This window comes from Neolamprologus brichardi, chromosome 6 (genome assembly GCF_056152115.1).
Source record: "Neolamprologus brichardi isolate AB-2024 chromosome 6, ASM5615211v1, whole genome shotgun sequence".
Classification (NCBI taxonomy): Eukaryota; Metazoa; Chordata; class Actinopteri; order Cichliformes; family Cichlidae; genus Neolamprologus; species Neolamprologus brichardi.
The window spans coordinates 36,672,676-36,744,764 of record NC_142109.1 but is presented as its reverse complement, the minus strand read 5'-3'; the positions used below and the strand labels follow the sequence as shown (position 1 = coordinate 36,744,764).

General features: G+C 43.1%; 2 protein-coding genes across 3 annotated transcripts; both read right to left on the bottom strand.

The window, feature by feature from the left end:
• Window positions 1-10,438: 10,438 nt before the first annotated feature.
• LOC102797623 (NLR family CARD domain-containing protein 3-like) lies at window positions 10,439-22,348 on the bottom strand. Its single transcript, XM_087842316.1, has 10 exons — window positions 22,218-22,348; window positions 22,050-22,133; window positions 21,701-21,817; window positions 19,301-19,373; window positions 18,937-19,138; window positions 17,024-18,812; window positions 14,961-15,131; window positions 13,866-14,039; window positions 11,357-11,403; window positions 10,439-11,212 (listed from the first exon to the last, which is right to left on the bottom strand). Exons 1-10 carry the CDS (start codon window positions 22,304-22,306, stop codon window positions 10,671-10,673), a joined length of 3,288 nt encoding a protein of 1,095 aa, XP_087698442.1. The 5' UTR covers window positions 22,307-22,348; the 3' UTR covers window positions 10,439-10,670.
• A 27,567-nt stretch (window positions 22,349-49,915) lies between these two features.
• LOC148102652 (NLR family CARD domain-containing protein 3-like) lies at window positions 49,916-65,431 on the bottom strand. 2 transcript variants are annotated; one of them, XM_087842314.1, is made up of 11 exons: window positions 64,406-65,431; window positions 64,238-64,321; window positions 63,888-64,004; window positions 63,321-63,437; window positions 60,412-60,484; window positions 60,048-60,249; window positions 58,135-59,923; window positions 54,414-54,584; window positions 53,316-53,489; window positions 50,846-50,892; window positions 49,916-50,701 (listed from the first exon to the last, which is right to left on the bottom strand). In XM_087842314.1, exons 1-11 carry the CDS (start codon window positions 64,492-64,494, stop codon window positions 50,148-50,150), a joined length of 3,417 nt encoding a protein of 1,138 aa, XP_087698440.1. In that variant the 5' UTR covers window positions 64,495-65,431; the 3' UTR covers window positions 49,916-50,147. The 2 variants fall into 2 exon arrangements, with proteins under 2 accessions (XP_087698440.1, XP_087698441.1); XM_087842315.1 differs by lacking the exon at window positions 63,888-64,004.
• Window positions 65,432-72,089: the final 6,658 nt, after the last annotated feature.

The window sequence follows — 72,089 nt, the reverse complement described above, 5'->3', positions numbered from 1 at the left end:
GTATTTAACCCTTTAAAACCGGTTGGAGCGGGCACGCTCTGTTTTGCGTAACTATTTTTAAATCCCGGTAGCTCTGCATCCACGTGAGCTAGCGCAATAATTTTTTTTGCATATGAAACTTGAGGAGTTGTACTTGCATCTTATGCCATCAGCTTGTCCTCAGTCACAGTTTCCTTCCACATATAGCTTTGCAAAAACTGCATAAAAAGTGCTTGCAGCAACAAAAACATAATATTCCAGAAACACGCTTTGCCGATCCGATCAGCTGTTCATAACACTTCCTACATTGGATTAGACGTCAGCGCGAACTATCGCATGTCCGCCATGATCTGGCCGAAACCGGAAGTGACGTCATTTTCGCGGAAACGTAGTTTTTTACCGTCCGGGCCTCAATGAGCCTACACTGGTGTTTTTAAAAGTTATGTTTGACTTTATGACTTTCTGTGTCGTTTCTGGGATGCTTAGGACTCATATTGCACTGCTGGAAATAGTTTATTTTGATGCATATGCTGCTTTTTTCCAAATTATTTATTTTCGTTTTTCCTGCAGTGTATAAAAATTGGTGTATTTCAAAAATAAAACTATGAAGGCACTCAAAATAAATTTCCTGTGGTGGGAAACTATTTTGTGCAACTTTTTGTATTTACAGTTTTGAGGGATAAGCCTCTTAAATTTCTCTAACTAGAAATATATGTTAAAAAAACAAAAACGATTTTCAATTTTTTTGTAGTTTATTGCACTTTTTTGCAATTTATGTAATCACTATGCACTTAATTCATACATATTATTAAAATCTAGGCTGTAATGGTTGTATTGATGTTTAGCAACTTAAAATGCTCCCAAAAATGGCACTACAGCATGTAAAAATATAATATAAGCTCTGGCAGACTTGGTTCTATGGTAGGTCTTAAAGGGTTAACGGATTTCTGGAAAAACATGCACTTTTCAACTGAGAGCTTGAGTCCAAATTCCTTCAGACGGTGAAGGACTTTCAGTAGTCTCCTCTCATGCTCTTCAAGCGTTGGTGCAAAAATAATCAAGTCGTCAATGAAGACCAAGACTTCTTTCAAGTTCATTTCTCCCATGCACTTTTCCATTAGTCGTTGGAAGGTACTGGGTGCGTTTGTGACTCCCTGGCGCATTCTGTTGAACTCATAGAATCCAAGTGGACATACAAATGCTGTTTTGCTCTTGTCTTCCCCCTCCATTTCAATCTGGTAATAACCAGATTTAAGGTCAAGGACTGAAAACCATTCTGATCCAGAGAGAGCTGTAAAAGTATCCTCCAACTTCGGCAATGCATATGCATCTTTGATGGTCTGCAGATTTAGTTTCCGGTAATCAATGCAGAGCCGCACACTCCCATTCTTCTTTCGCACCACAACAATGGGTGACGCAAAGGATGAGTCTGACTCTCTGATGACCCCAGAGTCAACCAGCTCCTTCAGGTGTTGGCGCACGGCATCCAGATCTTGAGGATGGATTGGTCTTGGGCGCTGTTTGAAGGGAGTAGGGTCAGAGAGATTGATCTGATGTTTCACTTTGTCGGTTTTCCCAAAGTCAAGGTCGTGTTTGGCAAAGACATCATGGAGGGCATTTAACCTCTCAGTAATACGACTCTTCCATTCCGGTGTTAAGGGGGAGTTACCAAAGTTGAAGTTGAATCCAGAAGTTACAGGGTTAGGAGGCATACTGTCATGACTCCTTTCCTGACACTGAATGGCACTGATCTCCGCAATGATGGCTTTGGCTGGGAGGGTTACATTGTGTTCAGACTGGTTGCAGATTACCACAGGTAAGTGGTATGGCTGGTGAGAAGGGAAATCCATGACACAAGACGGGACCATTAAACCACCTGGCAGAGGCGACGAAGTTGGATGTTCTACCAACACAGCCTTCTCGGCCTGGAGGCAGCGTCCAAAAATTAACCCCTCCAAGGCAACAGTTTTTCCAGCTGGGATCGTCTGTGGTCCGTCAGTGTGCAGCTTGATGATTCCGTGATGACTACTGTTGGCCAGTCTGTATCGTTGCTCAAGAATTTTCAGCACCGTTCTGTATCCATGAGGGGCTGGAAAGGAGGGTTGTTGGTCTGAGAATGCTTTCTCATATGCCAAGTCCAGAGTGTTTGTACCAATCAGTATTGATGGCTGTTGAGCTGATTGGACATCAGGAACTACCAGAGCAAGTGTATCAACAGCTGTGGTGGAACCCAAGAAGTCGGGAGGGAAAGTGACGTTCATCTCCACATAACCAAGGTATGGAACAGCTTGGCCATTCTCTCCTATCTTCCATGAGATTTCTCAGAGGTTGTATCTCTCGGTCAGAAAGATAATCATGGTGGAAGGAGTGAGAGATGGTGGTTACCTGGGATCCAGTGTCTAACAGGCAGTTGAATACAGTTCCTCCAATTGTGACCTGTGCTGTACTTCTGGTTCCAATGAGTCCTTTAGGCAATGTGATGGAATGTCCATTCTGCTTGTAACTGGGACATGGGTCGACTGCAGCCTCCGTCTGTCCCTCCACAGAGACTGCATCTAGTTTGTTGACTTGTTATTGCTGTCCGAAGCCTGCTGTCTTTTTTCAAGTTGTTTCTTCTTTTTCGTAACCAATGTCGGGTTCAGAGGGTTGGCGCATCCTGCTGACATGTGCCCATCCTCTCCACATTTAAAGCAGAGGCCTGCTCTATGTTTGCACTGCTGCTGGGTCTTGGTTGTGCTGATCTGAGTGGAGGTGGTGCTGACTTGGAGAACTGAGATTTCTGTGAGAGAAGAGCAGCCATTTGACTCTGCAGTTTCTGCATTTGTTGCTTCAGCTCATTAATAGCCTTGGTGTTTGAATCGCTACAAGCACATGTGCTCTGGGAATGAACAGCGGCACGAGGCTTGGATGCAGTTAGGTGTTTCTTCATGAGATTCTCCTTGGCCAGCTGTCTACCCTCCTCAGTTCGAAGCAGTAGGAGGAACTCTGCAAAACATGGGGGATCGCTCCTCAAGTTCTCCAACTGTAGTTTGTTTATGATATCGCTATCCCAGCATCCTCGACAAAACTGCTTGAGTAAATGCTTGTTGAAGTCTGAAGACAAGATACCACCTCTTTTCATCACAGTGTTTAATGTGAGTTGTAAACGTTGCAAAAAAAGCAGAGGGTTTCTCACCTGGATCCTGTAACGTATTCAGGAATTGAGCGAACAACTCCTCACCATCTTGTACTAAGGCAAAAGCAGAATCCAAGACGTTTAAATAGACGGATGGAATTGTGTTTGAGCCCAGTCCTCTCACAACATCTGCTGCTGGAGGTAGCAAACTTTCAAGGATGCGACGAGTGATCTGTAGAGGTGCCAAATTACAGGACGCACTCGACGACGCAGACTGGGACATGTTCATAAACAGCTCCGACGATGATGTCAACGTGTTTACGGAAGCGGTTGTGGGATTCATCGGGAAACTAGCGGATGATACCGTGGAGACAAAGACTATTACAACGTTTCCCAACCAGAAGCCGTGGGTGGATAAAACCATCCGCGACGCTCTGAGATCCCGCACCGCTGCCTACAACACGGGATTCACGACGGGGGACATGGACCTGTACAAAGCCGCGTCATATAACGTGCGGAAGGCGGTGAAAGAGGCGAAGCAGCGCTACGGGAGGAAACTAGAGTCACAACTCCAACAGAGTGACTCTAGGAGCCTATGGTGGGGACTAAGGACAATAACGGATTATAAAGCACCAAAAACCGGTATGACGAACACGGCCGTGACTCTGGCAGATGAGCTGAACACTTTCTATGCTCGCTTCGAGGCTGCAGCTAAGGACTCCAACGACGCTAGTGCTAGCGGCGCTAACGGCGCTAACGGCTGCAGACAGGAAGATACTGCCAGCACCGGAAATGTGCTCGTCATCTCCGAGCATGAAGTAAGGAGAGCCTTCAAGAGAGTGAACACCAGGAAAGCAGCAGGACCAGACGGCATCCCAGGTCGTATCTTCAGAGACTGCGCATACCAGCTAGCTCCTGTGTTCACTGAGATATTCAACATCTCTTTATCTCAGTCGGTGATCCCCACATGCTTCAAAGAGTCCATCATTGTTCCTGTCCCAAAGAAACCCCACCCTGCTTCTCTCAATGACTATCGCCCTGTAGCCCTCACCTCAGTAGTGATGAAGTGCTTTGAATGCCTGGTCAGAGACTTCATCATTTCTTCACTACCAGACACACTGGACCCACTACAGTTCGCTTACCGTCCAAATCGTTCCACAGACGATGCCATCTCTCATCTCCTCCACACATCACTTACTCACTTGGACACTAGAAGGGGGAATTATGTTAAAATGCTCTTCATAGACTACAGCTCTGCATTTAATACCATAATTCCCTCCACACTCACCACCAAGCTGGAGCATCTGGGACTCAGCTCATCTATGTGTCAGTGGATCTCCAACTTCCTAACTGGCAGACCACAGGCAGTAAGGATGGGCGGACATGTCTCAGCCTCCACCACTCTCAGCACTGGAGCCCCCCAGGGGTGTGTTCTGAGCCCCCTGCTGTACTCCTTGTACACATATGACTGTGTGGCCACTACCAGCTCCACCCCCATCATCAAGTTTGCTGATGACACCGTCGTGGTGGGCCTGATCTCTGACAACAACGAGACGCCCTACCTGAAGGAGATTAGGAATCTGGAGAACTGGTGCCAGAGGAACAACCTCCTTCTAAACGTCAGTAAGACAAAGGAGTTGATAGTGGACTTCAGCACTAAGCAGGAGAGGAACTACCAGACCCCCGTCATCAACGAGTGCCCAGTGGAGAGAGTGGACAGCTTCAAATACCTCGGAGTTCACATCACGCAGGACCTGTCATGGTCCTGTCACATCAACACCGTGGTGAAAAAGGCCTGTCAGCGTCTCTACCACCTCAGACGCTTGAGAGACTTCCGACTGCCCCCCAAGGTGCTCAGGAACTTTTACTCCTGCACCATAGAGAGCATCCTGACGGGAAACATCTTAACCTGGTTCGGGAACAGCACCATGCAGGACAGACGAGCTCTACAGAGGGTTGTGCGTTCAGCTGAGCGCACCATCCGCTCAGAGCTCCCTGACCTGCACTCAATCTACAGCAGGCGGTGCTGGACCAAGGCCAGGAAGATCGTGAAGGACCTCAGCCATCCCAACAACGGACTGTTCTCTCTGTTGAGGTCAGGAAAGCGATTCCGCTCCCTGAAGACCAACACAGAGAGACTGAGGAGGAGCTTCTTCCCGCAGGCGATACGGTCTCTCAATCACACCACCACACAGGACTGACCCACACATATAGTTCTTACACACACTGGACACTCTGGACATTGTTTTCACTTCATCACTTAAACCACTTTAAGCATATTTGCACTGCACAAGACACTATATAATGTGGATTGCACAACACTGGACATTATATTCCTCATTTCCAGTTAATATTTGTACAGCTGCTGTTATTGTGTGTATATATATATTTATATTTCTCATACATTCTTATATATGTTTATATATGTCTATACTGTGTATTTTGTTGTACAGTTATCTTATTTTCAACTTTAATTTATATATTTTATCTTATTCTTTCCCAGTTAAATTTACCCTTCATTCTAATTTGTGTTGTACAGTTATCTCATTCTTAACTTAATTTTTTATATTTTATTTTATTCCTTCCTGGTTAAATTTACCCCTTTTTTATTTTCATATTTATTTATTTCCTATCTTATTCATAGCCTTTTCTTTTTTCTTTAGGTCATGAGCAGTTGTCCAAGCATTTCACTGCATATCGTACTGTGTATGACTGTGTATGTGACAAATAAAAATTTGATTTGATTTGAATTTGGGTCTGCTAACAGCAGTTCAATGTGAGTTTTCCAGGTCTCATAATCTGTTTCGTTGGCTGGTTTGGGAATCTTCCCAGAGAAAGGACGAAGTCTGAATGCAGGTACGGTGTCTGTTTTTACATGCTCCACCACTACTTTTTGTATTTCCGGGGGGTTCATTTCAGTCTGTGACAGTGAATATCTTTGTGGATGTGGCAGTGACCCCTGTTGGTCAGGTGAGGGATTGCTGGTAGCTGTCTCAGGGATTGCGGAGTGTCCAGACAACGACCCCTGCTGGCCAGGCAAAGATGGTGCAGGCTCCACAATTTGAACTGAGGCTCCCTCTTCTAAGTCACTGTCTTGTCCCATTCCTTCCAGATGCTCACTAATTTGTCCCATCATTTCCCTCAGAATATCTGGAAAATCCCTGCCGCTGCGGCGTGCAAGTTGCTTGAGCTCGCCGAGGTAATCTGCAGGGGTCTGGACTCCTGCTGTGGCTGTGCATTCCGCGGCAAGCGATTTTACACAAAAAGTCAAAGCAGAGTAATTCTTTGACTGATGAGTATATGGGAAAAATGTATTAAGAGCAGTTAACGCAGAACTATCAAAATATTCAACGATCAGGTTTTTGTAAAACACGCTATTTGTGTCATCCAGGAAAATAACCCTTTTTATACGACCGTATTGTTTCAAATAATCAAGAATTTCCTCATCTTTCTCAGTGTTTGTGGCACCAGAAACAATGACAGAATGTGCAATATTGACCCCACTTTCCTGAATAAACTTCATTTTTTCTTGTCGCGGACCTTATCAAAACCACAGAGAATACCAAATATCCAGTTACATCAAATAACACAAAAAACACTCATTCACACATCAGGCTCCTGGCTGGCTCGCCACATGTAACGCAAAGTTATTTAAGGACTAGTTTTATTGCAATGGATGAGTTTACTGACTGACGCGCAGAAGAAATAGTTCTTTATGGAGCCTAGAGGGTGTGAATGATGAGACCAAAAACTGCAATATCTTGTACCAAAAATATATTGAATAAATGGGGGAAAGGGGAAGTGGAACAAAATAATTAATGCAACACACAACATAAACAAATGCCCACAATTAATTAAAAAAGTAATTGCTGTGATTCTGTGCAAGAGTCCTTTTGTTAAGAGTCCTTTTTGGTCCTTTTCTTTTTAAAGTTCACTTTTAAGGTATTCCTCCTTAGGGTCCAGCTTCATACAATGGGGAAATATGTCCGTAATCCAAAGATGGCAAAGTGGGGGAAAAAAAACAAAGAATGGTCCTACCGGCTCACCACTTCAATATGAAGAAGATCAGTTCAAAGGGGGGAAAAAACCTGACCTGTAGGTCAGAAGAATGTCCATTAACACATCAAGTTCGATTCAGTTTACCGGTAATCAAATACATTTTTCTGCAGTTCTATGTAACAATGCAAATCATGAATCATCATCATCATCATCATCATCCACCAATGTACAACAGTTAAATTATTAATTATTATTAATCATCTTGGCTACGTAGCTTAATCTATACATTCCAGTAGCGTTCGCTACAACCAAATACAAAAACAACAATAAAGAAAAACAACTGTCTAACAGACAGCATAGCCGGATTCAAGGCAACACATAACAATAATCATTCAATCGCACTTTGTTCCAAAGTAAGCCCATTAAAGTGCTTAAGAAAATAAAAGTGTTCAAAAACAGCGGTTTTTGAATTGGAGTTCTGCTCGCGGTGGGAACGCCGCCGAACAAAGTCATTTTTTAATCGCGAAAACGATCGACTGCTTACTGACAACCAAAAGGTTGCTTTTGGTAGATATTAAGGACACTTACCGCTGAGGTGAAATGAGTTTATAGATGAATTGAGGGGAGAAAACGCTTTGTTTTCCAACGCCGTTCTAAACGCCATAAGCTTACAGCCACAGCAGGAGTCGAACCCGGAAGTATCCCTCCACAGCCGGTTTTCAGAGTTGCCGCGACGTGGAAGGAGCCAATCAGGAGAGGGACCTCAAATCAGCTGACGTGGGTCATGTGACAGGGAGTAGTTGATATGGGTTACACATTTGTCAACAGCTTAGACTTCGTATTCATGAATAAATGGATGGTGACACTTCTTGCTCCATGACAGCATGATGACCGGCAGACTCAAACCCAAACCTTGCTGCGAGGAAACAATGGCTACTGCTCCACCACCGAGCCACACTCGTTTGTGAGAGCAGCTTGATACTTTATGGCTGCCACAAATTTGAAACAATTACTTGCTGCTATTCAGACGTCTAAAAGGTCTAAAAGGTCTTCATTTATATATCAAATTTAGTTCAACACTCGCCTTGACAACCCTGTACTTTTTAGCTTTATTTTATATTTATGGAAATATGGAAAGTGCTCACTGATTTCTGGCTGAAACCAGGTTTTCTTAACCCTTTAAGACCTACCATAGAACCAAGTCCGCCAGAGCTTATATTATATGTTTACATGCTGTAGTGCCATTTTTGGGAGCATTTCAAGTTGATATACATCAATACAACCATTATAGCCCAAATTTTAATAATATGTCTGCATTAAGTGCATAGTAATTACATACATTGCAAAAAAGTGCAATAAACTACAAAAAAATTGAAATCGTTTTTGTTTTTTTAACATATATTTCTAGTTAGAGAAATTTAAGAGGCTTATCCCTCAAAACTGTAAATACAAAAAAGTTGCACAAAATAGTTTCCCACCACAGGAAATTTATTTTAAGTGTCTTCATAGTTTTATTTTTGAAATACACCAATTTTTATATACTGCAGGAAAAACAAAAATAAATATTATAATACAAATTTGTAAAAGAAAACAAAAAGCATCAAAATTTGAATTCTAAGCATCCCAGAAATTATACAGAAAAGCATAAACTGAAAAATTAATTTGATAAACACCAGCATATCTTTGTAAATGCCCTGTAGGAAAAAAACTACATTTTCCGCAAAAATGACATCACTTCCAGTTTTGGGGGGTAATGGTGGACAGCCGATAGTTCGTGCTGACGTCTATTCCAACATAGGAAGTGTTATGAACAGCTGATCGGATCAGGAAAGCGTGTTTCTATGGCGTTATTTTTGTGCCACTATTCGGAGCGCACGTAAAAAAAAGTTTGCAGGTGCAAGTGTTGCATTTTGAGGAGAAATTTATTTTGAGTGAAGAAAAGCTAAATTTGAGTGAACAAAATTCATTGCTGCGTGCAAAAAATGTATTTCAGTGTTTGCTATTATCCACACGCACACACACACACACACACACACACAATAGCAGCCCCTCTCGCTCAGTTTTTGCATTTGCGCTCGCTCGCAACGTGTTGCTCGTGCTCTCAACATTTCTGCCCATGCGCGCTCAACTCTTTCTCTACACCATTATATTTGTGCCACAAAACCAGCCAATCACAGACTCAGGTGCAAAAAAATCTGATTGGCTGTTTTGGTCTCCAATCAGCTCGAAATGACGAAATTACTCTGTCTGGGTCACAAAATAAACTTTTAAGATATTTTCATGCGAGAATGTTTCTGTGTAAACTTCAAATATCTTCTCGATTCATCAAGACATATTTGCATAACTGCTCTGACGTTTTCGGAGATGCCTGTTATCCACCAGCTTTTTTTTATGTGCGCTCAGAATAGTGGCACAAAAATAACGCCATATGTTTCTGGAATATTATGTTTTTGTTGCTGCAAGTGCTTTTTGTACAAGTTTTGCAAAGCCATACATGGAAGGAAACTGATGTAAGTACAACTCCTCCGATTTCATATGCAAAAAAAAATTATTGCATCAGCTTATATGGTTGTAATTCTACCAGCTTTCAAAATAGTTGTGCAAAACAGAGCGTGCCCGCTCCAACCGGCCATAAAGGGTTAATTTCATTAACATGCCTAAAAATGCTTTTTGAATATTTTTGAAGAATAATAACACAGGCAACAGGTCTTTCTACCCTGCACCCTGGTTTGTTTAAATGGCTTCTAGCACTTTGAGGGGCTGAAGCTTCAGCTTCTTTTGAGCGATTTGCATGATTGACAACTATTTTTAATCATTTGAGAATCATGGTAACGATGCTGCGTTCACGTCACTTCAACCAATCAATAGTTGCGAGGCGAGACCCCACATGGCCCCAAACTGACGACATGTTGTAGCTACAGCGGCCAACGTCTACTGGTGAAAATAGAGGAAGTCTGTCCCGTAAGGCACTTTCTGTCTTAGAGCATTTGTGCTGCTACACATTCATGTGGTCGTCTTTTGTGGCTCATTCAGTGAATTTTGGTGTTCTGGAATCTGTGAGGTCTCTGCTCGCTAACAGCCATTGTTTACCCGGGTACATGAAGTCTGGCAAATTCTGGGCTTGGCTGTTTGTGTTTTGCACACTTTAGTGGATTTTTTGTAAATGCTCTTTTAATCATCACTTGTTTTCACTGTGTTTTTCACATTTAGCTGAGATAAGCTTTCTGTGGAAACTAGACATGTTGATATTTGCATAAAAGGCTTGACGGCACAGACAGTCACATAACTCTTGAGCCCCTGTGCTGGTGGCGTTAGGGCTTTACTGGTTAAGAAAGACAAATCAAACATTTGGATTCATTTTAATGAGCTCAGACTCGTTGGAAATGCAGAGGAGCTGGATGTGAACTTTAAGGACTGAAGAGGACGAAGTTTACAATCATTTAGAAGAGTTTCAAACATCAACTGATTGAATCCATGAATCTGAAAACATGTTTGTGAGTGAAAGAGACAGACATGTACAGACTGAACTGTTCAACAGTCAGTGTTTCTCTAACAGGAGACACTCTTTACACTCCACTCAGCACAGGGACACTGAGGCACCACTTTCTAACCAAAACCCAGGATAAAGAGTATCAGTGAATGTGGTGTTGAAGGTGTGGAGGTGGATCAGAGTGTCAGAGGAGACTCTGTAGAAGGACAGAGTGCCAGCAGGACAGTCCACATACACTGCTGCTCTGTTAGAGACAGAGGAGGAGGAGGAGGAGGAGGAGGAGGAGATGGATGCTCGATTGTTATTGTGACAGACAGCATCAGGACCATCTTTAATGCAGTCCAGACTCCAGGACTGATCGTTGTATCCGAAAACACAGTTGTAAGTCTCTCCTTTCCTTCTGATTCTTCTGTAACTCACTGATATATCAACCAGTCCTCCCCACTCGACCTCCCAGTAACAGCGACCAGTCAGACCATTTGTGCACAGCAGCTGGGGACGAACATCGAATCTGTCTGGATGATCAGGATACGACTGAACCTCCTCCACATTTGTCACCTTCCTGTTGTTGTCAGACAGTTGGAGCTTTGTGTTCACTGTGTTTGTGTCGATTGTGAGCTGACAGGAATCTGATGGAGAGAACAAACACAATCCAGCTGCAGTTATTGATCCATCATCTGTTCATTGATTGACACTTTGATGATGACTCCTGACATCAGAGATGTGAATGTGTGCTGCTTTGTTTTCATGAATCCCATTAAAAACACACTTACACTTCCTCAGACCTGGTCTCAACCATCGGACTCCAGCAGGCTCCACCCTGAAAGGAGGAGGGGGGTCAGAGCAGCACAGTCAGCATGCACACATGGACATTACACGGCTCTCATACACAGACTGATAGTGTTAGGAAGGAAAATGATTAAATAAAGCTGCTTTTGCTTGATGTTTTATACACATTCCTATTGTGCTCATACAAATGTGGCACTCCATGTAATAAGGGCCAAACGCATTAATTCAGCAATATTCTTAAATTGAATTATTAAGACTGACATGTAGAGCTTGCAAACATGCTTACACATCAATTGTGGAGTTAGAGTCAGGGGGATATTTTTTCTGGGCTGACAGAGTCCGAACACAATGTCCCAGATTTAGATAATCAGTAGAAAATAAGAGGCTAAGAATTGCTGGATAACATTAGTGCAACAAGGTTAGGCTACGGAGGTGTTTTTCCTTTCTCTTTTTTCCAGGAAAGGAGCAGATGGTAGGACAAGGTCAGACATGGACGGAGAGGAGAAGACCTGCAGGGGAGACGGTAGGAGCACCACGTCGCGGTATGAAACTGTATTGCATGCTTACAGGGCCATCCTATTTGTGAAGCAGACCGCGTGTTCACATTGAGGTCCAGCACGCAATAACTTGTAACCAACTGCTGAAGCCAATAAAATCTTTCCAAAGACAGTCGTTCTCCTTCCTTAAGAAAGAAAAATGAACACAAGTGGCGACCCTGACTGGATTTTTCAACTGGTTTCGGTTCAGCTCACAGAAAGCCTTCAAAATAAAGGTAAGCAGAGCCTGTTGTTTATATCGAAATCTGGATACCAAAGTAGAGGACGTAAGCCCTGATGGGTGTAACCGCACCATGAATTTTACTTTATGGCCAAATTCTTCCAGATCTTTGATATAAAGACTGATTTGTTTTGGTATTGCCCAGTGCCTGGTCAGTGTCTTGCTCAATGGTCAGGTTGGGACTGCCAGTAAGAGTTATAAGACAAAAGGTACATCAGTCCAAAAATTGGAATAGACGGTCTATGTTAGACAATTTTGATCTTACATAAAAATTCTCAGCATATATAAATCAACAGGGATACAGAAAGGTGTTCCAGATGAGCCTTCTGTTGATCAACGCTTTAAATTTTTTTTACCTTTTTATTTACCTTTAACCTTTTGTATTGTTTATATTGTCTGCTTTGTTACTTAGTGTTCTTCTTGATGCATTTCTCAATCATCCAGGTAAGTAAATCTCCAAAAGTTGATTCTGTTCATCTGGACGTAGCGTTTTGTGGGAGAAACGTTTCGTCATCATCAGGTGACGTCTTCAGTCTCAGCTGACTGCAGGTTTCAATCTTATAAACAGGACATTTGCATAATGACTGAAACCAGCCCACTCAAGGAAAAATGGGCTGGGAGGTCAGTATCATAATTATGCAAATTCTCATCCCCATTGATCAACAACCACTGATCAATTGCCATTGATTAAATGGAACTTGTCCATGAGTACCAGTCACAGAGCGTTTGGATACTTAGCGTTCTGTTTATTTTTACCTTCATGTTCAGCTCTTTGTGACTGCCTGTCTACAAAAAACGCTTAATAAGTACACTTTACTTACTTATAAATGGGCAAACCCAACAGTTACCGGGTTTGAGTCTATAGTACTTTGCATAACACCCAATGAGAATTTTAGCTGTATTAATTATGTTCATTACAATGTGCAGAAATTGGCTAACCTGACCAGGAATGCAATAGCTGGACTGTCAGAAAAGTTGATGTCAACGTCAGTTATGACAGTCCAGAACAGGACAGCGTTAGTTATGCTTTTGGCAGAAAACGGAGGGGTGTGTCCAATGCTTGGGTTGGCTTGTTGTATGTATAGTTCAATACATTTATTTAATTAAACAGCTCTGGACGGGTCAGTTACCAGGGCACTGGAAGGGTTATGGAAACTGTCACATGACATGAAAGAATTTTCTGGGATTGATGTTGTCAGATCTCATGTTTGAGGACTCTTCACATCAGATTGATAACAACAGCAGTAAAGGACGAACATGTGCCACCAAACTATCAGATGCCATTGCTGGTTGAGGTCGGATAAGGAGGACTCAGGACTGAGTCGAGAGATAAGTTGGAGCCCCAGATGTTGACAAGTAGAAGGGCTAAATATGTATTGCTCATTTGGTGCTTAGGCTTTTATTATTAAAAGAAACACTGAATCCTTTTAGAAGATAAAATGTCTGTTTGTTTGATGCGTCTGTCTGTAAGACCTAGTAACTACGTGAAGAAGGCCGACAGCTGATTTAGCACTGACTCGACCAGAAGACTGCTCTCCAGTAAGGCTGAAAGGCTGAGTATCACTGTGGGATAGCAGGCTAAACGAAACACATGTTCCTTTGATTCACACGTAGAATATGTGTGAAAGGGAGAGAAAACATTTCAGAATCAGAAAACTCTATCATTGCCTGAGGAAATTAAAATTCATCCTCCTCTATCAGACATTCTCTCCATACCTGAGAGTGTCCAGTCTCCAGCCTGGATCCTTCAGTCCAGCCGACAAGAGCTTAATTCCTGAGGGTCCTGGATGATTGTAGCTCAGGTCCAGCTCTCTCAGATGGGAGGGGTTGGAGCTCAGAGCTAAGGCCAGAGACGTACAGCCTTCCTCTGTGATCAGACAGCCTGACAGACTGCAGACAGAATAACGTGTGAACACTTTTGTTGTAGTTGCTGTGTTGTTGTTTTTTCTTTTTTTTTGAGCTTGAATGCCACAAACCCATTCCACGTATTCAGTTAATGTTAGCTTTATTTATAGCAGCAGCAATTGAGAACACATAATGAGATATAATTAGTTGGGTTTCTTTTGCCCATTGTTAATCAGCGGTGTCAGCTTTGCCTTTCACAGTGATTAGGCCACGAGGGTTCTGCACAGTATCTTTGCTGTTCCTAGGACTGCACTCTGCTGGACGCAGATCTCAGACGTCATTCCTGGGATCTGCTGGAGCCACTCGCCCAGTTACCAAGAGAACCACTGTTTCCTTCACCCTCGACATCTTTTTGAGCTCATCTCACAGCCCGTCGTATTTTTCAGGTTTCTCATATTCCTTCTTTCTTACTATCACTCAGCTACATCTATCACTACGGCTGTCTTCATCTGCTTTTTCTATCGCCTCTTTTAGCCAACTGATGAGCTCACCAGTGGGGATGGGCATAGGTATTGATTGCCTGGATCTTGTTCTTCCCATTCGGCTGACTGCTTAGAACTTGTGGTTGCAACTTTCCTGGAAGCCACATTTGTCCTCTGGGATTCCCAGGTACTTGTAACTATTCTCAATGTCTCAAGGTCTTTTTCTGCAGTTTTTCCTTAATCTATCATTCATAGTAATGAAAGGGAATTAGTATATCACAAGCACAAAATAGCCCTAAATTCTCTAAATGGACAGTGAATGAATTCACTTTTTAAACATGCAAAAATATGAAATATGAAAAAAGTCAACAGTACCCAGAGTCTAACACTACGCAAAAAGTTAAACAAAAATAATTTGACAATTATATGATGAGTAGCTGTTTAAATGGTAATACAATTTAATGTTTTATGGCTGATTCCTGACCTGAGAGATTCCAGTTTACAATGTGGATTTTTCAGTCCTGCAGAGAAAAGCGTCACTCCTGAATCACACAGGTCATTGTTACTCAGGTCCAGCTCTCGGAGACTAGAGGACTGGAAGTTGAGAGCAGACAGAACTTCACAGCTTCTCCCTGAAAGGTTACAGCCACTCAATCTGAAAAGCAAGATTTGTGATAAGATTAAATTACTGTAAATGCTGAACCTAGACACCCAATTCATGGTTAAGACAATAATCTAAAATTTGAGTTAAAACAAATCTAATAAAACATTTTAAAATTTCTTTGTGAAAACACAAATCAATCTCTTTCTAAATATACTTGTTGGCATAAATAGAAGGCACTATTGGTCACTTTCTTGGCCCAAACAAATCTCTTCTAAGGGACACTTAAGTGTTGCACCTCCACCAGATGCTTTTGGTCAGTAAGCTTCTGGTATGATCACACTTGTTGGAAAGTTCATTTTAACTGCTCCATTTCCTGGCACAGATGAAAAACCTGGACTCCAAGACTTCTAAACTAGATGGTGTTATGGCAACATAGCAGAGATAACAGACTACACTGAAGGCGAGTTATAAGCTGAGCTATGATTAGCTAACTAAAGTATGTGTAATTGAAATAAAGAACAAAACTCCTGTCCTTGAAGACAACATTGTGAGTGAAAAACATGATGCTAGCAAATCTCGCAGACGAGGCTGAAGGATCAGATCTAGAATGCATGCAGAAAGTATTCACAGCAGTTCAGTTTTCTACAAGTTGTCATGTTAGAGCCTCTTTCCAAAATGAATCACACCAATCATGCCTTGCCGGCTTAAAAGGCTGTGCTGTTAGTCATTAGATTATTGTTGTTGGTATGTGTTGGGCTGTTAAATAAAGCAGCATGCTGAAAAGCATGAAACTCTGGTTGGGTCTGCCGTGTGATGTTTACAGTGGCACCAAAACCCAGGAGGGGGCGTGGCAGACCCAAGACCGGGCCAGCCAGGGAAGGAGCTGGCCCAAAAAGTGGCCGAGCTAGTGGCCACACAGTGAGAGCAGGCGGCGGGGTCCTGCTGCCGGTGGGAAGAACTGCAAGACTGATCCGAGTGCCGGATGCAGCAGATTACGAGTCTGGCAGCTCGGATTGGTTCCTGGCCGCCACCTCCGCCACCCCCACCCACGACCCTCGACTGCACAGCGTCTGTTCTGGCATCCAGGGTGAAACCAGCTACGACGCAGCCTGTCAGCGCACACATCACCACTCCTTGGGTGGGAGTGGCTGTCGGCCAGCAGGGGCTTGCACCCGTCGTGGCTCCCCGGAGGAGGGCCGCGGAGCGACCAGCATGTTTTCACGGACCGGAAGGAGGTGGAGGCGCACAAGGGTCCTGCTATGCCTGAGGTCACCATGCCGGCTGGTCTAGCGGTGTCCTCGCTAAAGGTCAGCACACCATGTGGTCCTGCACTCCAGCCGCCTGCCAAGCCACTTGAGAGCCCCCGCTTACATCTGCAATTGCCACATGGTTCCCATTTTTGAGAGAGCGTTTCAGGGCAAATAGAGAGGTGACCAAAGATCTGATGTTTACTCTGACAGGTCAAGCGTTGCTCTGTGAAGAGAGGAGAACCTTCCAGAAGAACAACCAGTTATGCAGTACTCCACCACTCTGCCTTCATGGTAGAGTTGCCAGACGGAGGCACTTCTCAGTAACAAGCACACGACTGTCTGCCAGCAGCTTACTCAAAGGCCCAGAAGAACTCCCAGACGACAAGAAACAAAATTCTTTGGTCCGATAAAAGATTGAACTCTTTGGCCAGAATGCCAAATGTCATGTCTAAAGGAAACCAGCTATAGGTCATCACCTGGCCAATACCATCTCTACAGGTGAACAGGTGGTGGCATCAGGATGCTGTGGGGAAGGTTTATGGCAGCAGGAACCAGGAGACTAGTCAGGGGAAGATGAATGCAGCAATTTACAGACATGTCTTTGATAATCGAGAGGCTCGAGAGGACTTTTGACAGCTGAATTATTTTGAATATTTCAAAAATTCAGAAAGGAATGACCACATATTTACTTACAGAGCTCTGTTGGAGGCTTTGACCACTGGCAGCAGCCTCAGAAGAGCCTCCTCTGAAGCAGAGTATTTCTTCAGGTCAAACACATCCAGATCTGATGACAGTAAGATGAAGACCAGAGCTGACCACTGAGCAGGAGACAGTTCATCTGTGGAGAGACGTCCTGAACTCAAGGACTGCTGGATCTCCTCCACTAGAGAACGATCATTTAATTCATTCAGGCAATGGAACAGATTGATGCTTTTCTCTGCAGACAGATTCTCACTGAGCGTCTTCTTGATGTACTGGACTGTTTCCTGATTGGTTTGTGAGCTATTTCCTGTCTGTGTCAGCAGGCCTCGTAGGAGGATCTGATTGGCCTGCAGTGAAAGACCCAGGAGGAAGCGGAGGAACAAGTCCAGGTGTCCATTTGGGCTCTGTAATGCCTTGTCCACAGCAGTTTGGTAGAAGTTTTTCTCTGTAGATTCTCTTGTGTCAGAGTTCTTGGAGGTTGTTTGTTGTTCTTCCAGCAGATTGAGTCCAGAGTTGATGAAGGTCAGATGGACATGAAGAGCAGCCAGAAACTCCTGAACACTCAGATGGATGAAGCAGAACACCTTGTCCTGGTACAGTCCTCTCTCCTCTTTAAAGATCTGTGTGAACACTCCTGAGTACACTGAGGCTGCTGTGATATCGATGCCACACTCTGTCAGGTCTGATTCATAGAAGATCAAGTTTCCTTTCTGCAGCTGATCAAAAGCCAGTTTTCCCAGAGACTCCATCATCTTCCTGCTCTCTGGACTCCAGTGTGGATCTGTCTCAGCTCCTCCATCATACTTGACCTTCTTCACTTTGGCCTGAACCACCAGGAAGTGGATGTACATATCAGTCAGGGTCTTGGGCAGCTCTCCTCCCTCTCTGGTTTCCAGCACATCCTCCAGAACTGTAGCAGTGATCCAGCAGAAGACTGGGATGTGGCACATGATGTGGAGGCTTCGTGATGTCTCGATGTGGGAGATGATCCTGCTGGACTGCTTCTTATCTCTGAATCTCTTCCTGAAGTACTCCTCCTTCTGTGGGTCAGTGAACCCTGTGACTTCTGTCACCATGTCAACAAACCCAGGAGGGATCTGATTGGCTGCTGCAGGTCGTGTGGTTATCCAGAGGTGAGCAGAGGGAAGCAGTTTCCCCCTGATGAGGTTTATCAGCAGCACATCCACTGAGGTGGACTTTCTAGGGTCAGTCAGGATTGTAGTTTTGTGGAAGTCCAGAGGAAGTCGACACTCATCCAGACCATCAAAGATGAACACAACCTGGAAGTCTTCAAAGCTGCAGATTCCTGCTTCTTTGGTTTCAGTAAAGAAGTGATGAACAAGTCCCACCAAGCTGAACTTTTCCTCTTTCAGCACATTCAGCTCTCTGAAAGTGAATGGAAACATGAACTGAAACTCCTGGTTGGCTTTGCCTTCAGCCCAGTCCAGGGTGTATTTCTGTGTTAAGACTGTTTTCCCAATGCCAGCCCATCCTTTTGTCAGCACAGTTCTGATTGGTTCATCTCTTCCAGGTGAGGCTTTAAAGATGTCTTCTTGTCTGATTGTTTCTGGTCTGTCTGGTTTCCTGGATGCTGTTTCCATCTGTCTGACCTCATGTTCATCATTGACCTCTGCAGCCCCTCCCTCTGTGATGTGGAGCTCTGTGTAGATCTGATTCAGAAGGGTCGGGTTTCCTGCTTTAGCGATGCCCTCAAACACATGCTGGAACTTCTTCTTCATGACAGACTTGAAATGATGTTGAAAACCTTCAGTGGGAATTTCTAAAAAACAAATTAATTAAATCTCAGTCAAGAATTTATTGAGTACACATGCATGTTGTCCATCTGCAAGATATTAGTTAATGTAGCATTCATTAACCAGCTCAAATCTTCATCTGTTTCTTACTGCTCTGCAGACGGTCAGCCAGCTCCTCCTGCTTCATTGTTCTCAAGAAGTCCAGTGTGATCTTCACAAATGCCTCTCTGCTGCTGCTCTTCTCATCATCCTCCCTCTGACTCTCTAAGCATTCTGGGTAATCTGGACTCAGAAGCGTCTGGATCTTCTTCAGCTCGTTCTTCACAAACGTGATGATGTTGTCCTCCAGCAGCTGGAACAGAATACTTTATGAATGAGCCAATCAGACTGAAATCATGGAGCCAAACATCAGATCCATGTTGGACACACTGACACTCCGCTGGTCTACAAGGAGCAGCATGGAGATGACTGTGAACAGAATAGATGTAAAAGAAGTTGTTGTACATGTACAGACCATAAATATGGAGTCCAGCTGGGTTTGATGGGCAGACTGACCACGCTGAACCTCTGAGCTCTCCTGGTCCACTCTGTGGAGGAATCATCATCAATTCAGCCAGTGATATTTTGACAAACACATTTATTTAGATGACTGCTCGTAGTCATATATGGCTATAATTTCAGCTGATCGTACTAAAAGTCAACAGCTCAGCTTAGTTTTTTTTTTTTACTTTAAGTTTACTAACTAAAAGCCAACATCAGCTGCTAACAAATTCTCTTTGGGTGACAGTTGTAAAGAAAACATAATGAAATAGTTAAATAACAATCAATCGTCTAAGTTATGATTAATTCCTCTCTCAGCTCAACGACCATCCGGTCGTTAAGTCTGACGTCACTAGCCGTGTCTGGGCCTAAACTCTGCTGCAGGTCCATATATCAAACAATCACTATGGCATTACTGAGAGTTGAAAAATGTCTGAAGTCTTTCATCTTTAATAAAATGATCAGCGTTCTGCTCTACCAGGTGTAACAATTGAGTTTAACATCCAGGCATCCATGAAAACGGAATTTATGACATTTAACGGAGTTAGAAGTTAACAGGAAGTTAGCAGGAAGTTAGCAGGAAGTTAGCTCGCTAGCTTCTAAATACAATATAGCATGTGCTGACTGCGGGGTTTTGGAAACAAATTCAAACGTACAGTTCTGTTATCACTTCCAACATAAATGAAGACAGAAAACTAAACAGCAGTGACGTTTGTAGGGTTACTGAAGTTTGGCTAGCTGGTATGATGTACTACGTGACCGCCCGCGACACAGCTATGTTAGCATAATATAAACAAGCTAACTTTTTTCCCACTCGATAAAAGTTAACGTGAGTGTTCTCGGTGGTCAGGAACAAATGTAATTGCATGGCAGGATGCTGTAAAGGGACCAAACTTCAGCCAGGAGAACAACTGAGATAATCCATCCACAATACGAGGTTAGTCATTCATATACTGCTGCATGGGCTGGGCTGTAGTTACATCCTAAGGTTTTAGAAACTGAGCTTAAATAAATGATTAGCGGTAATAAAAGCAGAGGGAGGTCAACAGTGATCACTGACTGTTTTAGGAGCTTTTTGAGATTAAATAGAAGAAGATACAAAACATTAAACATGTTAACAACACAAAAGCCATATTAAACGCAGACTACTTTAGGCCCGGAAGTTGGATTCGTCACGCCATCACTTAACGACCGGATAGTTGAAGTAGATAATTATGTCTCTCAAACTTCACCATTTTTTGTATCATCGTGTTGGACATGAGTACAGAGCTGCTAACTGTCTCTGACTCATCTGTGTCCTGGTAAACAACCACATTCATATCCAAGAGGTTGAAATCTCACAGTTTTGTCATAAACGAACCACAGAGAGGTTCCTGTATTAACGTTTACTGACAAAGGTTTCATCAGATCAGAGTAGCACAGACAATATGGTTTGGATCAGACGATGGGATGAATCGTTCAAACCCTGAGTCAGGATGCTCAGGTGTCATTTGGTAGCAGAACGTTTGTGCTATACAGAACCAGTATGTGCAATGGTTTGGGCCTCCTGCCTTATTTAGTTTTAAAATGGGTCAGTCAGTTACAGTGTGGGAAGGTTTCTTGTAATTAAAACAATAAACTTTGTTTTTTAATGAATGATCTGAGGCCAGAGATGCTCTTTAGGTTTTAGTTTCTCAATTTTATGTCGATACATCTGCGAGATCTTCAACTAACACCTCCAGCAGACCTTCAAGAGAGGTTCGCTCTGAGTTCCTGAAGACTCTGGACGTTCTAGCGCTGTGTTGGATGACTCATCTCTACAATGTTGCGTGGTTATCAAGGGCAGTGTCTCTAGATTGACAGAGTGTGGTGGTTCCCATCTTTAAGAAGGAGGACCAGTAAGTTGCACTCTTTCCCAGTGGGTGATGGACTCTGTCAGGGCTGCCCTTTGTCACAGATTCTGTTCATAATTGCCACGAGGCTTTGACTTGGGTGGTCTCAGAATATCCTCTCTGGTTTTCACAGATGATGTGGTTCTGCTGGCTTCATCGAGTGATGGCCTTCAGCCCACACTGGAATGATTTGCAGCTGAATGTGAAGATGTGAATGTGAGACCTACTAACCCCTAACCTGGCTGAGCTCTACTCTTAAAAACGAAACAAAAACACAGAAAAATCTTAATATCCATAAGATGAAAAACACTGCATAGGTGGCACCAACCTACTTAGTGTTTTTAACAGAAAACAAATGGAAATGTACAGAGTCCACCAGACCTACCCAGTCCTCTTACTCCCACCACAAACCTTACACAAACAGATAAACGAGGAGGTATAACAACATTCAACAACACCAAGCAGTTAAATCAGCTCTCAAAGAGTTTTTACTAGCCGCTCACCTCTCTGCAGCAGACACCTGCTGGACTTTAAAATCAATGAGCTGACGTCTAGACCGGTCACTCTTGAAGGATACACAGCTGGGTCCAGCTTCAGGTCCAGCTGGACTCCCAGGCGTCCTGTTAGGGAGGAAATATTTTTTTTATTTGCAGCTACAGAAGCTGATGAAGATTAGGATACCTTCATCATCCTAAAGACAAACTGGATTGCAGGCTGAGCATCAGCAGAAGGAAACTCCAAACTAGTGTTGGCAGTGGGCATGCTGGTTTTGGTCAGTTTAGCCACGAGGGTAGTTACAGCTGAGCCTGTGTGTCCTTTGAGACATTTTAGATCATGTTACTAACAGCTCACCTCTCTGCAGCAGACACAGGCAGGTCTTCTATGGGAGGGGTTTTAGACTTGTCACGCTCTCTGGGTGGAGGTCCAGGTGGGTTCCTGTGAATAATGATGGAGCAGAGATGTGAGTGCTAAGCTGTGACATGGAGAAGAGTCACGGACAGTTAGAGATGGTCATCTCACCTCTGAGCTTTGGTCTGGCTCTCATGTTCCCCACACAGGGTGGCTTTAGAGGGAGGGGCTCCCTCCTCTCTGTCCTCACACTGATCCATGCTGCTCAATCCACATCAGCTCACACACACTTTCTACCTTCACCTGCAGAGGAAACACAATCATTCAAGTGCACATCAACTGAGAGCTGCAGAGGTCGTGTCTGACGTGTTGATCTGCTCCATCTGAGTGCAGATAACATGAAGTATCTGCTGTAGTTGTAGGACTGACCATCACATATCAATAAGGGATCAATAATAACAGCAATAAGCAGCATTATTCTTAGAGACTGTACAGACTTCTACAACCAGAGTTTATCAACATTATGTTACAAATTAAATGTACTTATGACAGTATCATGTTAATGAGAGAAAAAATAACGTTCACATTAAATAAACTGAATGTTGTTCTTGTGCAGAGAGTTCACTGCACAGTGTTTCCTGTTTCCTTTCATTTGATAAAAACTGTAAATGTTCAGAGACAGACGATCAAACTGAGTTGGAGTTGCACTGACACATATGGAAGGAATAAAATACACAATCGTTTACAGCAGCACACCTCAGAGTAACAGAGTACATGTCCAAATCATATCTGAGAATCAGCCAGACAGTTTCCTCTGTCACAAACTGCTTTCATCACTTCACTGTGAGAAATGTCACAGAGATGATTTCAGCCTCCAAATCACACAATCGTAGTAAATGCATGTCTGCAGGCATCACGAATATTATGAAGAGTTGTTGGGTTTTCTCTGTTTTACTTGTATTATTGTAGAGTCTTTACCTCACCCAGTCACACCCCCACATTAAGACATTCACTGGTTGTAAAAATTAAAATCCTCTTTAGATAATCAGTGTCAGGTGTTACAGAGAATACACAAACATCAGCTGTGGGCAGAACTTTGTACCATCAGAAACTAAATTTGAATAAGTTAAGTTGAATTGCTGAGATTGAATCTGAATTGTAATTTGAATCAATGCTTTTTAAAACTGAATTTGAATTTGTATAATTTTAAATTCATTATATTTGTTTGATAGTCACTAAATTAAAATTGAATTTTATATTTTGAAAATGAATTCATTTGCTCTGAAACTGTATTTTATCCTTTAAAAATGTAGCTCTCCACTAATTTCAGTTTTTTGGGACTTACATCCAGTTCCAGAGTAATCGAGTGCAGATTAATAGAATTACGTTTATTTTGTTACTGTCAGGAATCTATAGCATGTTGAGCTAGATTAAGACCTCAGAAGTCATGTTGAATGACCAGCGGGTTGGTAATAAATGTCTTACATGTATAGGAACAAGCGTCATGTTAACAAATGATATCCGTACAGTAACTTTTATGTTTATTGTAGCATAAAAGTTACCTCAGATCCTCAGATCTGAAGACACTGAGAATGGGCGCCCCACTCATTTCCTTTCTAACCTTCTCTGTGAGTTACTGCACAAAGACGTGCTTCCATCTCCACCTGAGCTCGATAGAAAACATTGCTCCCTTGCAGCTGACCGCCCGTGGGCCACCCGCCCTGCCCGGTGATCTTTCGTCTCCATCGATACCAGACCGAGGACCTCATCATATGAAGAGCCTGGAGGAGCAGGAGATTCACCTGCTGAGGCGCAACAATCTGTAGTGTGGAAGACTACCATCCTGAGGTCTTTAATCAACGGGCGAACATTATGTTGGAGCAGGCGAGGCTTTAAGAGGCTCCCAAAGACTCCAGAAGCCTCACAAAGCATTATTACTAAACTGTGACGACATCTTTCTATCTGAATATGGAATGTGTGATGTTTACCTTAAATCCTCACAAGAGAGACTTCTACTTCTCACTCGTGCACCATACATTAGATTAAGTATCTGTAGCAGGTCCACTCCTCATGCCCCACTTACTCCGTCTCTTCTACATCTTAGTGCAAAAGCTGGACAACGGCGTTTCAATTCAACCCTTCTGCCAGACAAATTTGTTCATGTCTGCTCATAGACATAAACTACACCTCTATTGGCTGCTATTTCCAAGCACATTGTGCGCTGTCGGTCCTGCTTGCTACACAACAACATTCAACATTTAGTATTTACTGCTGTTTACACTTAGCTCGATTAATGTGATGGTGTTGTGTTTAGTATGTTGCTCTGTTGTTTTTGCTTGTTTTCTCTTCTTTTTCTCTCAACAGGTGATCCAGGAGATTGTTTTTCCTCTTCTTTCTCTTTTTAAGTTTCCTTTCTCACTGTCCCTCTTCCCGCCTGTTTTTCTTTTCCATCATCTTTCTTTCTCCCTTTCCTATCCCTCACTCATGTCTGTCCCGTCTGTAACAACTGAAAATAAAATAAAATAAATAATAACAACAAAGGTCGATCAAATGGACCAATACAGCAAGGCAATGATGATCCATTTGGCAAAGTAAATCCATTGGGTCTCCTTGTTGGTCTTCAGACAACAATTCTGACGGCTAAAGAACCAAATGGGAGTCTTTACAAAGACAAGCTTGTAAAGTTTATCCAGCATGATAAGGTTTTACTTTGCCACTAGCCCCTCTCCAGAGACTTTCAACCTTGTTGTATGGGATTATTTTAAGGACTATATCAGTGGCCATATTATTTATTATTGAGTAAACATTTAAAATCTTTACACCTCAGAGTCACAAACTTACTGCAATGCAATTAATGACTTTCTAGCTAAACTTAACATTCTTGAAATTCCAGAATGTAAAACAGGCTGGATGAACCCATCTTCTAGCTTCTGGTGTCATTTGAACAACTTGGTAATAAATACAGTCAACCAGTATCACACACTTTAAGATACTTGCAAGCCAGGCACTGTATTTGTTCCCAGATATCAGACCCAAGCCCCCCACCTCCACCAGCCTACACTATTAGGAACTATCCAACAATTGAATCCAACCAATAGAGTGCCTCTTGAGCCAAACGCAAAACATTATGGGAAGAAGACTTGGACAAGACATGGGCCTGTATACTCAAACATGTCAACACAACATCATTATGTGCCCTCCACTGTTTAATCCAGTTCAAAGTGGTGCATAGAGCCCACTTTTCAAAATCCAGATGATCTCGTATCCATACTGAACTGAACCATGTTGTAATTAGGGCAGAGCAATATGGCCAAAAATATTTATCATGATAAATGTTAGAAACGATATAACTGACACGACACAAAACGCTTTACAACTCCACAACTTTATTATTCCAAAAAAACCATCAATGATTTTCACTTAAACAAGCAGCTGTTTTTATGTGCATGTAATATTATGTTGAAGCACCGTATGTATCACTCCGCGAGGCTCCAGCCTACGATAGCTGTAATGCTCCGTAGCTTAGCAAAGTCGTACTAAAACATTTTTGACAGATTTTTGAGCGCCGTGTACGACATAAAATCTGTACGGTAATAACAATGGCACGCTTGCAGGCTTTACAAAAAAATGTGCTTTGTTGTGTACAGAGATGGGTAATCCGATTACTTTTTTCAAGTAACGAGTAAAGTAAGGGATTACTATTGCAAAAACGGTAATTGGATTACCGTTACTTTCCCGTAGGAACGCTGCGTTACTGCGTTACTAAAACCGTGATTTTTTGCGAGAATGTCTCATGACAGTGACGTAAGCGAGTGCGACGTTCGTGACAACAGCTGTGTGCAGATCAACAATGGATCATATATCGAGTGCAGAGAGAGTATGAGCGTGCAGCGTTTAAAGCGTGGAAGTACTGACCTTACTTTGAGTTTGATTCCATAAAAAGTGACAAAAACATTAGTGTCCGTTGTGCGTGGGAAGAAAACTTCTTTTTACAGCGAAAAAAACCCTAAACTTCCAAACAAGGACCGAGTAGCTACGACGTAATGGGAAACTCACAGAGAAACTCGCGGATTCTTCCACTGACCGCTGCACACCTGCACCAGGGTAAACCTCCGCCTACCCCACTCCTGCTTTACAGGTGAAAATAGAGCAACAGGACCGCTAGTCTTTGACTTTATTTATTTTCTGCTGTGTTTTACTTGCATCTATTTGAAAGACTGAGTGTAAACACACACAAAATAATATTTTATGTGCTGGAATGTGCAGAAAATAGGTTTAAATGCTAAACTAATTTCTTCCAGTCAGAGAATGTTACAGATAATTAAATGTTTGCTTGATGCATAAAGTTAAAAGATTAAAACTAATAAAACAAGTTTTAAAAAGAGACTTTTCCATTTGATTACATTTTGTATGATGACTACGTAGAAAAAGTAGAATTGGGCTGAAAGATCTATCGCTTTATCACCTATTCAGGTTGTAAATCGTGTTTTTAAAAAGTAACTAAGTAACTAAGTAATTAATTACTTTTGAAAATAAGTAATCAGTAAAGTAACGGGATTACTTTCTTGGGGGAAGTAATCAGTAATTAGTTACTGATTACTTTTTTCAAGTAACCTCACTGATTTGTTCCCTGTTGGCCAGGAGGGCAGTTTTACTGAGGCGGCGGTTGTCATGTGACCTCATGTCTAAAAACAGAGAGGAGGAAAAAAGAGGAGCATCATGTGACTGAAGTAAGTCTCAGCTTTCTTCTTTAAACAGTTACAAGTTTAACAGTTATTTTAGTTGTTTTTTTTAATTGACCATCACTTTAAGAACTTCATAGTCATCATCGTTGTTTACTGACTGTGTTCATGACTGTTTTCTGCTTGGTAACAGAGGAGGCGGTTTCATCAACTTCCTGTGGTCACAGTCATGTGACTGTTAGCTGTTTAGTGTGAGGTGCAGTATAAAACTGAAACCTCAGACTGTCGTCTTCTTCCTGCTCTGGTCAACGGTCATCTTCCTGTTTATTTAACATCATTTGATCTTTTCTGATCTTTAAATGTTTGCTTTGCTGAACTTTTGCTCGAGTCAAAGGAAACTGAAATGGTTCCTTTTGAGCTCCTGAAAACACGTCTTTCCTTCTCTTTGTGTTCTGGTACTTTCTCAGCTGCAGGGGCTCTCTCAGTGTTGGGTCAATGAAGGAGTTTTGTGTAGTTCGGGCAGAGACACTAAACACAACAGTGATTGTGTCTAAACAGACAAACATGAACTAAATGCAGTGAAGCTGCTGTTTGTCTGAGTGTAATCAAAAGTCTGAGGGAGCACAGGAACATTCATGTCTTTGCTCTTTTATTCACTGTGAAGGCTGAACCCTCTCTGAAGTCAGCAGCTTCATTTCACACAAAGGGTTCAAGTTGAACATTTTAAACAGGAAGTGATCAGAAGTCTCCACAAGTCTCTGAATCCTGAAACACTGAGAGGAAATCAGCTGTTCAGCTCAGCTGCTGATCATAGGGTCAATATTTCAACCCATCCCCACCAACTCCAGATGTTTACAGCTGCACATCTATCACATCAAGAAAGTTCTGACAGCAAAAACTGACCAAAGGCTGAAAACACGCATGTTGATCTGTGAGGAGCAACAACCTTTAGACAACAGGAACCCATCAGCAATCTTCCCTCTAATTTTTTATGTGTCTGAACGAACACACAAACTCCCTGAGCGTCCCGTTGACCACTGTGAGCAACAGCAGACGTGTGCACTGTGGTCACGCCAGCATCGAATCCATCCAAGTTACATGTTTATTGAAATAATCAAATTACAGCATTTATGTTAGACTACTTTAATTAACTGCTTTAGCCCACTTACAATGAAAATTTAAAAAAATCTTGTTGATGAGCTGTGCAGCACATTAACACTGTTGGAAGTAAAAATAACTTGAACTCCAATTTTGAAAACAAAACTTTTTTTTTTTTTTTTTTTTTTTTTAAACAAAGCTCTGACTTTCGAGCGTTTTCCTTATAAAACGCTGTTTTTACCGTTTCTTCCTGCAGTAAATATAAACAACGACAGTATTCATGAAGAAAAACAAACATTGCAGATATTTTATCATAACTCTGGTTTTACGTTTACAACACAATTTAAAAACTGGTATAAAGTCCACACTTTTCCGTCAGTTGTTCCGTCTGTCCTGCTCACATCTCCAATGGTTGTACACGTTGTCGTTAACGTGGCTTCACTCCACATCAGCTGCTTTGCTAAAACACCGGCACATAAGGACGCTGTCATATCCTGTCAATGACGTTGATTAGCTGCGTATTAGTGATGGGATTTCCGGGTCTTTTTAGAGAACCGGCTCTTCAGGTTGTTTTGTTGCTTTTATTAATTCATTATTAACAATAATATAAAATTATGCACAAAAGGAATTACTAATGTAAAAAACAAAAGTGGTTATATATATATATATATATATATATATATATATATATATATATATATATATATATATATATATATATATATATATATATATATATATATATATATATATATATATATATATATATATATATATATATATATATATGTGCGCGGTGGCCCCCAGAGACAAAACACGTACAAACTCCAAAACACATTTCTAGCGTTAACTGAACTTCAAAACAGAGCTACCTAGATCACTTAAATTACACAATTGAAAGCATGAAAGCATATGTGTATTGTTTGTGTATTTATACACAAGCACCTGTTACTACCACACACCAAATCTGGTCGTTGGTACTTGCTGGCTTGTGTAGCCTCTAGTTAACAAAAGCTCAACACTGCCCCCTAGCATCCTGGAGCACTTCTGCTGTGTTTTCTACGTGTTTTGAGTTTGTACGTGTTTTGTCTCTAGGGGCCACTGTAAATATACTTTTATTTATTCACTCCACATAAAATGTAATAAATAAATCATATAATATAAAAAACAAACTATTCACATTTCAACTTTTAACTATTTAAATTTTCAGCTTTTTCCTTTCAAACTAATTTAAAGTGAAACAACACAAAACACTGCAAACCACAACACAATTAAATATAAATTAAAATATGAAAACAAAAAGAAGATGCATATTCTCTGTCATATGGACCTGCATGAATAAACTTTCTGAATGCTTTATCATCTGCAACTGAAAATAGTTGTGGATGATTACTATACCTTTCTAATGTGACCTTGTTGTCCCTGGCTCTCTCTCTCTCTCTCTCTCTCTCCCGCTCTCTTCCTGTGCTACTGACTGTAACTACCGCCCCTCCCCCCTCTGCCCAGCAAAGCACAAGGCTCGCATGCGGAGTGAAGCGGAAAACATCCGGCTCTGACACATTTCGTTCGCGACCGACACATCACTACTGCGTATATATGAATGTGAATCGCATCATTGGCTGGACTTTAGGATAAGGTGGCATCGCTCTAATCCCATACAGGAGCAGCCAGTCACTGACTAACACTGCAAAACAGAATTGTTAAAGTTTTTATTTTAATTTCAATTCAGGTTAGATTTTTTCTTTTTTGTGCGCAACGCAGATTTTCTGTGCGCAGAGACCAGCACTGCGCAATTGCGCATGCTCGCAGTTTAGAGGGAACATTGCCCATCAGCAAGAAATTTACATCAGTCCTTAAAACAGGATTCAAACCTTCCACTTGCAGAGCTGCTAAAAACTGAACCACAAACTTCACCCTGTACTGAAAAAGTCTTCACTGTTATTTTTCTACAGATCATCACAGAAAACATTCAAACTGACTCCTCATGGAGTCTTTTTTCCTTCGAACTACAAACAGGACATTAAATGTGTGTTTTAAGACAAAGTCACACCCACACTGAAAGGAGGATGTGTGTTTAGCTTACGTGCTTAACCAACAGCCTCATTGGTCCGGATGTGAGTCCGTTACCGTGAACTATGGAGCGGCAGATGTGTGCTGTTGGTGCTGGAACTAAGCTGCACACAGCTGATGTTAGCCAGGAAACATTACACACTGCTCGGGTTACCTTCACATGGAGCTTCACACGGAGACGATCAGTCAGCAGAAACAGTTAGTTCAGGAAAGAGAAAGTAAAGTTTGAGCAGGAAGGAAACACCCACAGGGTTGTGTGACGTTACCGTTATGATCGAGAGCGAGAAACTGTCAGTGCTGCATTCAAGTGCACGTGGGAAACTCCCCAATCTCTGGCAGGTTGTCCAAAAGTGATTTATTTCTGCTGGTTTTCTGGAGGTCAAAACACAAACTGCATGATGTCACTGTGACCACCACAGTGACAGGAAGTGTTTTTAAATGACCGAAACACTGAAACGATGCTAACGGCTGTCTCTTTGTCGTCTTTGCTCTCTGATGTAGGAACGCCTTCCACTTGTTTGAACTGTTTAATCTGAGTTTGTTACTTTTCAGCTGCAGTAACATGTTGATGCTGTGCATCAGCTCAGCTCCACAAATTACCTTTAGACTGAGGTCACTTCCTGTCACTGTCCTGACAGAGTCTTCAAAGGCTGATGACATCACAGCGACGAAGGCCGCCCTGATCCGTCTCTCCAGCAGACAAACATGATGTGTTTTGGGTTTCAGCCACAGTTTCATCATCGCTTTTTAAAGAGGGAACTTTATCTGACACATTTTCACAGCTTTGAAGTGGAAATGACGCTTTGAAGGAAACACAGGAAACACATTTGCCTCCACAAAAGAAACAGCAGCAGACTGAGGATCTTGTTAGAGGAAGAAGATTGGTGAAAAAAGGAGATCTGATGTTAGAAATGAAAGCAAAAGCAGGAGGACGTTCGCATCAACGAGTGCAAACTTGTTCTTGGTAAACAGAATAATCTCAACGAGTCAGGGCTGCACATCTAACGTCAATGCTTAAACTTAAAGCTACAGTTGAGATGATAAACAGAGATATTAACATTACTTACATTGTTATAACAGAAGATTTGTATAACTTGGATTCATGAGTTCCAGCTGCAGAAAACTGACTGAACCTGCAAATAACAGCAGCGTGCACGAGCGCTTCCTCCTGAGTGTTTGTGTGAGCAGCGCCCAACAGAAACTGACGCCTTGTTAAACCTGAGTAAGGCTGAACTGTGCACTTTAGTTTACAATGTGTCGCCTCTTTGTCTTTGAACATGAAAGCTGAGCTGATGTTTCACATAAAGTGAAAAATGATCAGCCTAAAGTGTGATGTGCATCACAGCAGCCGCTCATAACGAGAGCTTCGTGTTTTATTGTTTACTCAACAAGAATTTCTGTGTTTTTCTGTTTAATCAATAATCTATAAAAGCTTAAAGGTAGAAAGAAGGGAAACTTATGGTGCCTTCAAAATCTGCAGAGGAAGAATTGTCTCCACACTCGTGTTGGGTGGCTTCAAATGCTCTCTGGCTGTGTTTTGTTCTCTCCGCCCATTTCATCGAGGAAACATTGGGAAGATAAAATACCACACATGCATGTTTGTTTATATTTGGTACTATTATTATTAGTAGTAGTATTATTATTAGACATGCTTTTTATGCCAATGCAGACCAAGATCCGAGGTGTCACTCACTTAATTACAAGCGGTCATGGCTCTGGTGTCGGCGATCAGGGATGTACTATTCTCTCCTACCTGAGGAGCGACCTGCCTATGGTTGGCTACTTCCAAGCGCAATCCTGAACTTCTCACCTGCAACTCCTGTCAGCGAGATCTTCAACGCACACCTCCGGCAGAGCTTCAACAGTATTCCGAGGAAGACTGGGAACATTGAGTCCGAATGGACCATGTTCAGCATCAGCATCTCCATTGCTGAAGCTGCTGCATTGAGCTGCGACTGCAAGGTGGTTGGTGCCTGTCATGGTTGAAACCCTTGAGCCAAATGGCGGACACCAGAGGTGAGGGGAGCCACCAAGCTGAAGAAGGAGTCCTATTGGGCTTAGTTAGCCTGTGGGACTTCAGAGGCAGCTGATAGGTACTGACAGGCCAAGCGGAACGCGGTGCGGGCAGTGGCTGAAGCAAAAACTCAGGTGTGGGAGGAGTTCGGAGAAGACATGGAAAAAGACTTTCGGACTGAAGAGATTCCGGCAAACCGTCAGGCGACTCAGGAGGGGAAAGTGGTGCTCTACCTGCACTGTGTATAGTGCGATTGAAGCGCTGCTGACTTCGACAGAGAAAATTGTTGGCCGGTAGAAGGATTACTTCGAGGACCTCCTCAATCCCACTGGCACATCTTTCGTGGAGGAAGCAGAGTCTGGGGATGAGGGGAATGACCCGCCAGTCTCTGGGGGCGAGGTCACTGAGGCAGTTAAACAACTCCTTGGTGGCAGAGCCCCTGGGGTGGATGAAGCTCACCCCGAGATCCTGAAGGCTCTGGATGTTGTAGGGCTGTCTTGGTTGACACGCCTCTGCAATGTTGCGTGGAGATCAGGGGCAGTACCCCTGGACTGGCAGACCGGGGTGGTGGTTCCTATCTTTAAGAAAGGGGACTGGAGGGTGTGTTCCAACTACAGGGGGATCACACTCCTCAGCCTCCCTGTGAAAGTTTATGCCAGGGTGCTGGAGAGGACAGTCCGTCCACTAGTCGAACCTCGAATACAGGAGGAACAATGTGGTTTTCGTCCTGGTCATCGAACACTGGACCAGCTCTTTATCCTCTCGAGGATACTCGAGGGCGCATGGGCATTTGCTCAACCAGTCTACATGTGTTTTGTGGACTTGGAGAAGGCATTTCACTGTATCCTTCAGGGGGTCCTATGGGCGGTGCTCCGGAAGTATGGGGTGTCTGGCCCATTGCTACGGGCCATTCAGTCCTTATACGACCGTTGCAAGAGCTTGGTCCGCATAGCCGGCAATAAGTCGGACTCGTTCTTGGTGGGTGATGGACGCCGCCAGGGCTGCCCTTTGTTACTGATTCTGTTCATATTTTTATGGAGCACGGTGACTAGTTATTATGCTAAAATCAGGAAGGCATTAATCGTTACTGGGATTTAGATTCGTGTTGTGTTCGACTTACCCCGGAACATGGACCTGGGAATAATGTCACACTCCAGGAAACATCATTCTGGTTAGCCTCGTCAGAGAAGTCGGGATTCCAATATGGCAATGCCCTCGAAAACAGTTGCTTTGCTAGCGCTCTACAAAAACAAATTACTACTAAACACATATGCAGCCATAGCTGGACCCGGTGGGCCGATGATGATTTTTCGTTTTGATGTGCGAATGTTTGGTTTTTTGTTTTTGTTTTTTTCCGTAACGGTATAAACAATGAAAGGTGGTGGATTGGCCAGATGCTGGCAGATGTGTAAAAATAACTCAATTGTTTGGTGGTGGCTGTGGCAGAGCTTCCACAGATTCAGTAACATTAGCAAGTGGTGGAGGCCAGCAGGTGGATGAGGGAAATGGGAGGCAGGAGGAGCAGAGACCCGAGGCGGCCGCCAGTCCGAGTGTCAGGTGAACTGAACTTCAGGTAAGAAGTTATGACCTGCAGTCTATCTGGGTCAGATATAAACCAAGTTTAGGTGGAGTTTATTTTCGTTGTGCTGACTTTTTACAGTCAGTTACAATAACTCATACTGTGTACTAGCTAGCATGACAGAGTTTCTATACAGCTGGGTGGGTGCTATGATCTTACTGATAGTGAACTTTATTTTATTCATGAGGTTAGTTAGTAGAGTTTCCAACCGTCCCGTAAAAAAATGGAATCGCCCCTCATTCAGAGAAAATATTATGCGTTTCGTATTGAGCCGCAAAGTTTCAGTGGCTGGAACGGTGGATGATGGTTCTGGCAGATTGTGGACAGTGGTGAATTGCAAAGGCTCTGAGACAAGATCGTACCATTGATGCGGTATCATGTCATCCTCATCTTCTGACTAAGGTTGTGCACAGTCCTCATCAGAAAGGTTGAGTGACTGCTTCCTGGTTTGTTTTACAGTTGTTCGGTTGGTTCTAGTGGAATGCTGCAAAAACCCACATGGTAAGAGGAGATCTCTGTGTAGAGTACGAATCGGTTTGGATTTGTTCTCTGGTCGGACAGTGTACACTGGAAGATTGTCTGCTCTTTTTACCACCACATAGATGTCTGGTTTCCATTTGTCTGCGATTTTGTCTTTGCCTCGGAGTTTCACATTACGTACCAGCACCCTGTCACCAACGTCCAGTTCAGAGGGGGTTATATGTTGGTCAAAACGGCTCGTTTCTTCCCATGAGCTTCTCTGCATTCCCGATGGCAATTTTGTAGCTCTTTTCTAGATTTGACTTCAGGTTCTGGACATACTGTGAATTAGTGGGTTGATTGTCATCCACAGGCAGTCCAAAGACCAGGTCAATCTGGAGGCGAGGTTGTCGACCAAACATGAGCTCATAGGGTGAGTAGCCAGTAACATCACTCCGGGTGCAGTTGTATGCGTGGACCAAGGGCTTAACAAAATCTTTCCAGTGAGTTTTCTCTTCAGTGGTGAGTGTTCCGAGCATATTCAGTAGTGTTCTGTTAAAGCGCTCGACTGGATTACCTCGTGGATGGTATGGTGTAGTTCTCATTTTGTGAATTCCAGCCATTTTGCAGAGTTCTTTTATTGTGCGTGACTCAAAGTCTGGTCCTTGATCACTATGCAGCTTTTCTGGGATACCCTAAAGAACCAGGATATTGTCCCAGAGACATTTGGCGACAGTCTTTGCTTTTTGGTTTGGAGTGGGGACAGCGACAGCGTACTTGGTAAAGTAATCTGTTATTACAAGGATGTCTTTGGTTCTGCTCCTGTCAGGTTCCAGTGATAAAAAGTCCATGCAAACCAGTTCCAGAGGTCGATAAGTTTGAATGTTCACCAGGGGTGCTGCTCTTTCAGGTAAGGCTTTCCGTTTGGTGCATCTCTCACGTCTTCACTTTATTCCACACGTCATTGGCCATTTTCGGCCAGTAGAATCTTCGACGTACGAGGTCAAGAGTACGTTCGATGCCCAAATGACCCATCTTGTCATGCAGTTCTGACAGTACTTCAGCCCGGCATTTCTGAGGTAACACTAGCTGGTAATAGAGCTGGTCCCCAACTTGCCGCCTTCTCACGAGAATGGCGTTTTGGAGCTCCAGGCGATGTTGGTCTCGGAGTAGAAGGGGCAGTTCTGGGAGTTCATCCCGCAAGATGGGAGGTGGACTTTCCCCAGTCTCTAGCAGCAATATGACATGCCTCAGGTTCTGGTCTTCCCTCTGTCTCTCAGCGATTTCAGCATTCGTCAGCTGAGGAACAACAGGAGATGCAAACTGAGTGTCGTTGACGAAGCTGTCAGGCAAACTGTTGGCATGGGCAGTTAGTGACTGGATGAGTGCGGTGGTGGACATCTTTTCAGCCATGCTATAAACGAGCTGCCGGTCACAAAGGGCTTTGACCGTGTGTTGATCGATGGAATACGCCAATCGGAGGTCACTAAAATCAATATTGAATCGGTGTGCAACTTTGCCAAAACAATGTCGGACTCTGTAGTTTTCTCTGGTCCCCTCCCCAATCAGACCAGGAGTGACATGTTTAGCCGCATGTTCTCCTTAAATTGCTGGCTGTCTGAGTGGTGTCCCAGAAACGATGTGGGCTTCATAGATAATTGGCAAACCTTCTGGAGGAAACCTGGTCTTGTTAGGAGAGATGGCATCCATCCCACTTTGGATGGAGCAGCTCTCATTTCTAGAAATATGGACAAATTTATTAAACCCCTCAAAACATGACTATCCAGAGTTGGGACCAGGAAGCAGAGTTGCAGTCTTACACGCCTCTCTGCAGCTTCTCTCCTCCTGCTACCCCCCCAAAAACCCATCTCCATAGAGACTGTGTCTGCTTCCAAAAAGACAAAAAACAAACTAAAAACCAGCAACAAACAACTTAAACATTTACAAAGAAAGAACAATACAGTATCCACATCTGAACCAAAGAGTAAAACAGTGAAATGTGGATTATTAAATATTAGGTCTCTCTCTTCCAAGTCTCTGTTAGTACATGACTTAATAAATGATCAACAAATTGATTTACTCTGCCTTACAGAAACCTGGTTGCAGCAGGATGATTATGTTAGCTTAAATGAATCAACACCCCCGAGTCATTCTAACTACCAGAAATCTCGAAGCACAGGTCGAGGGGGCGGTGTGGCAGCAATTTTTCACACCAGTCTATTAATTAATGAAAGACCAAGACAGACTTTTAATTCATTTGAAAGCCTGATGCTTAACATTATCCACCCCAGCTGTGAAACTCAGAAACCAGTCTTACTTGTTATCATCTATCGTCCACCTGGGCCTTACACAGAGTTTCTGTCTGATTTCTCAGACTTTATATCTGATTTAGTTCTGAGCTCAGATAAAATAATTATTGTGGGTGATTTTAACATCCATGTAGATGCTAAAAATGACAGCCTCAACATGGCATTTAATCTGTTGTTAGACTCAATTGGTTTCTCTCAAAATGTAAAAGAACCCACCCACCACTTTAATCACACTCTAGATCTGGTTTTAACATATGGCATAGAAACTGAACATTTAACAGTGTTTCCTGAAAACCCTCTCCTGTCTGATCATTTCTTGATAAAATTTACATTTACAATAATTGATTACGCAGCAGTGGAGAGTGGACTTTATCAAAGTAGATGTCTTTCTGAAAGCGCTGTAACTAAGTTTAAGAATATAATCCAGCCACTGTTATCATCGTCAATGCCCTGTACCAACACAGAGCAGAGCAGCTATCTGAACGCTACCCCAACAGAGGTCGATTATCTTGTTAATAATTTCACCTCCTCACTACGTACGACTCTGGATACTGTAGCTCCAGTGAAAACTAAGGTCTCTAATCAGAAGTACATGACCCCGTGGTATAATTCTCAAACACGTACCCTCAAGCAGACGACTCGTAATCTGGAGAGGAAATGGCGTGTCACAAATTTAGAGGATCATCATTTAGCCTGGAGAAATAGTTTGTTGCTTTATAAGAAAGCCCTCCGCAAAGCCAGAACAGCTTACTATTCGTCACTGATTGAAGAAAATAAGAACAACCCCAGGTTTCTCTTCAGCACTGTAGCCAGGCTGACAAAAAGCCAGAGCTCTTTTGAGCCAACCATCCCTTTAATGTTAACTAGTGATGACTTCATGAACTTCTTCACAAATAAAATTTTTATCATTAGAGAAAAAATTACCAATAATCATCCCACAGATGTAATATTATCTACAGCTACTTGCAGTTCCATTGATGTTAAGTTAGACTCTTTTTTTCCAATCGATCTTTCTGAGTTAACGTCAATAATTACTTCCTCCAAACCATCAACGTGTCTTTTAGACCCCATTCCTACAAAACTGCTCAAAGAAGTTCTGCCATTGATTAATTCTTCGATCTTATATATGATCAACCTATCTCTAATAATCGGCTATGTACCACAGGCCTTCAAGGTGGCTGCAGTTAAACCTTTACTCAAAAAGCCATCTCTAGACCCAGCAGTCTTAGCTAATTATAGGCCAATCTCCAACCTTCCTTTCATATCAAAAATCCTTGAAAGAGTAGTTGTCAAACAGCTAACAGATCATCTGCAGAGGAATGGTTTATTTGAAGAGTTTCAGTCAGGTTTCAGAGCTCATCACAGCACAGAAACAGCTTTAGTGAAGGTTACAAATGATCTTCTTATGGCCTCTGACAGTGGACTCATCTCTGTGCTTGTCCTTCTTGACCTTAGTGCAGCATTCGATACTGTTGACCATAATATCCTATTAGAGCGATTAGAACATGCTGTAGGTATTACAGGTATTGCACTGCAGTGGTTTGTATCATATCTATCTAATAGACTCCAATTTGTGCATGTAAATGGAGAGTCCTCTTCACACACTGAGGTTAATTATGGAGTTCCACAGGGTTCAGTGCTAGGACCAATTCTGTTTACATTATACATGCTTCCCCTAGGCAGCATCATTAGAAGACATAGCATACATTTTCACTGCTATGCAGATGACACCCAGCTCTATCTGTCCATGAAGCCAGATAACACACACCAATTAGTTAAACTGCAGGAATGTCTTAAAGACATAAAGACTTGGATGGCCACTAACTTTCTGCTTCTCAACTCAGATAAAACTGAGGTCATTGTACTCGGCGCTGAAAAGCTTAGAAATTTGGTATCTAACCAGATTCTTACTCTGGATGGCATTACCTTGGCCTCCAGTAACACTGTGAGGAACCTTGGAGTCATTTTTGACCAGGATATGTCCTTCAACGCACATATTAAACAAATATGTAAGACTGCGTTCTTCCATTTGCGCAACATCTCTAAAATTAGAAATATCCTGTCTCAGAGTGACGCTGAAAAACTAGTTCATGCATTTATTACTTCCAGGCTGGACTACTGCAATTCATTATTATCAGGATGTCCAAAAAACTCACTGAAAAGCCTTCAGTTAATCCAAAATGCTGCAGCAAGAGTACTGACAGGGACTAGAAAGAGACAGCATATTTCTCCTGTTTTGGCTTCCCTTCATTGGCTTCCTGTTAAATCCAGAATTGAATTCAAAATCCTGCTCCTCACATACAAGGTCTTAAATAATCAGGCCCCATCTTATCTTAATGACCTTGTAGTACCATATCACCCTATTAGAGCACTTCGCTCTCGCTCTGCAGGCCTACTTGTTGTTCCTAGAGTATTTAAAAGTAGAATGGGAGGGAGAGCCTTCAGTTTTCAGGCCCCTCTTCTGTGGAACCAGCTTCCAGTTTGGATTCGGGAGACAGACACTATCTCTACTTTTAAGATTAGGCTTAAAACTTTCCTTTTTGCTAAAGCATATAGTTAGGGCTGGACCAGGTGACCCTGAATCCTCCCTTAGTTATGCTGCAATAGATGTAGGCTGCCGGGGGATTCCCATGATGCATTGAGTTTTTCCTTTCCAGTCACCTTTCTCACTCACTATGTATTAACAGACCTCTCTGTATTGAATCGTATCTGTTATTAATCTCTGTCTCTCTTCCATAGCATGTCTTTATCCTGTCTTCCTTCTCTCACCCCAACCGGTCGCAGCAGATGGCCGCCCCTCCCTGAGCCTGGTTCTGCCGGAGGTTTCTTCCTGTTAAAAGGGAGTTTTTCCTTCCCACTGTCGCCAAAGTGCTTGCTCATAGGGGGTCATATGATTGTTGGGCTTTTCTCTGTATCTATGAAGCGCCTTGAGGCGACATTTGTTGTGATTTGGCGCTATATAAATAAAATTGAATTGAATTGAATTGAATTGAAATTGAGGAAGACTGGTCCAGATGATGTTGGGCAAATCGGAGAATTCTCTCCATCTCCTTTTGGGACATTTGGTCGTTGGAGAGTTCTCCATGTGGCCTGCGAGAGAGAGCATCAGCCACATGTACAGATTACCAGATCTGTACATGATTTTGAATGAAAATGTGGAAAGAGCAGAGAGCCAACGGTAACTGGTGGCATCCAACTTAGCAGAGGTGAGTAGATAGGTGAGTGGGTTGCTGTCAGTAATGACAGTGAAGTTGGTGCCGTAGAGATAGTCGTGAAACTTCTCCGTAACAGCCCACTTGAGAGCCAGAAATTCCAGTTTGTGAGCTGGATATTTTGACTCACACCTCGACAGACCGCGACTTGCATAGGCAATCACCTGGTTTTGTCCTTGTTGCTCCTGGTACAGAATAGCTCCTAGCCCGGTAGAACTAGCATCTGTATGGAGAAGGTAAGGCTTCTGGGGATCGACGAAAGCAAGTACTGGTGCTGTGGTGAGTTTTTTGATAATGGTGTCAAAGGCTTGTTGACATGCAGGAGTCCAGCAACTGGCAAGTGGTTCCTTAGGATCCAAATATTGGTCTCGCTTGATGGTGGCTCTGAGTTTCCGCTGTGATGGAGGATATCCAGCAGTAAGGTCATGCAAGGGTTTAACGATGTTGGAGTAGCCTTGGATGAACCTGCGGTAATATCCTGCGAAACCCAGGAAAGAGCGGAGTTCTTTAAGATTCTTTGGAACCGGCCAGGACTTAAGTGTCTCGATTTTATCTGGATCTGTCTGCACACCGTCCTTTGACACAACATGCCCCAGGTATTTAACCCTTTAAAACCGGTTGGAGCGGGCACGCTCTGTTTTGCGTAACTATTTTTAAATCCCGGTAGCTCTGCAACCACGTGAGCTAGCGCAATAATTTTTTTTGCATATGAAACTTGAGGAGTTGTACTTACATCTTATGCCATCAGCTTGTCCTCAGTCACAGTTTCCTTCCACATATAGCTTTGCAAAAACTGCATAAAAAGCGCTTGCAGCAACAAAAACATAATATTCCAGAAACACGCTTTGCCGATCCGATCAGCTGTTCATAACACTTCCTACATTGGATTAGACGTCAGCGCGAACTATCGCATGTCCGCCATGATCTGGCCGAAACCGGAAGTGACGTCATTTTCGCGGAAATGTAGTTTTTTACCGTCCGGGCCTCAATGAGCCTATACTGGTGTTTTTAAAAGTTATGTTTGACTTTATGACTTTCTGTGTCGTTTCTGGGATGCTTAGGACTCATATTGCACTGCTGGAAATAGTTTATTTTGATGCATATGCTGCTTTTTTCCAAATTATTTATTTTCGTTTTTCCTACAGTGTATAAAAATTGGTGTATTTCAAAAATAAAACTATGAAGGCACTCAAAATAAATTTCCTGTGGTGGGAAACTATTTTGTGCAACTTTTTTGTATTTACAGTTTTGAGGGATAAGCCTCTTAAATTTCTCTAACTAGAAATATATGTTAAAAAAACAAAAACGATTTTCAATTTTTTTGTAGTTTATTGCACTTTTTTGCAATTTATGTAATCACTATGCACTTAATTCATACATATTATTAAAATCTAGGCTGTAATGGTTGTATTGATGTTTAGCAACTTGAAATGCTCCCAAAAATGGCACTACAGCATGTAAAAATATAATATAAGCTCTGGCAGACTTGGTTCTATGGTAGGTCTTAAAGGGTTAACGGATTTCTGGAAAAACATGCACTTTTCAACTGAGAGCTTGAGTCCAAATTCCTTCAGACGGTGAAGGACTTTCAGTAGTCTCCTCTCATGCTCTTCAAGCGTTGGTGCAAAAATAATCAAGTCGTCAATGAAGACCAAGACTTCTTTCAAGTTCATTTCTCCCATGCACTTTTCCATTAGTCGTTGGAAGGTACTGGGTGCGTTTGTGACTCCCAGGCGCATTCTGTTGAACTCATAGAATCCAAGTGGACATACAAATGCTGTTTTGCTCTTGTCTTCCTCCTCCATTTCAATCTGGTAATAACCAGATTTAAGGTCAAGGACTGAAAACCATTCTGATCCAGAGAGAGCTGTAAAAGTATCCTCCAACTTCGGCAATGCATATGCATCTTTGATGGTCTGCAGATTTAGTTTCCGGTAATCAATGCAGAGCCGCACACTCCCATTCTTCTTTCGCACCACAACAATGGGTGACGCAAAGGGTGAGTTTGACTCTCTGATGACCCCAGAGTCAACCAGCTCCTTCAGGTGTTGGCGCACGGCATCCAGATCTTGAGGATGGATTGGTCTTGGGCGCTGTTTGAAGGGAGTAGGGTCAGAGAGCTTGATCTGATGTTTCACTTTGTCGGTTTTCCCAAAGTCAAGGTCGTGTTTGGCAAAGACATCATGGAGGGCATTTAACCTCTCAGTAATACGACTCTTCCATTCTGGTGTTAAGGGGGAGTTACCAAAGTTGAAGTTGAATCCAGAAGTTACAGGGTTAGGAGGCATACTGTCATGACTCCTTTCCTGACACTGAATAGACTGAATGGCACTGATCTCCGCAATGATGGCTTTGGCTGGGAGGGTTACATTGTGTTCAGACTGGTTGCAGATTACCACAGGTAAGTGGTATGGCTGGTGAGAAGGGAAATCCATGACACAAGACGGGACCATTAAGCCACCTGGCAGAGGCGACGAAGTTGGATGTTCTACCAACACAGCCTTCTCGGCCTGGAGGCAGCGTCCAAAAATTAACCCCTCCAAGGCAACAGTTTTTCCAGCTGGGATCGTCTGTGGTCCGTCAGTGTGCAGCTTGATGATTCCGTGATGACTACTGTTGGCCAGTCTGTATCGTTGCTCAAGAATTTTCAGCACCGTTCTGTATCCATGAGGGGCTGGAAAGGAGGGTTGTTGGTCTGAGAATGCTTTCTCATATGCCAAGTCCAGAGTGTTTGTACCAATCAGTATTGATGGCTGTTGAGCTGATTGGACATCAGGAACTACCAGAGCAAGTGTATCAACAGCTGTGGTGGAACCCAAGAAGTCGGGAGGGAAAGTGACGTTCATCTCCACATAACCAAGGTATGGAACAGCTTGGCCATTCTATCCTATCTCCAGGAGATTTCTCAGAGGTTGTATCTCTTGGTCAGAAAGATAATCATGGTGGAAGGAGTGAGAGATGGTGGTTACCTGGGATCCAGTGTCTAACAGGCAGTTGAATACAGTTCCTCCAATTGTGACCTGTGCTGTACTTCTGGTTCCAATGAGTCCTTTAGGCAATGTGATGGAATGTCCATTCTGCTTGTAACTGGGACATGGGTCGACTGCAGCCTCCGTCTGTCCCTCCACAGAGACTGCATCTAGTTTGTTGACTTGTTATTGCTGTCCCAAGCCTGCTGTCTTTTTTCAAGTTGTTTCTTCTTTTTCGTAACCAATGTCGGGTTCGGAGGGTTGGCGCATCCTGCTGACATGTGCCCATCCTCTCCACATTTAAAGCAGAGGCCTGCTCTATGTTTGCACTGCTGCTGGGTCTTGGTTGTGCTGATCTGAGTGGAGGTGGTGCTGACTTGGAGAACTGAGATTTCTGTGAGAGAAGAGCAGCCATTTGACTCTGCAGTTTCTGCATCTGTTGCTTCAGCTCATTAATAGCCTTGGTGTTTGAATCGCTACAAGCACATGTGCTCTGGGAATGAACAGCGGCACGAGGCTTGGATGCAGTTAGGTGTTTCTTCATGAGATTCTCCTTGGCCAGCTGTCTACCCTCCTCAGTTCGAAGCAGTAGGAGGAACTCTGCAAAACATGGGGGATCGCTCCTCAAGTTCTCCAACTGTAGTTTGTTTATGATATCGCTATCCCAGCATCCTCGACAAAACTGCTTGAGTAAATGCTTGTTGAAGTCTGAAGACAAGATACCACCTCTTTTCATCACAGTGTTTAATGTGAGTTGTAAACGTTGCAAAAAAAGCAGAGGGTTTCTCACCTGGATCCTGTAACGTATTCAGGAATTGAGCGAACAACTCCTCACCATCTTGTACTAAGGCAAAAGCAGAATCCAACACGTTTAAATAGACGGATGGAATTGTGTTTGAGCCCAGTCCTCTCACAACATCTGCTGCTGGAGGTAGCAAACTTTCAAGGATGCGACGAGTGATCTGTAGAGGTGCCAAATTACAGGACGCACTCGACGACGCAGACTGGGACATGTTCAGAAACAGCTCCGACGATGATGTCAACGTGTTTACGGAAGCGGTTGTGGGATTCATCGGGAAACTAGCGGATGATACCGTGGAGACAAAGACTATCACAACGTTTCCCAACCAGAAGCCGTGGGTGGATAAAACCATCCGCGATGCTCTGAGATCCCGCACCGCTGCCTACAACACGGGACTCACGACGGGGGACGTGGACCTGTACAAAGCCACGTCATATAACGTGCGGAAGGCGGTGAAAGAGGCGAAGCAGCGCTACGGGAGGAAACTAGAGTCACAACTCCAACAGAGTGACTCTAGGAGCCTATGGTGGGGACTAAGGACAATAACGGATTATAAAGCACCAACAACCGGTATGACGAACACGGCCGTGACTCTGGCAGATGAGCTGAACACTTTCTATGCTCGCTTCGAGGCTGCAGTTAAGGACTCCAACGACGCTAGTGCTAGCGGCGCTAACGGCTGCAGACAGGAAGATACTGCCAGCACCGGAAATGTGCTCGTCATCTCCGAGCATGAAGTAAGGAGAGCCTTCAAGAGAGTGAACACCAGGAAAGCAGCAGGACCAGACGGCATCCCAGGTCGTATCCTCAGAGACTGCGCATACCAGCTAGCTCCTGTGTTCACTGAGATATTCAACATCTCTTTATCTCAGTCGGTGATCCCCACATGCTTCAAAGAGTCCATCATTGTTCCTGTCCCAAAGAAACCCCACCCTGCTTCTCTCAATGACTATCGCCCTGTAGCCCTCACCTCAGTAGTGATGAAGTGCTTTGAACGCCTGGTCAGAGACTTCATTATTTCTTCACTACCAGACACACTGGACCCACTACAGTTCGCTTACCGTCCAAATCGTTCCACAGACGATGCCATCTCTCATCTCCTCCACACATCACTTACTCACTTGGACACTAGAAGGGGGAATTATGTTAAAATGCTCTTCATAGACTACAGCTCTGCATTTAATACCATAATTCCCTCCACACTCACCACCAAGCTGGAGCATCTGGGACTCAGCTCATCTATGTGTCAGTGGATCTCCAACTTCCTAACTGGCAGACCACAGGCAGTAAGGATGGGCGGACATGTCTCAGCCTCCACCACTCTCAGCACTGGAGCCCCCCAGGGGTGTGTTCTGAGCCCCCTGCTGTACTCCTTGTACACATATGACTGTGTGGCCACTACCAGCTCCACCCCCATCATCAAGTTTGCTGACGACACCGTCGTGGTGGGCCTGATCTCTGACAACAACGAGACGCCCTACCTTAAGGAGATTAGGAATCTGGAGAACTGGTGCCAGAGGAACAACCTCCTTCTAAACGTCAGTAAGACAAAGGAGTTGATAGTGGACTTCAGCACTAAGCAGGAGAGGAACTACCAGACCCCCGTCATCAACGAGTGCCCAGTGGAGAGAGTGGACAGCTTCAAATACCTCGGAGTTCACATCACGCAGGACCTGTCATGGTCCTGTCACATCAACACCGTGGTGAAAAAGGCCTGTCAGCGTCTCTACCACCTCAGACGCTTGAGAGACTTCCGACTGCCCCCCAAGGTGCTCAGGAACTTTTACTCCTGCACCATAGAGAGCATCCTGACGGGAAACATCTTAACCTGGTTCGGGAACAGCACCATGCAGGACAGACGAGCTCTACAGAGGGTTGTGCGTTCAGCTGAGCGCACCATCCGCTCAGAGCTCCCTGACCTGCACTCAATCTACAGCAGGCGGTGCTGGACCAAGGCCAGGAAGATTGTGAAGGACCTCAGCCACCCCAACAACGGACTGTTCTCTCTGTTGAGGTCAGGAAAGCGATTCCACTCCCTGAAGACCAACACAGAGAGACTGAGGAGGAGCTTCTTCCCGCAGGCGATACGGTCTCTCAATCACACCACCACACAGTACTGACCCACACATATAGTTCTTACACACACTGGACACTCTGGACATTGTTTTCACTTCATCACTTAAACCACTTTAAGCATATTTGCACTGCACAAGACACTATATAATGTGGATTGCACAACACTGGACATTATATTCCTCATTTCCAGTTAATATTTGTACAGCTGCTGTTATTGTGTGTATATATATTTATATTTCTCATACATTCTTATATATGTTTATATATGTCTATACTGTGTATTTTGTTGTACAGTTATCTTATTTTCAACTTTAATTTATATATTTTATCTTATTCTTTCCCAGTTAAATTTACCCTTCATTCTAATTTGTGTTGTACAGTTATCTCATTCTTAACTTAATTTTTTATATTTTGTTTTATTTTATTCCTTCCTGGTTAAATTTACCCCTTTTTTATTTTCATATTTATTTATTTCCTATCTTATTCATAGCCTTTTCTTTTTTCTTTAGGTCATGAGCAGTTGTCCAAGCATTTCACTGCATATCGTACTGTGTATGTGACAAATAAAAATTTGATTTGATTTGAATTTGATTTGATTTGAATTTGGGTCTGCTAACAGCAGTTCAATGTGAGTTTTCCAGGTCTCATAATCTGTTTCGTTGGCTGGTTTGGGAATCTTCCCAGAGAAAGGACGAAGTCTGAATGCAGGTACGGTGTCTGTTTTTACATGCTCCACCACTACTTTTTGTATTTCCGGGGGGTTCATTTCAGTCTGTGACAGTGAATATCTTTGTGGATGTGGCAGTGACCCCTGTTGGTCAGGTGAGGGATAGCTGGTAGCTGTCTCAGGGATTGCGGAGTGTCTAGACAACGACCCCTGCTGGCCAGGCAAAGATGGTGCAGGCTCCACAATTTGAACTGAGGCTCCCTCTTCTAAGTCACTGTCTTGTCCCATTCCTTCCAGATGCTCACTAATTTGTCCCATCATTTCCCTCAGAATATCTGGAAAATCCCTGCCGCTGCGGCATGCAAGTTGCTTGAGCTCACCGAGGTAATCTGCAGGGGTCTGGACTCCTGCTGTGGCTGTGCATTCCGCGGCAAGCGATTTTACACAAAAAGTCAAAGCAGAGTAATTCTTTGACTGATGAGTATATGGGAAAAATGTATTAAGAGCAGTTAACGCAGAACTATCAAAATATTCAACGATCAGGTTTTTGTAAAACACGCTATTTGTGTCATCCAGGAAAATAACCCTTTTTATACGACCGTATTGTTTCAAATAATCAAGAATTTCCTCATCTTTCTCAGTGTTTGTGGCACCAGAAACAATGACAGAATGTGCAATATTGACCCCACTTTCCTGAATAAACTTCATTTTTTCTTGTCGCGGACCTTATCAAAACCACAGAGAATACCAAATATCCAGTTACATCAAATAACACAAAAAACACTCATTCACACATCAGGCTCCTGGCTGGCTCGCCACGTGTAACGCAAAGTTATTTAAGGACTAGTTTTATTGCAATGGATGAGTTTACTGACTGACGCGCAGAAGAAATAGTTCTTTATGGAGCCTAGATGGTGTGAATGATGAGACCAAAAACTGCAATATCTTGTACCAAAAATATATTGAATAAATGGGGGAAAGGGGAAGTGGAACAAAATAATTAATGCAACACACAACATAAACAAATGCCCACAATTAATTAAAAAAGTAATTGCTGTGATTCTGTGCAAGAGTCCTTTTGTTAAGAGTCCTTTTTGGTCCTTTTCTTTTTAAAGTTCACTTTTAAGGTATTCCTCCTTAGGGTCCAGCTTCATACAATGGGGAAATATGTCCGTAATCCAAAGATGGCAAAGTGGGGGAAAAAACAAAGAATGGTCCTACCGGCTCGCCACTTCAATATGAAGAAGATCAATTCAAAGGGGGGGAAAAAACCTGACCTGTAGGTCAGAAGAATGTCCATTAACACATCAAGTTCGATTCAGTTTACCGGTAATCAAATACATTTTTCTGCAGTTCTATGTAACAATGCAAATCATGAATCATGAATCATCATCATCCACCAATATACAACAGTTAAATTATTAATTATTATTAATCATCTTGGCTACGTAGCTTAATCTATACATTCCAGTAGCGTTCGCTACAACCAAATACAAAAACAACAATAAAGAAAAACAACTGTCTAACAGACAGCATAGCCGGATTCAAGGCAACACATAACAATAATCATTCAATCGCACTTTGTTCCAAAGTAAGCCCATTAAAGTGCTTAAGTAAATAAAAGTGTTCAAAAACAGCGGTTTTTGAACCGGAGTTCTGCTCGCGGTGGGAACGCCGCCGAACAAAGTCATTTTTTAATCGCGAAAACGATCGACTGCTTACTGACAACGAAAAGGTTGTTTTTGGTAGATATTAAGGACACTTACCGCTCAGGTGAAATGAGTTTATAGATGAATTGAGGGGAGAAAACGCTTTGTTTTCCAACGCCGTTCTAAATGCCATAAGCTTACAGCCACAGCAGGAGTAGAACCCGGAAGTATCCCTCCACAGCCGGTTTTCAGAGTTGCCGCGATGTGGAAGGAGCCAATCAGGAGAGGGACCTCAAATCAGCTGACGTGGGTCATGTGACAGGGAGTAGTTGATATGGGTTACAGGTTCCCCCCTCAATCTCATGTATGCTCACGTACGAGGCTTATCCCTCAAAACTGTAAATACAAAAAGGTTGCACAAAATAGTTTCCCACCACAGGAAATTTATTTTAAGTGTCTTCATAGTTTTATTTTTGAAATACACCAATTTTTATATACTGCAGGAAAAACAAAAATAAATAGTATAATACAAATTTGTAAAAAAACAAAAACAGCATCAAAATTTGAATTCTAAGCATCCCAGAAATTATACAGAAAAGCATAAACTGAAAAGTTAATTTGATAAACACCAGCATATCTTTGTAAATGCCCTGTAGGAAAAAAACTACATTTTCCGCAAAAATGACATCACTTCCAGTTTTGGGGGGTAATGGTGGACAGCCGATAGTTCGTGCTGACGTCTATTCCAACATAGGAAGTGTTATAAACAGCTGATCGGATCAGGAAAGCGTGTTTCTATGGCGTTATTTTTGTGCCACTATTCTGAGCGCACGTAAAAAAAAGTTTGCAGGTGCAAGTGTTGCATTTTGAGGAGAAATTTATTTTGAGTGAAGAAAAGCTAAATTTGAGTGAACAAAATTCATTGCTGCGTGCAAAAAATGTATTTCAGTGTTTGCTATTATCCACACGCACACACAATAGCAGCCCCTCTCGCTCAGTTTTTGCATTTGCGCTCGCTCGCAACGTGTTGCTCGTGCTCTCAACATTTCTGCCCATGCGCGCTCAACTCTTTCTCTACACCATTATATTTGTGCCACAAAACCAGCCAATCACAGACTCAGGTGCAAAAAAATCTGATTGGCTGTTTTGGTCTCCAATCAGCTCGAAATGACGAAATTACTTTGTCTGGGTCACAAAATAAACTTTTAAGATATTTTCATGCGAGAATGTTTCTGTGTAAACTTCAAATATCTTCTCGATTCATCAAGACATATTTGCATAACTGCTCTGACGTTTTCGAAGATGCCTGTTACCCACCAGCTTTTTTTTATGTGCGCTCAGAATAGTGGCACAAAAATAACGCCATATGTTTCTGGAATATTATGTTTTTGTTGCTGCAAGTGCTTTTTGTACAAGTTTTGCAAAGCCATACATGGAAGGAAACTGATGTAAGTACAACTCCTCCAATTTCATATGCAAAAAAAAATTATTGCATCAGCTTATATGGTTGTAATTCTACCAGCTTTCAAAATAGTTGTGGAAAACAGAGCGTGCCCGCTCCAACCGGCCATAAAGGGTTAATTTCATTAACATGCCTAAAAATGCTTTTTGAATATTTTTGAAGAATAATAACACAGGCAACAGGTCTTTCTACCCTGCACCCTGGTTTGTTTAAATGGCTTCTAGCACTTTGAGGGGCTGAAGCTTCAGCTTCTTTTGAGCGATTTGCATGATTGACAACTATTTTTAATCATTTGAGAATCATGGTAACGATGCTGCGTTCACATCACTTCAACCAATCAATAGTTGCGAGGCGAGACCCCACATGGCCCCAAACTGACGACATGTTGTAGCTACAGCGGCCATCGTCTACTGGTGAAAATAGAGGAAGTCTGTCCCGTAAGGCACTTTCTGTCTTAGAGCATTTGTGCTGCTACACATTCATGTGGTCGTCTTTTGTGGCTCATTCAGTGAATTTTGGTGTTCTGGAATCTGTGAGGTCTCTGCTCGCTAACAGCCATTGTTTACCCGGGTACATGAAGTCTGGCAAATTCTGGGCTTGGCTGTTTGTGTTTTGCACACTTTAGTGGATTTTTTGTAAATGCTCTTTTAATCATCACTTGTTTTCACTGTGTTTTTCACATTTAGCTGAGATAAGCTTTCTGTGGAAACTAGACATGTTGATATTTGCATAAAAGGCTTGACGGCACAGACAGTCACATAACTCTTGAGCCCCCGTGCTGGTGGCGTTAGGGCTTTACTGGTTAAGAAAGACAAATCAAACATTTGGATTCATTTTAATGAGCTCAGACTCGTTGGAAATGCAGAGGAGCTGGATGTGAACTTTAAGGACTGAAGAGGAAGAAGTTTACAATCATTTAGAAGACTTTCAAACATCAACTGATTGAATCCATGAATCTGAAAACATGTTTGTGAGTGAAAGAGACAGACATGTACAGACTGAACTGTTCAACAGTCAGTGTTTCTCTAACAGGAGACACTCTTTACACCCCACTCAGCACAGGGACACTGAGGCACCACTTTCTAACCAAAACCCAGGATAAAGAGTATCAGTGAATGTGGTGTTGAAGGTGTGGAGGTGGATCAGAGTGTCAGAGGAGACTCTGTAGAAGGACAGAGTGCCAGCAGGACAGTCCACATACACTGCTGCTCTGTTAGAGACAGAGGAAGAGGAGGAGGAGGAGGAGGAGGAGGAGGAGGAGGAGATGGATGCTCGATTGTTATTGTGACAGACAGCATCAGGACCATCTTTAATGCAGTCCAGACTCCAGGACTGATCGTTGTATCCAAAAACACAGTTGTAAGTCTCTCCTTTCCTTCTGATGCTTCTGTAACTCACTGATATATCAACCAGTCCTCCCCACTCAACCTCCCAGTAACAGCGACCACTCAGACCATTTGTGCACAGCAGCTGGGGACGAACATCGAATCTGTCTGGATGATCAGGATACGACTGAACCTCCTCCACATGTGTCACCTTCCTGTTGTTGTCAGACAGTTGGAGGTTTGTGTTCACTGTGTTTGTGTCGATTGTGAGTTGACAGGAATCTGATGGAGAGAACAAACACAATCCAGCTGCAGTTATTGATCCACCATCTGTTCATTGATTGACACTTTGATGATGACTCCTGACATCAGAGATGTGAATGTGTGCTGCTTTGTTTTCATGAATCCCATTAAAAACACACTTACACTTCCTCAGACCTGGTGTCAACCATTGTTCTCCAGCAGGCTCCACCCTGAAAGGAGGAGGGGGGTCAGAGCAGCACAGTCAGCATGCACACATGGACATTACACGGCTCTCATACACACACTGATAGCGTTAGGAAGGAAAATGATTAAATAAAGCTGCTTTAGCTTGATGTTTTATACACATTCCTATTGTGCTCATACAAATGTGGCACTCCATGTAATAAGGGCCAAACGCATTAATTCAGCAATATTCTTAAATTGAATTATTAAGACTGACATGTAGAGCTTGCAAACATGCTTACACATCAATTGTGGAGTTAGAGTCAGGGGGATATTTTTTCTGGGCTGACAGAGTTAACAGATAATCAGTAGAAAATAAGAGGCTAAGAATTGCTGGATAATATTAGTGCAACAAGGTTAGGCTATGGAGGTGTTTTTCCTTTATCTTTTTTCCAAGAAAGGAGCAGATGGTAGGACAAGGTCAGACATGGACGGAGTGGAGAAGACCCGGAGGGGAGACGGTAGGAGCACCACGTCGCGGTATAAAACTGTATTGCATGCTTACAGGGCCATCCTATTTGTGAAGCAGACCGCGTGTTCACATTGAGGTAACTTGTAACCAACTGCTGAAGCCAATAAAATCTTTCCAAAGACAGTCGTTCTCCTTCCTTAAGAAAGAAAAATAAACACAAGTGGCGATCCTTACGGGATTTTTAAACTGGTTTCGGTTCAGCTCACAGAAAGCCTTCAAAATAAAGGTAAGCAGAGCCTGTTGTTTATATCGAAATCTGGATACCAAAGTAGAGGACGTACGCCCTGACGGCACCATGAATTTTACTTTATGGCCAAATTCTTCCAGATCTTTGATATAAAGGCTGATTTGTTTTGGTATTGCCCAGTGCCTGGTCAGTGTCTTGCTCAATGGTCAGGTTGGGACTGCCAGTAAGAGTTATAAGACAAAAGGTACATCAGTCCACAAACTGGAATAGATGGTCCATATTAGACAATTTTGATCTTAGATAAAAATTCTCAGCATATATAAATCAACAGGGATACAGAAAGGAGTTCCAGATGAGCCTTCTGTTGATCAATGCTTTCATTTTTTTTTACCTTTTTATTTACCTTTAACCTTTTGTATTGTTTATATTGTCTGTTTTGTTACTTAGTGTTCTTCTTGATGCATTTCTCAATCATCCAGGTAAGTAAATCTCCAAAAGTTGATTATGTTCATCTGGACGTAGCGTTTTGTGGGAAAAACGTTTCGTCATCATCAGGTGACGTCTTCAGTCTCAGCTGACTGCAGGTTTCAATCTTATAAACAGTACATTTACATAATGACTGAAACCAGCCCACTCAAGGAACAATGGGCTGGGAGGTCAGTATCATAATTATGCAAATTCTCATCCCCATTGATCAACAACCACTGATCAGTGGCCATTGATTAAATGGGCCTTGTCCATGAGTACCAGTCACAGAGCGTTTGGATACTTAGTTTCTGTTTATTTTTACCTTCATGTTCAGCTCTTTGTGACTGCCTGTCTACAAAAAGCACTTAATAAGTACACTTTACTTACTTATAAATGGGCAAACCCAAAAGTTACCGGGTTTGAGTCTATAGTACTTTGCATAACACCCAATAAGAATTTTAGCCGTATTAATTATGTTCATTACAATGTGCAGAAATTGGCTAACCTGACCAGGAATGCAATAGCTGGACTGTCAGAAAAGTTGATGTCAACGTCAGTTATGACAGTCCAGAACAGCATAGCGTTAGTTATGCTTTTGGCAGAAAGAGGAGGGGTGTGTTCAATGCTTGGGTTGGCTTGTTGTATGTATATTTCAAATTATACAGCTCTGGACGGGTCAGTTACCAGGGCACTGGAAGGGTTATGGAAACTCTCACATGACATGAAAGAATTTTCTGGGATTGATGTTGTCAGATCTCATGTTTGAGGACTCTTATAAACAGATTGATAACAACAGCAGTAAAGGACGAACACGTGCCACCAAACTATCAGATGCCATTGCTGGTTGGGATCGGGTGAGGAGGACTCAGGACTGAGTCGAGAGATAAGTTGGAGCCCCAGATGTTGAGAAGTAGAAGGGCTAAATATGTATTGCTCATTTGGTGCTTAGGCTTTTATTATTAAAAGAAACACTGAATCCTTTTAGAAGATAAAATGTCTGTTTGTTTGATGCGTCTGTCTGTAAGACCCAGTAACTACGTGAAGAAGGCCGACAGCTGATTTAGCACTGACTCGACCAGAAGACTGCTCTCCAGTAAGGCTGAAAGGCTGAGTATCACACTGGATGGGAAGCTGTGGGATAGCAGGCTAACGAAACACATGTTCCTTTGATTCACACGTAGAATATGTGTGAAAGGGAGAGAAAACATTTCAGAATCAGAGAACTCTATGATTCCCTGAGGAAATTAAAATTCATCCTCCTCTATCAGACATTCTCTCCATACCTGAGAGTGTCCAGTCTCCAGCCTGGATCCTTCAGTCCAGCCGACAGGAGCTTAATTCCTGAGTGTCCTGGATGATTGTAGCTCAGGTCCAGCTTTCTCAGATGGGTGGGGTTGGAGCTCAGAGCTGAGGCCAGAGACGTACAGCCATCCTCTGTGATCAGACAGCCTGACAGACTGTAGACAGAACAACGTGTGAACACTGTTTTTGTTGTTGCCATGTTGTTGTTTTTTCTTTTTCTTGAGCTTGAATGCCACAAACCCATTCCACACATTCAGTTAATGTTAGCTTTATCTATAGCAGCAGCAATTGAGAACACATAATGAGATATAATTAGTTGGGTTTCTTTTTCCCATTGTTAATCAGCGGTGCCAGCTTTGCCTTTCACAGTGATTAGGCCATGAGGGTTCTGCACAGTATCTTTGCTGTTCCTAGGACTGCACTCTGCTGGACGCAGATCTCAGACGTCATTCCTGGGATCTGCTGGAGCCACTCGCTCCAGTTACCAAGAGAACCACTGTTTCCTTCACCCTCGACATCTTTTTGAGCTCATCTCACAGCCTGTCGTATTTTTCAGGTTTCTCATATTCCTTCTTTCTCATATTACTATCACTCAGCTACATCTATCACTACGGCTGTCTTCATCTGCTTTTTCTATCGCGTCCTTTAGCCAACTGATGATCTCACCAGTGGGGATGGGCATAGGTATTGATTGCCCGGATCTTGTTCTTCCCATTCGGCTGACTGCTCTGAACTTGTGGTTGCAGCTTTCCTGGAAGCCACATTTGCCTGTGGGATTCCCAGGTACTTGTAACTATTCTCAATGTCTCAAGGTCTTTTCCTGCAGTTTTCTTTAATCTATCATTCATAGCAATGAAAGGGAATAAGTATATCACAAGCACAAAATAGCCCTAAATTCTCTAAATGGACAGTGAATGAATTCACTTTTTAAACATGCAAAAATATGAAATATGAAAAAAGTCAACAGTACCCAGAGTCTAACACTACGCAAAAGGTTAAACAAAAATAATTTGACAATTATATGATGGGTAGCTGTTTAAATATTAATACAATTTAATGTTTTATGGCTGATTCCTGACCTGAGAGATTCCAGTTTACAATGTGGATTTTTCAGTCCTGCAGAGAAAAGCTTCACTCCTGAATCCCACAGGTCATTGTTACTCAGGTCCAGCTCTCGGAGACTAGAGGACTGGAAGTTGAGAGCAGACAGAACTTCACAGCTTCTCCCTGAAAGGTTACAGCCGCTCAATCTGAAAAGCAAGATTTGGGATAAGATTAAATTACTGTAAATGCTGAACCTAGACAGCCCAATTCATGGTTAAGAAAATAATCTAAAATTTGAGTTGAAACAAATCTAATAAATCATTTTAAATTTTCTTTGTGAAAAGACAAATCAACCTCTGTCTAAATATACCTGTTGGTATAAAGCAGTGGTTCCCAAACTTTTTTTGCTGGGCCCCCCTTGTTTTACAAGAAAAATGTTCGCGCCCCCCCTCGCGCGCGCGCGTACACATGCACGCGCACGCACGAACACATCCTCCAACCACACACACCCATATTTTGCTCCATTGCGGTTTATTTCACACCTCAAACATTTAGTAAACAATTAAGCAAATAATTACAAGTAATCTGCAATAAATTACAGGTAGTAAGAAAATAAACTACTAACTCTTTTACGCTATGTCCACACCTACACGGGTATTTTTGAAAACGCAGCTGTTTCGTCCACACGTAAACGGCGTTTCGAATCACCGAGAACGGAGATTTTTTAAAACTCCTTTTTTGCGTTTACTGGACGAGGAATACAGAGTTCTCATGCAATGTCAAAGGTATGTGCCTTTTTTCATGTCACACTGTGTGCACGTTATTGTTTACATGAGATGAATTGCAGAATGGCAGGTAGAGACGAAATATTGTTAATCTGACTATCTGCAGGTCTTACACGGTTACATATACATGCAGTTACTGTCCCTCCATTTACAAAGGCAGAGGCGTCACGGTGTAATTATTTTACATGTAGTTGTTTTTTTCTGTGTAATAATATTCAACATTGCTATCAATACATTTTTCAAAAAATCCCTGTGCAAAATGGGTTCAAAAACATAAACAACTGTTGGAGGCTGTTTGTCCGTGATTTGAACCGGGGAACAAATTGTGGCAGGATCAGCCTGATGTTATTTGTATCCCACTGTAACTTTACTGTATAAAGAGCTAACATCTCCAAAATGTCAAGAGTAGTTAGTCATTACAACAAGTGTTTGTGAACTACAAATCAAGAATGTGGGATACTGTTTGTCCATGATTTAAACAGCCCAGCGCTGCTCCCAACAAAGGGAAAACCAATCCTGCAAGGAGACCTACCTCAGCACTTGTGCAGGTGAAACCAAAGGGAAGATATGCTTCACCATATTTTCTAGTCTTTGGCTTAGAATGAAGTTGGTTTGGAAACATATTCAGCTATGCTTCATCTCCTGCTTTGCCTTTGTGTGGGCGCCCGTGCTAGCAGTGTCCAAGTGTTGTTTTTTTTTTTTTTTTCCCCTTTTCATGCCGCGCCCCCCCTGCAATGGCTCTGCGCCCCCCCTAGGGGGCGGGCCCCACACTTTGGGAACGTCTGGTATAAAGAGAAGGCACTATTGGTCACTTTCTTGGCCCAAACAAATCTCTTCTAAGCAAGTTGCACCTCCACCACATGCTTTTGGTCAGTAAGTTTCTGGTATGATCACACTTGTTGGAAAGTTCATAGCAGAAATGAAAAAGGAGATAACAGACTACACTGAAGGCGAGTTGTAAGCTGAGCTATGATTAGCTAACTAAAGTATGTGTAATTAAAATAAAGAACTAAACTCCTGTCCTTGAAGACAACATTGTGAGTGAAAAACATGAGGCTAGCAAATCTCGCTGACGAGGCTGAAGAATCAGATCTAGAATGCATGCAGAAAGTATTCACAAGTTGTCATGTTAGAGCCTCTTTCCAAATTGAATTTGTGGCGGAGGTGTGGTCCCGGGCGCGGCTGCAGGGGAGGGGTGGTGCGGTGAGCTCAACGGGGCGGTGCTGGAAACGCAGGTGAAAACAGCTGATGGCGTTTTGGACTGATGATACTTTCCTTAACCTTTATAGTGAGACGGGAGAGGAGCGGAGGGGGGCTTGAGATCAGCTGTGACCGACAGCTGTCAGACTGTGGTCAGTCATCACGAACAACGAGAAATAAAGTTGGTGTCTGAAAACAAAGACTTGTGCCTGTGTGTGCCTGTGTGTAGTGCATTCCACAGAATTAATCACACCAATCATGCCTTGCCGGCTTAAAAGGCTGTGCTGTTAGTCATTAGATTGTTGCTGTTAAATAAAGCAGCATGCTGAAAAGCATGAAACTCTGGTTGGGTCTGCCGTGTGATGTTTACAGTGGCGCCAAAACCCAGGAGGGGGCGTGGCAGACCCAAGACCGGGCCAGACATTCAAAGAGCTAGCCCAAAAAGTGCCCGAGCTAGTGGCCACACAGTGAGAGCAGGCGGCGGGGTCTTGCTGCGGGTGGGAAGAACTGAAAGACTGATCCGAGTGCCGGATGCAGCTGATTACGAGTCTGGCAGCTCAGATTGGTTCCTGGCCGCCACCTCCGCCACCCCCACCCACGACCCTCGACTGCACAGCTTCTGTTCTGGCATCCGGGGTGAAACCAGCTAGGACGCAGCCTGTCAGCGCACCCATCACCACTCCTTGGGTGGGAGTGGCTGTCGGCCAGCAGGGGCCTGCACCCGTCGTGGCTCCCCGGAGGAGGGCCGCAGAGCGACCAGCGTGTTTTCACGGACTGGAAGGAGGTGGAGGCGCACAAGGGTCCTGCTACGCCTGAGTTCACCGTGCTGGCTGGTCTAGCGGTGTCCTCGCTAAAGGTCAGCACACCATGTGGTCCTGCACGCCAGCCGCCTGCCAAGCCACTTGGGAGCCTCCGCTTACATCTGCAACTGCCACATGGGTGGCCCCCGGATTCGATCAGGATACTTCCCTATCGCTGAGCCGCTGTAGGGGAGATGGACTCACCTGCACGGCATATGCAATCACGCCTCATCTAAATGTATTTAATATGAAACAAACAAACAAAAAATAAATAAATAAAACGTAAGCAAGTATTCACAGCCATGCCACTCAAAATTAAGCTCAGGTGTATCCTGTTTCCACTGATCCTTTGTTAGATATTTCTACAAGTTGAATAGAGTCCAACAGTTGATTGGCTTTGATTTTTAAAGGCACAGGCTTGTTTATATACGGTCCCATTTTCAGGGCAAATAGAGAGGTGACCAAAGATCTGATGTTTACTCTGACAGGTCGAGCGTTGCTCTGTGAAGAGAGGAGAACCTTCCAGAAGAACAACCAGTTATGCAGTACTCCACCACTCTGCCTTCATGGTAGAGTTGCCAGACGGAGGCACTTCTCAGTAACAAGCACACGACTGTCTGCCAGCAGCTTACTCAAAGGCCCAGAAGAACTCCCAGACGACAAGAAACAAAATTCTTTGGTCCGATAAAAGATTGAACTCTTTGGCCAAAATGCCAAATGTCACGTCTAAAGGAAACCAGCTATAGGTCATCACCTGGCCAATACCATCTCTACAGGTGAACAGGTGGTGGCATCAGGATGCTGTGGGGAAGGTTTATGGCAGCAGGAACCAGGAGACTAGTCAGGGGAAGATGAATGCAGCAATTTACAGACATGTCTTTGATAATCGAGAGGCTCGAGAGGACTTTTGACAGCTGAATTATTTTGAATATTTCACAAATTCAAAAAGGAATGACCACATATTTACTTACAGGGCTTTGTTGGAGGCTTTGACCACTGGCAGCAGCCTCAGAAGAGCCTCCTCTGAAGCAGAGTATTTCTTCAGGTCAAACACATCCAGATCTGATGACAGTAAGATGAAGATCAGAGTTGACCACTGAGCAGGAGACAGTTCATCTGTGGAGAGACGTCCTGAACTCAAGGACTGCTGGATCTCCTCCACTAGAGAACGATCATTTAATTCATTCAGACAGTGGAACAGATTGATGGTTTTCTCTGTAGACAGATTCTCACTCAACGTCTTCTTGATGTACTGGACTGTTTCCTGATTGGTTAGTGAGCTACTTCCTGTCTGTGTCAGCAGACCTCGTAGGAGGGTCTGATTGGTCTGCAGTGAAAGACCCAGGAGGAAACGGAGGAACAAGTCCAGGTGTCCATTTGGGCTCTGTAAGGCCGTGTCCACAGCAGTTTGGTAGAAGTTTTTCTCTGTAGATTCTCTGGTGTCAGAGTTCTTGGAGGTTGTTTGTTGTTCTTCCAGCAGATTGAGTCCAGAGTTGATGAAGGTCACATGGACATGAAGAGCAGCCAGAAACTCCTGAACACTCAGATGGATGAAGCAGAACACCTTGTCCTGGTACAGTCCTCTCTCCTCTTTAAAGATCTGTGTGAACACTCCTGAGTACACTGAGGCTGCTCTGATATCGATGCCACACTCTGTCAGGTCTGATTCATAGAAGATCAGGTTTCCTTTCTGCAGCTGATCAAAAGCCAGTTTTCCCAGAGACTCCATCATCTTCCTGCTCTCTGGACTCCAGTGTGGATCTGTCTCAGCTCCTCCATCATACTTGACCTTCTTGACTTTGGCCTGAACCACCAGGAAGTGGATGTACATCTCAGTCAGGGTCTTGGGCAGCTCTCCTCCCTCTCTGGTTTCCAGCACATCCTCCAGAACTGTAGCAGTGATCCAGCAGAAGACTGGGATGTGGCACATGATGTGGAGGCTTCGTGATGTCTTGATGTGGGAGATGATCCTGCTGGACTGCTTCTTATCTCCAATTCTCTTCCTGAAGTACTTCTTCTTCTGTGGGTTAGTGAACCCTCTGACCTCTGTCACCATGTCAACAAACCCAGGAGGGATCTGATTGGCTGCTGCAGGTCGTGTGGTTATCCAGAGACGAGCAGAGGGAAGCAGTTTCCCCCTGATGAGGTTTATCAGCAGCACATCCACTGAGGTGGACTTTCTAGGGTCAGTCAGGATTGTGGTTTTGTGGAAGTCCAGAGGAAGTCGACACTCATCCAGACCATCAAAGATGAACACAACCTGGAAGTCTTCAAAGCTGCAGATTCCTGCTTCTTTGGTTTCAGTAAAGAAGTGATGAACAAGTCCCACCAAGCTGAACTTTTCCTCTTTCAGCACATTCAGCTCTCTGAAAGTGAATGGAAACATGAACTGGAAGTCCTGGTTGGCTTTGCCTTCAGCCCAGTCCAGGGTGAACTTCTGTGTTAAGACTGTTTTCCCAATGCCAGCCCATCCTTTTGTCAGCACAGTTCTGATTGGTTCATCTCTTCCAGGTGAGGCTTTAAAGATGTCTTCTTGTCTGATTGTTTCTGGTCTGTCTGGTTTCCTGGATGCTGTTTCCATCTGTCTGACCTCATGTTCATCATTGACCTCTGCAGCCCCTTCATCTGTGATGTGGAGCTCTGTGTAGATCTTATTCAGAAGGGTCGGGTTTCCTGCTTTAGCGATGCCCTCAAACACATGCTGGAACTTCTTCTTCATGACAGACTTGAAATGATGTTGAAAACCTTCAGTGGGAATTTCTAAAAAACAAATTAATTAAATCTCAGACAAGAATTTATTGAGTACACATGCATGTTGTCCATCTGCAAGATATTAGTTAATGTAGCATTCATTAACCAGCTCTAATCTTCATCTGTTTCTTACTGCTCTGCAGACGGTCAGCCAGCTCCTCCTGCTTCATTGTCCTCAAGAAGTCCAGTGTGATCTTCACAAATGCCTCTCTGCTGCTGCTCTTCTCATCATCCTCGCTCTGACTCTCTAAGCATTCTGGGTAATCTGGACTCAGAAGCTCCTGGATATTCTTCAGCTCGTTCTTCACAAACGTGATGATGTTGTCCTCCAGCAGCTGGAACAGAATACTTTATGAATGAGCCAATCAGACTGAAATCATGGAGCCAAACATCAGATCCATGTTGGACACACTGACACTCCGCTGGTCTACAAAGAGCAGCATGGAGATGACTGTGAACAGAATAGATGTAAAAGAAGTTGTTGTACATGTACAGACCATAAATATGGAGTCCAGCTGGGTTTGATGGGCAGACTGACCACGCTGAACCTCTGAGCTCTCCTGGTCCACTCTGTGGAGGAATCATCATCAATTCAGCCAGTGATATTTTGACAAACACATTTATTTAGATGACTGCTCGTAGTCATATATGGCTATAATTTCAGCTGATCGTACTAAAAATCAACAGCTCAGCTTAGTTTTTTTTTACTTTAAGTTTCCCAACTAAAAGCCAACATCAGCTGCTAACAAATTCTCTTTGGATGACAGTTGTAAAGAAAACATAATGAAATAGTTAAATAACAATCAATCGTCTAAGATATGATTAATTCCTCTCTCAGCTTAACGACCATCCAGTCGTTAAGTCTGATGTCACTAGCCGTGTCTGGGCCTAAACTCCGCTGCAGCTTCATATACCAAACGATCACTATGGCATTACTGAGAGTTGAAAAACTGTCTAAAGTCTTTCATCTGTAATAAAATGATCAGCGTTCTGCTCTACCAGGTGTAACAATTGAGTTTAACATCCAGGCATCCATGAAAACGGAAGTTATGACATTTAACAGAGTTAGAAGTTAGCAGGAAGTTAGCTTGCTAGCTTCTATCTAAATACAATATAGCATGTCCTGACTGCGGGGTTTTGGAAACAAATTAAAACGTACAGCTCTGTTATCACTTCCAACATAAATGAAGACAGAAAACTAAACAGCAGTGACGTTTGTAGGGTTACTGAAGTTTGGCTAGCTGGTATATAATGATGTGCTACGTGACCGCTAGCGACACAGCTATGTTAGCATAATATAAACAAGCTAACTTTTTTTCCACTGGATAAAAGTTAACGTGAGTGTTCTCGGTGGTCAGGAACAAATGTAATCGCATGGCAGGATGCTGTAAAAGGACCAAACTTCAGCCAGGAGAACAACTGAGATAATCCATCCACAATACGAGGTTAGTCATTCATTGTGGTGGGGCGTGGTCTGCGGTGCCGTGCGGACGCACCTGCACGGCATCCGCAATCAAGCCCGCCGTGTTAAAACACGGGGACTCAGGGGTTGGTGTGGGGTTGTGGTGGTGTGATGCAAATATTAACTAAATATGGCTCAAAACATGGATCTGTGGTCCCGTCGTGCCTTAATCCCACCACATTGTGTGGTGGGATTAAGGCACGACGGGACCACAGATCAAGAAGATTGGTGAAAAAAGGAGATCTGATGCTAGAAATGAAAGCAAAGGCAGGAGGACGTTCGCATCAACGAGTGCCTTAATTCGTCGTGCCTTAATTCCACCACATTGTGTGGTGGAATTAAGGCACGATGGGACCACAGATCCATGTTTTGAGCCATCTTTATTTAATATTTGCATCACACCACCACAACCCCACACCAAACCCTGAGTCCCCGTGTTTTAACACGGCGGGCGTGATTGCGGATGCCGTGCAAGTGCGTCCGCACGGCACCGCAGACCACGCCCCACCACATTCATATACTGCTGCATGGGCTGGGCTGTAGTTACATCCTAAGGTTTTAGAAACTGAGCTTAAATAAATGATTAGCGGTAATAAAAGCCGAGGGAGGTCAACAGTGATCACTGACTGTTTTAGGAGCTTTTTGAGATTAAATAGAAGAAAATACAAAACATTAAACATGTTAACAACACAAAAGCCATATTACACGCAGACTACTTTAGGCCCGGAAGTAGGATTCGTCACGCCATCACTTAACGACCGGATAGTTGAAGTAGATAATTATGTCTCTCAAACTTCACCATTTTTTGTATCATCGTGTTGGACATGAGTACAGAGCTGCTAACTGTCTCTGACTCATCTGTGTCCTGGTAAACAACCACATTCATATCCAAGAGGTTGAAATCTCACAGTTTTGTCATAAACGAACCGCAGAGAGGTTCCTGTATTAACGTTTAGTGACAAAGGTTTCATCAGATCAGAGTAGCACAGACAATATGGTTTGGATCAGACGATGGGATGAATCGTTCAAACCCTGAGTCAGGATGCTCAGGTGTCATTTGGTAGCAGAACGTTTGTGCTATACAGAACCAGTATGTGCAATGGTTTGGGCCTCCTGCTTTATTTAGTTTTAAAATGGGTCAGTCAGTTACAGTGTGGGAAGGTTTCTTGTAATTAAAACAATAAACTTTGTTTTTTAATGAATGATCTGTGGCCAGAGATGCTCTTTAGGTTTTAGTTTCTCAATTTTTTGTCGATACATCTGCGAGATCTTCAACTAACACCTCCAGCAGACCTTCAAGAGAGGTTCGCTCTGAGTTCCTGAAGACTCTGGACGTTCTAGCGCTGTGTTGGTTGACTCATCTCTACAATGTTGCGTGGTTATCAGGGGCAGTGTCTCTAGATTGACAGACTGTGGTGGTCCCCATCTTTAAGAAGGAGGACCAGTAAGTTGCACTCTTTCCCAGTGGGTGATGGACTCTGTCAGGGCTGCCCTTTGTCACCGATTCTGTTCATAATTGCCACGAGGCTTTGACTTGGGTGGTTTCAGAATATCCTCTCTGATTTTCACAGATGATGTGGTTCTGTTGGCTTCATCGAGTGATGGCCTTCAGCCCACACTGGAATGATTTGCAGCTGAATGTGAAGATGTGAATGTGAGACCTACTAACCCCTAACCTGGCTGAGCTCTACTCTTAAAAACGAAATAAAAACACAGAAAAATCTTAATATCCATAAGATGAAAAACACTGCATAGGTGGCACCAACCTACTTAGTGTTTTTAACAGAAAACAAATGGAAATGTACAGAGTCCACCAGACCTACCCAGTCCTCTTACTCCCACCACAAACCTTACACAAACAGATAAACGAGGAGGTATAACAACATTCAACAACACCAAGCAGTTAAATCAGCTCTCAAAGAGTTGATGTTTCTAGCCGCTCACCTCTCTGCAGCAGACACCTGCTGGACTTTAAAATCAATGGGCTTTTGTCTAGACCGGTCACTCTTGAAGGACACACAGCTGGGTCCAGCTTCAGGTCCAGCTGGACTCCCATGGGTCCTGTTAGGGAGGAAAGATTTTTTTTAATTTGCAGCTACAGAAGCTGATGAAGATTGGGATACCTTCATCATCCTAAAGACAAACTGGATTGCAGGCTGAGCATGAGCAGAAGGAAACTCCAAACTAATGTTGGCAGTGGGCATGCTGGTTTTGGTCAGTTTAGCCACGAGGCTAAAGTCAAACTACCCACTGCTAGCATTTGTTTCTATAACAGTTCAGGATCCAGATGTCTGATGTCTAAATTTCCACAACTTCTTAAAATAAATAGTTAAAAACAGCCAATTCTGTCAAAAAGTGGCTTCAAACCAGATAAAAATGACAGTTACAGCTGAGCCTGTGTGTCCTTTGAGACATTTTAGATCATTTTAAAAACCACGAAGCAAAAAGATCATCATCACTTACATCAGACAACAAACTGACAACACAGAGTTGATGTTTCTAGCCGCTCACCTCTCTGCAGCAGACACCTGCTGGACTTTAAAACTAATGGGCAGACGTCTAGACTGGTCACTCTTGAAGGACACACAGCTGGGTCCAGCTTCAGGTCCAGCTGGACTCCCAGGCGTCCTGTTAGGGAGGAAATATTTTTTTTAATTTGCAGCTACAGAAGCTGATGAAGATTAGGATACCTTCATCATCCTAAAGACAAACTGGATTGCAGGCTGAGCATGAGGAGAAGGAAACTCCAAACTAGTGTTGGCAGTGGGCATGCTGGTTTTGGTCAGTTTAGCCACAAGGCTAGATACAGCTGAGCCTGTGTGTCCTTTGAGACATTTTAGATCATGTTACTAACAGCTCACCTCTCTGCAGCAGACACAGGCTGGTCTTCTATGGGAGGGCTTTTAGACTTGTCACGCTCTCTGGGTGGAGGTCCAGGTGGGTTCCTGTGAATAATGATGGAGCAGTGATGTGAGTGCTGAGCTGTGACATGGAGAAGAGTCACGGACAGTTAGAGATGGTCATCTCACCTCTGAGCTTTGGTCTGGCTCTCATGTTCCCCACACAGGGTGGCTTTAGAGGGAGGGGCTCCCTCCTCTCTGTCCTCACACTGATCCATGCTGCTCAAACTTATGACAGTATCATGTTAATGAGAGAAAAAATAACGTTCACATTAAATAAACTGAATGTTGTTCTTGTGCAGAGTGTTCACTGCACAGTGTTTCCTGTTTCCTTTCATTTGATAAAAACTGTAAATGTTCAGAGACAGACGATCAAACTGAGTCGGAGTTGCACTGATACATATGGAAGGAATAAAATACACAATCGTTCACAGCAGCACACCTCAGAGTAACAGAGTACATGTCCAAATATCATATCTGAGAATCAGCCAGACAGTTTGCTCTGTCACAAACTGCTTTCATCACTTCACTGCGAGAAGTGTCACAGAGCTGATTTCAGCCTTCAAATCACACAATCGTAGTAAATGCATGTCTGCAGGCATCACGAATATTACGACGAGTTGTTGGGTTTTCTCTGTTTTACTTGTATTATTGTAGAGTCTTTACCTCACCCAGTCACACCCCCACATTAAGACATTCACTGGTTGTTGTAAAAATTAAAATCCTCTTTAGATAATCAGTGTCAGGTGTTACAGAGAATACACAAACATCAACTGTGGGCAGAACTTTGTGCCATCAGAAACTGAATTTGAATAAGTTAAATTTGAAATGCTCAGATTGAATCTGAATTGTAACTTGAATCAATGCTTTTTAAAACTGTATTCACCTAATTTTAAATTCATTATATTTGTTTGATAGTCACTAAATTAAAAATTGAATTTTATATTTTGAAAATGAATTCATTTGCTCTGAAACTGTATTTTATCCTTTAAAAATGTAGCTCTCGACTAATTTCAGTTTCAGTTAACAAATGATAGCCGTACAGTAACTTTTATGCTTATTGTAGCATAAAAGTTACCTCAGATCCTCAGATCTGAAGACACTGAGAATGGGCGCCCCACTCATTTCCTTTCTAACCTTCTCTGTGAGTTACTGCACAAAGACGTGCTTCCATCTCCACCTGAGCTCGATAGAAAACATTGCTCCCTTGCAGCTGACCGCCCGTGGGCCACCCGCCCTGCCCGGTGATCTTTCGTCTCCATCGATACCAGACCGAGGACCTCATCATATGAAGAGCCTGGAGGAGCAGGAGATTCACCTGCTGAGGCGCAACAATCTGTAGTGTGGAAGACTACCATCCTGAGGTCTTTAATCAACGGGCGAACATTATGTTGGAGCAGGCGAGGCTTTAAGAGGCTCCCAAAGACTCCAGAAGCCTCACAAAGCATTATTACTAAACTGTGACGACATCTTTCTATCTGAATATGGAATGTGTGATGTTTACCTCAAATCCTCACAAGAGAGACTTCTACTTCTCACTCGTGCACCATACATTAGATTAAGTATCTGTAGCAGGTCCACTCCTCATGCCCCACTTACTCCGTCTCGTCTACATCTTACTGCAAAAGCTGCACAACGGCGTTTCAATTCAACCCTTCTGTCAGACAAGTTTGTTCATGTCTGTTCATAGACATAAATCACACCTTTATTGGCTGCTATTTCCAAGCACATTGTGCGCTGTCAGTCCTGCTTGCTACACAACAACATTCAACATTTAGTATTTACTGCTGTTTACACTCAGCTAGATTAACGTGATGGTGTTGTGTTTAGTATGTTGCTCTGTTGTTTTTGCTTGTTTTCTCTCAACAGGTGATCCAGGAGATTTTTTTCTCCTCTTTCTCTTTTTAAGTTTCCTTTCTCACTGTCCCTCTTCCCTCCTGTTTTTCTTTTCCTTCATCTTTCTTTCTCCCTTTTCTATCCCTTATTATTATTTTAAGGACTATATCAGTGGCCAGATTATTCATTATTAAGTAAACATTTAAAATCTTTACACCTCAGAGTCACAAACTTACTGCAATGCAATTAATGACTTTCTAGCTAAACTTAACATTCTTGGCATTCAACAATCCGCTTTCGCCCTTCTCGTTCTCCGTCACCGCCATGCTTTTTCCGCCATGTGCGTATGAAAACAAAGGCACTGTGCATGCGCGTGTTACTCATATTCTATCGCCAATTTCATTTTCTTATCGTTGCCCAACATTATTCCGGTGTTACCGTGAACGGTATGATACAGCCCGGGCCTGGTTACAAAACTGATTCTCACTGATTTGTTCCCTGTTGGCCAGGAGGGCAGTTTTACTGAGGCAGCGGGAAGATGCCCCTCCCACTCATTAACAGTTGTCATGTGACCTCATGTCTAAAAACAGAGAGGAGGAAAAAAGAGGAGCATCATGTGACTGAAGTAAGTCTCAGCTTTCTTCTTTAAACAGTTACATGTTTTTTTTAATTGACCATCACTTTAAGAACTTCATAGTCATCATCATTGTTTACTGACTGTGTTCATGACTGTTTTCTGCTTGGTAACAGAGGTGGTTTCATCAACTTCCTGTGGTCACAGTCATGTGACTGTTAGCTGTTTAGTGTGAGGTGCAGTATAAAACAGTGAAACCTCAGACTGTCGTCTTCTTCCTGCTCTGCTCAACGGTCATCTTCCTGTTTATTTAACATCTGATAGATTTGATCTTTTCTGATCTTTAAATGTTTGCTTTGCTGAACTTTTGCTCGAGTCAAAGGAAACTGAAAGACTGAAGACAAACATGAACTAAATGCAGTGAAGCTGCTGTTTGTCTGAGTGTAATCAAAAGTCTGAGGCAGCACAGGAACATTCATGTCTTTGCTCTTTTATTCACTGTGAAGGCTGAACCCTCTCTGAAGTCAGCAGCTTCATTTCATACAAAGGGTTCAAGTCGAACATTTTAAACAGGAAGTGATCAGAAGTCTCCACAAGTCTCTGAATCCTGAAACACTGAGAGGAAATCAGCTGTTCAGCTCAGCTGCTGATCATAGTGTCAATATTTCAACCCATCCCCACCAACTCCAGATGTTTACAGCTGCACATCTATCACATCAAGAAAGTTCTGACAGCAAAAACTGACCAAAGGCTGAAAACACGCATGTTGATCTGTGAGGAGCAACAACCTTTAGACGACAGGAACCCATCATCAGCAAGAAATTTACATCAGTCCTTAAAACAGGATTCAAACCTTCCACTTGCAGAGCTGCTAAAACCTGAACCACAAACTTCACCCTGTATTGAAAAAGTCTTCACTGCTATTTTTCTACAGATCATCACTGAAAACATTCAAACTGACTCCTCATGGAGTCTTTTTTCCTTCGAACTACAAACAAGACATTAAATGTGTGTTTTAAGACAAAGTCACGCCCACACTGAAAGAAGGATGTGTGTTTAGCTTACGTGCTTAACCAACAGCCTCGTTGTTCCAGCTGTGAGTCCGTTACCGTGAACTATGGAGCGGCAGATGTGTGCTGTTGGTGCTGGAACTAAGCTGCACACATCTGATGTTAGCCAGGAAACATTACACACTGCTAAGGTTACCTTCACACGGAGCTTCACACGGAGACGATCAGTCAGCAGAAACAGGTAGTTCAGGAAAGAGAAAGTAAAGTTTGAGCAGAAAGGAAACACCCACAGGGTTGTGTGACGTCTGTCAGTGCTGCATTCAGGTGCACGTGGGAAACTCCCAAATCACTGAAACGATGCTAACGGCTGTCTCTTTGTCGTCTTTGCTCCCTGATGTAGGAACGCCTTCGACTTGTTTGAACTGTTTAATCTGAGTTTGTTACTTTTCAGCTGCAGTAACATGTTGATGCTGTGCATCAGCTCAGCTCCACAAATGACCTTTAGACTGAGGTCACTTCCTGTCACTGTCCTGACAGAGTCTTCAAAGGCTGATGACATCACAGCGACGAAGGCCGCCCTGATCCGTCTCTCCAGCAGACAAACATGATGTGTTTTGGGTTTCAGCCACAGTTTCATCATCGCTTTTTAAAGAGGGAACTTTATCTGACACATTTTCACAGCTTTGAAGTGGAAATGACGCTTTGAAGGAAACACAGGAAACACATTTGCCTCCACAAAAGAAACAGCAGCAGACTGAGGATCTTGTTAAAGGAAGAAGATTGGTGAAAAAAGGAGATCTGATGTTAGAAATGAAAGCAAAAGCAGGAGGACGTTCGCATCAACGAGTGCAAACTTGTTCTTGGTAAACAGAATAATCTCAACGAGTCAGGGCTGCACATCTAACGTCAATGCTTAAACTTAAAGCTACAGTTGAGATGATAAACAGAGATATTAACATTACTTACATTGTTATAACAGAAGATTTGTATAACATGGATTTATGAGTTCCAGCTGCAGAAAACTGACTGAACCTGCAAATAACAGCAGTGTGCACGAGCGCTTCCTCCCGAGTGTTTGTGTGTGAGCAGCGCCCAACAGAAACTGACGCTTTGTTAAACCTTAGTAAGGCTGAACTGTGAACTTTAGTTTACAATGTGTCGCCTCTTTGTCTTTGAACATTAAAGCTGAGCTGATGTTTCACATAAAGTGAAAAATGATCAGCCTAAAGTTTGATGTGCATCACAGCAGCCGCTCACAATGAGAGCTTCGTGTTTTATTGTTTACTCAACAAGAATTTCTGTGTTTTTCTGTTTAATCAATAATCTATAAAAGCTTAAAGGTAGAAAGAAGGGAAACTTACGGTGCCTTCGAAATCTGCAGAGGAAGAATTGTCTCCACACTCGTGTTGTGTGGCTTCAAATGCTCTCTGGCTGTGCTTTGTTCTCTCCGCCCATTTCATCGAGGAAACATTGGGAAGATAAAATACCACACATGCACAGGCATGTCACAAAAGCAGCACATAGTGATGAAAAGTCAAGCATGATCAGAAATGCTTATGAATAAGCTTAATAAGGTAGAAATAAGCTTTCAGATGCAGACTGGTTTGACAACCTTGGTTTTCTGTAGACGTGACTGCTCAGATAAATGAACTGAACGTCAATGCAAGGGCCTGAAATGTACAGCACAGTGAAAGTTGCAACTTCTCTCAAGTCAATTGGGGGACAATATCCTGACTCACATGCATTTTATATATTCTAAAGAATCTTTAACATACTGCAGATTTGTGAAGATTAACAAGTTAAAATAAAACAGTGATGTAATGATTTTTTACAGTTGTTTATTATTTTTAAAGGATTATTTTACTGTCAACCTACATAACAATTCCTACATTTACATAAATATCTACAGAATATTCTTAAACTTCTGATTACCAGTAGGAGAGAAATGGGAGAAATTTAATATTTAGCAGCATTAAGTTAAAGTTATCAGTGGTTCGCCCCTACAACACTATTCAGATTTTTGATGTGGCCACCTATAGAAATGAATTGCCCAGCCCTGGCCAAGAGAAATCATTATTTTGAAGCTTTCTAAAGTTTGTTTATATTTGGTACTATTATTATTATTATTAGTAGTAGTATTATTAGACATGGTTTTTATGCCAATGCAGACCAAGATCCGAGGTGTCACTCACTTAATTACAAGCTGTCATGGCTCTGGTGTCGGCGATCAGGGATCTACTATTCTCCCCTACCTGATGAACGACCCGCCTATGGTTGGCTACTTCCAAGCGCAATCCTGAACTTCTCAGCTGCAACTCCTGTCAGCGAGATCTTCAACGCACACCTCCGGCAGAGCTTCAACAGTATTCCGAGGAAGACTGGGGACATTGAGTCCGACCATGTTCAGCATCAGCATCTCCATTGCTGAAGCTGCTGCATTGAGCTGCGACCGCAAGGTGGTTGGTGCCTGTCATGGTTGAAACCCTTGAACCAAATGGTGGACACCAGAGGTGAGGGGAGCCACCAAGCTGCAGAAGGAGTCCTATTGGGCTTAGTTAGCCTGTGGGACTTCAGAGGCAACTGATAGGTACCGACAGGCCAAGCGGAACGCGGCGCGGGCAGTGGCTGAAGCAAAAACTCGGGTGTGGGAGGAGTTTAGAGAGGACATGGAAAAAGACTTTCGGACTGAAGAGATTCTGGCAAACCGTCAGGCGACTCAGGAGGGGAAAGCGGTGCTCTACCTGCACTGTGTATAGTGCGACTGGAGCGCTGCTGACTTCAACAGAGAAAATTGTTGGCCGGTAGAAGGAATACTTTGAGGACCTCCTCAATCCCACTGGCACATCTTTCGTGGAGGAAGCAGAGTCTGATGACGAAGGGGATGACCCACCAGTCTCTGGGGGCGAGGTCACTGAGGCAGTTAAACAACTCCTTGGTGGTATAGCCCCTGGGGTGGATAAGGTCTGCCCCAAGTTCCTAAAGGCTCTGGATGTTGTAGGGCTGTCTGGTTGACACACCTCTGCAATGTTGCTTGGAGTTCAGGGGCAGTACCCCTGGACCGGGTTGATGGTCCCCATTTTCAAGAAGGGGGAACGGAGGGTGTGTTCCAACTACAGGGGAATCAAACTCCTCAGCCTCCCTGGGAAAGTCTATGCCAGGGTGCTGGAGAGGAGAGTCTGTCCATTAGTTAAACCTGTAGCCAGCCACAAAGACAGAGCAGGCACGTTAGCAGCAGTGGCCTTAGTCTTTTGTTCAGCGAGCTTCCCTTTAAGATCAAGATCAGGATGCACATCTCTGGCACCACAAAATGCTCAAGCTTGTATTAACATTTCTCTGGTTGTTTAAGCTCAGGCATTAAAGGATTCATGTGCTCCAGTTTGTTTGGCTAAGGCAGAGGCTCAAAATATGTGGGGTAGCTAGCTAAGGCCCAGGAAGAGCAACCTCAAGATTAGCTAGTTCAGGAACAGGAGGCACAATTTCTGGAGACATAATTTCAGACATGGGAAGAACAGACTCCTACAATTGGCTGACTCGACTCTAGTAAGGTGCTGGTTCAAGCAGACCGGCTCGGTTCATGAGGAAAAGGAAGAGGTATCATCCTGGTATCTAGCACCATTAATTGACTTTGCATTGACGAACCCAGGTGTGTGGAATTTAGATAGAGGTGTGACCTCGACTGAGGGTCAGAAGGATGGCCAGTCCGGACAAGGCAGGCAGGTTGGAGCAGTAAAGAATTCTGTGAGAATAATTTCCAAGAAGCAAAAAGAGCAATCACCAAACTCCTTACATCAGGGTCCCTCACAAAGTGGTGAGATAAAGTCGGCACTGATGCCTCATTTTCCACAGTGTAAATGTTTCTTTCCTGGGTCCATACTGGTCATGGGATTCTCTAACAATCTGAAGGATCACAAAGTTTGTGAAATAGGACCAAACGTGCTTGATACAGAAGGCAAACTAAGAAGAAGCAAGGTATTTATTGACTGATAAAGTCCACAAAATAATAAAATACCACGCTAAATACAAAATCATAACAAACATTGAAGTGGAACTCGAGACTAATCGGGGAAATGGAAATGGGGGTAACAAGACAAAGCTGTAGAAAATAAAGGCAGGGAGATTCTTCTTGGGGCTGGCAGCAGGAACCCACAAGCAAAACGAATTAGAGGCCATTAGAAGGAACTGAACATGATTTATTGTCTTGATGCATGCTCAATCATCCAGGTAAGTAAATCCCAACAAGTTGATTCTGTTTATCTGGACGTAGCGTTTCCAGTGGGAGAAACATTTTGTCACTCATCCAAAAAACTTCTTCAGTCTCAACTGACTGCAGGTTTCCTAAACTTCATAAAAAGCCTTATAATAATTTGCAACTTTATAATAATTTGTACATTAA

Bases quoted from the DNA above. Each gene is read 5' to 3' on its own strand.
- LOC148102652 (XM_087842314.1), bottom strand. From the start codon at position 64,494: ATGGATCAGTGTGAGGACAGAGAGGAGGGAGCCCCTCCCTCTAAAGCC. The intron at 60,485-63,320 runs GTGAGCGGCTAG...ATTCCTCCACAG, and splicing joins CAGGTGTCTGCTGCAGAGAG to AGTGGACCAGGAGAGCTCAG. The intron at 50,702-50,845 runs GTAAGTGTGTTT...TCTCTCCATCAG, and splicing joins GACACCAGGTCTGAGGAAGT to ATTCCTGTCAACTCACAATC.
- LOC102797623 (XM_087842316.1), bottom strand. From the start codon at position 22,306: ATGGATCAGTGTGAGGACAGAGAGGAGGGAGCCCCTCCCTCTAAAGCC. The intron at 22,134-22,217 runs GTGAGATGACCA...CATTATTCACAG, and splicing joins AGCCAGACCAAAGCTCAGAG to GAACCCACCTGGACCTCCAC. The intron at 21,818-22,049 runs GTGAGCTGTTAG...CCTCCCTAACAG, and splicing joins CCTGTGTCTGCTGCAGAGAG to GACGCCTGGGAGTCCAGCTG.